Below are 72,089 nucleotides of genomic sequence, written 5' to 3'. Positions count from 1 at the left end.
ATCGACCTTCTTGATTCCACCACGTAGTTTATCTCACAGACACCAGGTGCAGACAAAAGAGAGAAAGAGGCATCATCCTAAAGATTCTGGATGGATTTGATTCAACCCTGATTGCATACAACAATCTCATTGCCAAGGAATTGTTTGACTCTCATAACTGTTGTATAGCGAGTAACCCAGTATTTCTGTGCTAAGATTTATGGCTTGGGATTTCTTAATACTTGTTTGTTCTAAACTGAGGAGAGTTCTCATTTTACCGAAATTCCCACTGGCCCAGTATTGGGAGTATGCATATGGCGGTAGAGCTGTGAGTGACTGGATTCCTATGTGGTATCCCCACCATGGCAAATGGAACTCTGGCTGACATTCCTCCACTATTGACTCTGTGTTTCTATACTGTGATTATTCCGCATTAAGAGTCAAAGATGCCACTAACATAAAATTAAGTCCACAGTCAGTTTATGTCTGGAGAAATAGAAAATGAACCTTACTGTTGACCAGGACTGTGGATCTGACAGCAATTCTCACTGGCTCTATTTTTTGTTGTTATGATCTAGGCTGGGTGTTCTGTTGCTCCACTACCACATAAGGAGTGGACTCCCTTATATTATGATCCTCTCAGGAGTCAATGTTAATTAAGTCCTTCACTATTCATAAAGAATAGAATGCAATATAGGCACACTTCCCATACATAAGCTTATACAGAGTGATGTATACCTATCTCTGTATTTCTATATACTCAGTATTCTGCTATTGGATATCAAAATGCAATACATAAGGATACTGATTAAAAAAATGTTGGGGAGCTCTCATACAAATTAGCATTACAGGCAGATAATGGATCTGAGGATGCTGTGGTTTATTTCAGCTGTCAACACGGTGCAGCCTAGAATCACTGGGGAAGAGCAGAGTGGTCTGTGAGCATATCTGTAGATAACTTTCCTGATTGCCTTAATTGATCTGGGAAGACCAAGTCAACTGTGGTTGGCACCAGTCCCTAGGCAGGGAATGTGGAATTTTATAAGATGGAGGAATGGATCTGAGCACAGCAAGTGAGCATGTATGTGTTTGTTTCCTTACGAATGGGGTCTGAGAGGCCACTTGAAGCTGTTGCCTTGACTTCCTCATAGTGATGAACTGTAGCTTGGGTTGGTAAGCTGTGGTTAGCCCATTCTTCACTAAGTTGATTTTTATAAGAGCAGTTTCTCACATAAACAGAAATGAAACTAGCACCCAGGGTGTGTTAGTTCTCTACTTTTCTTGTTGATAAAATACCTGACAAAAAGCAACTTAAAAGTGAAGGGATTTATTTGGCTCGCTGTTTGCCATTACTGATGGGAAGCCTAGAAGCAGGATCAGGGGACTGACTGGTCACATTGCATCTACAGCCAGGAAGCAGAGAGAGGATAGGAGCTGGGACTATGTGAAAAACTCCCAAGGCCATCTCCAGGGACTCACTGACTCCTAAAAGGTTTACCACCTTCCCAGGTAGAGTCATCAGCTGGGATCAAGAGTGTTCGGATATATGAGCCTGTGGAGGGCTCCCCGTTCTAACTGCCACAGACACATAGATTAATGAAGGCATTAGTGAGTGACACAGACCTGTGGCTCTCTCTAGTTCTCCTTAGTACTGTTTTAATCAGTTCTTCAACCCCAGTATTATAGAAAATTGAGGATGAAAATTCACTGGCATAAGAATTATCTTGGGTACTGTGATATATTTAGCACGTCTGGCTTCTACCCATCGATGCTAGTTGCATCTGCCAAATTATGACAACCAAAATTGTCTCAGTTGCCAAATGTTCCGGCAGGAGGCAGGCATCCCTGGTTGGGACTATTTTAGTGGATCCAGCAGTTTTGAGCTTGGCTGTTATGGCTTGTGGTAATTCTCTTAACAACAGCAGTTTCTCCGTGAAAGCATTGGAAACACGTGAGGATGAGATGGGGGAGGGTTTCACAGCGAAGGCAGAGGGTGGCCAGACAGATGTTACAGCAGTGTTTTGTGGAGAGGTGAGCAATAGTTGGTGTTTTATGGTTGACAAGGGCTGGGGTGATGGGCCAGTAGAGAAAATGCTTGCCAGACAAACTTGAGGACCGGAGTTCTTGTCCCCAGAATTCATGTAAAGCTGGATGTGATAGCATGCATGCCCAATTCCAGTCCTACAGTGAGATAGAAGATGGAGACGGGAGAATCCATGAAGCTTGTAGACCAGGTACCCTTAGGCACATGTGAGTGGTAAGGGATCCTGCTGCTAGTGCCTTCCGCTCTTTCAGCCAATGGCCACTGAAATACCAGCCCACTGTGCTGCGGGAGCGCCTTCTGCTCCTTCAGCCAATAGCCGCTGAAATACCAGCCCACTGGGTTGTGGTCTATTTCTCTTTAAAAAAGAGCGGCAGCCCTCTGCTTGCTCTCTTGGTTCCAGCTCTTGGTTCCAGTGACTAGACTCCTTTCCTGGCCGACGGTGTTTTGTAAGTTTTACCCCTGTGAATCCAATCTGGTGTGGGATTGTTTCGCACATTAGCATCCTTTCTCAAACAAGGTGGAAGACTTGATTGCTGAAGCTGTCCTCTTACCTTCACGCATGAGCTGTGACAGACACAAGTGTCCATGTTCTCACACTGAACACACACATGCACACCTACACACAAAAAGAGAGGGGGCAGGAGATGGAGGGGAGAGAGATTTAAAATATATATTTGAGAAAATGACAGAGGTGAATGATATACGATGACCATTGTGATCTGAAATAGGTGGATGGTGGTGTCATCCTCCCGTGGATGGGGCTCCATGGGGCCAACAAGGGAGCCTAGGAACTCTACATAAAGCTCCACTCTGAATCTTGAAACACATAATCGATATCAAATAGGCATAGCAAGGGAGGATAGTTATTTAAATAAAAGGAGGGGCTTCTAGAACACTCAGACTGGACTAGATACAGAGGAGGAATAAGACCTTGGAAAACCTGAGTCCTTGACCATCAGTTGATATAAAGATAAGCTACCCAGGGATCAGTCAAATGGCGCTTCCTAGTTTCTTAGTACAATGAGGCAGATGGTGAATCCCCCAAACCCGTCATTGTTGTGGCTTTCTAGAGTAAAATGAGACTCACAAGCAGTTTGCTGTAGAGCTCTCTGACACAAAGACATAGGCAAAGGCCCAGGTGAAAAAGAGAATGAGACACACAGTGAAAGGTCATAATAAATGCTGTGCCATATGACTCAAAACTCCTCATTTTCTTAAGAATTAAAAAATAATTTAAGAATATAATAAGGCAGTTTGTATGTATTGAAAAAAATCAGTTAACCCCAATTCCAGTTGAGTATCAGCCCTTCCCAATTTTTAGTGAAAAATATAGATATTAAAATTGCACATATAAGGTTTTAAGATCCCATTCTCAATTTCATAGTTGTTGAAGGTTGGTTCAGTAGCCTGTTTTGAGGTTTTTTTTTTTATCCTTTAGCAGATGTAGATATTTGTATAGCTACCTGTTGATGCAAAAAGAAGCAAGCAAGAAAATAAACCAAGAACCCACAACTCTCATTTCAAAGCTAACAAGAGCGTTTGTTCCGAAACTAACCTCGAGAGACTATGGCTTGGGAAACATGGCTTTAGGCTACCAGGTTCCCTGTTCCCAGGCCAAATGGAAGAAGTTTTATAGCAACAGGAACAGAGAACTTCATAAACCAAAGGCAATCTAAACAACGCATTGGCAGAACCATTAGGTCAGCAGCTACACCAGGCAGAGGTTATGTCAACTGTATGTCTCATATCTATGTCATATATCTATCTGGTAGAATTATTGGCCCTTCTATTGGTGGAGAAAGGGGTTGATGAAAGGTTTTCATGTGTTTATCAGGATATGAGGTTTGTTACAGAGGTGGGCAAGGGAAGGCTAATAGGGGTCTAGAGATAGCTCAAGACAAATTACCATTAGGGTCTGGACAGTGTGGCATTCGAACTCTTTGTAGTCATTGACATGTTGTCAGTGGACCAGCCTTTGCAGACAATTTCTTTCCAGGAATTCTCATCTGTACATGCCCCATGAGGATGGTTTTTATCCCAAAGGTTGGAACTCAGATCACAAAGAACCTTGACTGACAAGCTCACGGGTGTAGCACCCAGAGCCCACATCCTCGGGATTCTGGAAACATCACAGTCCGAGCTCCTACAGACAGAAGGAATATGCCTTGTTTTTGTGGCTCTTCTGAGTTCCCTGCTTTTGGGTCATCTTTGGGTCGCAGGGCAGGAGAGATTTTGTTGTTCTTGACTCTTATTTGGCTCCATTCACAAGATTTTGTGTTGAGCGTTTACGTAATGTGCTTGGTTCTCCTGAAGGGCTACCAAGCATCTCATCTGAGGATAAGAACGTGTACTATCAGAAGCAGAAGCAGTGACCTCCTCTTCAGGAGTTTGGTGTCAGTTCCACGCTGTCAGGGGCACGCTAAAATACCGTTTCTAGACTCTAACCGGTGACCTTCTGGAGAACTAAGCCTAATGATTAGATTTTCTTCAATGGTCAAGCGGTTCATCTTTCTAATTACTTTTACTGACATGGAAGTTGAAGTCTCTTACACATGTGCTCCTTGGCTCCTCTCTTACCAGACACTTTTATTCTCGTCTTCTGTTTTTCTTTACTCCTATCTTATTAATATTTGCTTGCTTATGCCCATTTCAGCTTTCCTCTCAACTACAGAATTCCAATTTCAGTTTTCTCTACCTCACATTCTGATTTTTATACCATCTTGTTCAAGTCTTGTTGTATGTAATTTTTTTTTTTTTTTTTTTTTTTTTTTTTTTTTTTTTTTTTTTTTTAGCACGGTCTTAACAAAGCAGCCTTCTTGAACTTTGTCCTGCAGCCATGAGAACCAAAACAATGCTCGCCAGGTCTTTGGTCATGGTGATGGAGTTATTGACAGTCCCTGTGGATGTTCAGGAAAACATGCCTGGAGTTCCCAAAGCTGTCACTTTCTACCTACAGTGGCAAGTGATCTTGAGAAATGCCTGATTGTGTGTAGACGTGATGCCACGATGCAGCTTCTAGAGGGTCATATGCGGGGGGGGGGGGGGTGGAACTTAGTGGTAATACAACTGTTTCGTGGTCACCCATACTGCTGTAAAGAACCCTTTATTCTTCCTTTGTAAGAAAGTGAAAGAACTGATTGGTTTCACCGAGTTGGGCTTTGATGAACTCATACTTCATCTGTGGGATGACCATCTGTGGTGATTGTCTCTCCCCAGGAAAAGCTAACACAGCATGTGTTTAATGTAGCCTGTTGATGGAGTGAGTGAAAACTGATAAATGGCTGAACTACTGGAGTTTTATTCGGATCTGAATAGCTGAAGACTGCGTTTGGTTTTTCTTTAGGACACTGGCAGTCTTTAAGAAGTGTTTTGTATATTACGCTTAACTAAGCATAACTTTTTTTTCTGTGATCTTTAACTTCTGGTTTCTTTCCCCCAACAGGAGCAGAAACCCCAGATATTTGATCAAACTGACAGTGCATTCATTTTTCAGATTTCTGGCTCCTGGAAGGGAGCCTTCAAAAGCCACAATGGTCTTTAATTGTACGGAGCACCTGCTTCAGAATACCTCAGTGTTAAACTATTTGTTTTTCCCCCTTTGAAGACCATAGTATTACTTCTGTTAACACTTTGACACCATGCCAAAATATACAGCATTCATTTAAGATTGAATACTAAAGGCCCTATTCACCATTTTTTAAGAGAAGGGAAAAAAGAAATAAGGGTCTTTCACACGTTCTCTCTGTAATTATAAATATAAAACTATTCTCGATTCATCTACCCAACAGATGGAAATACTGTAAGGGTTACTGTATAGCTCTCGTATTTGCCAGTAAAAGAAAATACTGATTTTATTCATTTACTTTGGATTTCTTTTGCCTCTTTTTTTCATGGTCTCCAAGGTGCAAAACTAAGAAAGAACTTGTTATATTAGTTAAATCAGTCATGCGTATAGGTAGGTGCCTCTATGCCCAGAATAAGTGCCACTGAGTGTTTAACTGCAGCTCTGGCCAACTGCACATAGCTGCCCTTGTTCTCAGACCCTCCCCCTGTGCCACTCAATGTCTCCACAGTCTCTGGGCCCTGACGCCTCTGAAGAAGGTGAGCTTGCTTTGTGTGGTGGCGAATTGGAAATTCGTGCACCATGTGGGTTCACGGTGCTGGCTACTGCTTCCCCTTCTGTATATGTCTTTATGTGTATATAAAGATAGTGGTATGTGCCTTTGTGGGGAGTGTTAAAAGACACTGCCATAGGGCTGGATTTGGTAGAATTAAGGTGTATAAGATTGTGTGTGTGTGTGTGTGTGTGTGTGTGTGTGTGTGTGTAAAGAAGATAGCTGGACAACACACACAAACACACAATATGCATGTGCACACACAATTACTGCCTGAGTTGCCCACACAGCTTGCTTTTGTTAACCTCATGCATTCTTTCTGTAAAATATGTCCTGGACACACTAGACCAGGGTTGACTCAAAGACAGTCTGGAAGCACTGATTAGTGACCTGAGCCATGGTGGCTCTGAGGTCCTGTGACTCTCTTAGGTACAGTCAGAGGCAGAGCCTGTGTCCATGACGATGAGGGTGTTATAGTTAGGAACAGAAAGGGTGTGCAGTCTTCGCGGTGGAGTCCTCCTACACCCTGATTTCAGTTGGGGCAAGCTAGATACCCACACGAGTTGTCCCTCTAGACCTGAAGCTTCCTAAATCCCTCAGACTTTTCCCCTCCATGTCCTCTTCCGACACTCCTTACCCATCTCCATCCCTGTTCCAAATCACAGTCCTATCATCACTAGCAACGCTGTGCTTCTGTTTTGCCTTTGTGCTGGGGATTCAGCCCAGGCCTTGAATAAGCAGAGCACATGGTCTTCCTTTACAGTGGACCCTGGGTAACTGTTTCCTGGAAATCTGGATCGTGACCTTGGGGATTGCAGCCCCAACCCTCAGTGTGCTCTGAGACGCAGGGAAGTCTCTACACCTCTTCATTGCTTGTTTGCAGCAGCCTCCTTCAGGCATCATGAAGCAGCAGCTGTCTTAGCTCTCTTGTTCATGCTCTCTCTTTGTTGCACACAAATAGAAAGCTCTTTGGAAGGATGCTGCCTGAGGCCCCCACACTGGTGTCTGAACCTGGCTGCACAAACACACAACAGGATGGAAGCTGCTTTTGCATTAGTTCAGAGTCATCCAAAGATAAACTCCATTGTGATAGCTCTTTAGTCCAGTTTTCTCACCAGAAATGGATTTCCTAAATATCCACTATGGCTCTAGGTCTTGTTTTTCTCATTCCCACTGCTCCTTAGCAGGTTGGAGCAACCCCACCCTTAAAGTCGGATAAATAGTCTGTCTGGATGCACCCAGTGCACACCAGCTCTTCTGTCACAGTCAGTGTTCCCAGGTTTTCCTCCGGGACCCTCCTTTCAGGCTCCAGAGTCGCATCTTGTCTTTGTCATATTGTGGGCCCTGTGTCTCTTGTAGTGTGGCTCCTTCCCACTGTAAATGGGGAAATGGGGCACGGTTTCCTAGTGTGAGGGCTGTGGCCCATAGATCCTAAAAGTTGAGACACATGGGCACACGCACATGTCACAAACTCACCAAATGGGATGGGTAAGCTACTCTTCATGAAGTTCACTGTTTGGTAATGCGTGTGCGTGTGTGTGCGTGTGCGTGTGTGTGTGTGCGTGTGCGTGTGTGTGTGTGTGCGTGTGTGTGCGTGTGTGTGTGTGTGCGTGTGCGTGTGTGTGTGTGTGTGTGCGTGTGTGTTGCATTCACGTGTGCTTGTAGATATGTACACTCATGTAGAGGCTAGAGCAGAATGGCTCTCCATTTTCCCCCTAACTAGGGTTACAGGCATGTACAGTCATTTACAGCTTTTGAGGTTTTTTTTTTGTAAGATTAATTTTTTTTTTATTAAAGCTTTGGTTAACAAGTAAATGAGTCTCACTGTGGCATCTTCATGCATATAAACCACAACAGTCTGTCACTTCAAGGTCCATAAAGTGCTTGTGCCTACTGTTTGAAATGTTTTTGAAATGGTTTTTTATTCTTCCATAGTTTTATAATATAAATAATTAATTTTAGTCCTCGCCATTCCGCTGTACTCTTCCTCATTCTCCCTCTTGCTCCTTCCTAGCGAGTCCTCTTTGCAGCATGGATAACAAAAACCCAGAAACAGATACTGAGGTTCAGAACGGAAAAGCAAAACAGTCAGACACTAGAGAAGTCTTCCCTCTACCAAGGCTGTGCGACTGCAGACTGAGCCCTGAGCCTCCATCTCCTCCCGTCTTCTAGTCTTCTCCTTTAGTGCTCAGATTAAAGGCAGGTGACTCCCTAGTACCGCGATTAAAGGTGTGAGCCACCGCCACCTGGATCTGTTTCTGAATTAGTCTCCTGTAGCCCAGGGTGATCTTGAACTGACAGAGCTCCATCTGCCTCTGTCTCCCAAATCCTGGAATTAAAGATATGTGCCATCACTGCCTGGCCTCTAGTGGTTTAGTTTAACCCTCTGATCTTCAGGCAAGCTTTATTTATTAAAACATAATTAAAATATCATTGTACTTCTTCCCACGTGTGTGTGTGTGTGTGTGTGTGTGTGTGTGTGTGTGTGTGTGTGAGTGCATGCCTGCCTATCTGCCTGTCTGCTTGCCTGCATGGTTAGGGGTGAGAGGTCGTTCACTGTGGCAGGGGAAATTTGTCGACTACATCACTGAAGAGTGACTTCCTGAAGCCAGCACCATTAGCTGACTGTGACCCCTCAGAGAGAGCTGCCTCCTCAAGAAGCCTTTCCTCAGCTGGGCAGTGGTGGCACACACTTTTAATCCCAGCACTCAGAAGGCAGAGGGAGGCGGATCTCTGAGTTCCAGGTCAGCCTGGTCTACATAGTAAATGATATGACAGTCAGGGCTACATAGAGAAGCCCTGTCTTGAAAACCAACCAACAAATAAATAAACCAAGCCTCCCCTCTTCATAATGAGATGCTGACTGGTCCAGTCTTGTGTATGTCTCCATGGGTAACCATAGCTACAGTGAGTTAAAGAGTGGGGTGGCCGTGTCAGGTCCAGATGATATCTCTTTAGGGCACACCTTCTCATCCTTCAAGTCTTTCCCTCTTTTCAGCCCCCAGAATGTTCCCTGAGCCTTGGAGAGGTAACGCATTAGACCCATTTAGGGTTAACTAAACCACTGGCCCTTACTCCATATTTTGACCCCTCATGAGCCTCTCCCTTAGCTAAGGCTGCCACTCTCTGCAATGGGAAACTCTCCGACACAGGCTCAGGGCCATGGTCCTCTGTGGTTCTCTACACGTGCAGAGAAGGCAGTTTAATGTGGATGTGGAATATTTGATCTCAGGTGCTCATGCTAACAGAACAAGGGCTCTTACCTGCTGAGTCATCTCCCCAGACTCCACATCTACAATTTCCATATCAAAGCAGGGGATTGCAAAGAAATAAATTTAGTAATAAAAACATGCAAAATATCAATAAAACAATATTATACATGACATTTTCCTATTTCCCCAAATTAAGAAATGTCCAGATCTTCTAGTTTTTCTCTAAGATTGATACACCATAGGAAAAAAAAAACCTCATAAACATTCCAATTCAAGAGTGCTTTTCTCCTTTCTCAGCCCAGTGCCCCCTGTCTTGCTCCTAGTGCACTCCATTGTTGCAGGATTTTATTCCGCTAATAGCTTTGAGGTATGGACCTTAAGGTGTGACTTCTTGTTTGTGAACGTGGTCTCTTTAAAGAAGAGAGAGAAGACATGCGTGTGCTCTTTCTAGGGTTGTGAAGATTAGAGTCAGATGGTGTGAAGCAGTATGTGGCCAGTTCCCAGCTCCCTCGATCCCCTGAGTCTGCTCTTCCCAACACACACACACACACACACACCACACACCTGTGGTTATCACTACACTGTGTGCGTTTTAACCTTGGTAGTGATATGTTCTGTGTGTCCCCTTGGTCTTCCCTCCAGTGTTACGTTGTGAAATCCATTCACATTGATAGATGTAGTTCCAGTACACACGACTTCCTCTCCCTTCATCTTCTTTTCATTAGTAGATGAAAGTGAGTAGCCTTCTGGTACAAAAGTGAAATGCCCCCATAGGTTCACGGGAGCTCTTTGTGGGGAGTCTGGCTGGATGTCCAGAGAACCTTGTCCTTCAGGGCTAGATCTTGTCCCAGGGTTCTTTCCCTTCCTTTGTCTGCTTCCTGACTCCTGCGATGAGCATCCCTCTCCACAGGCCCCTCCTGTGCTGCTACTGTGCCTGACACTGGCCCAGAGGTGTGCAGCCAAGTGACTGTGGGTCACACTGTCTGAAACCCTGAGCCCAAACAGATGCCCTCCCTGAAGTTGGCTGTGCTTGATAGTTGGTCACAGGATGAGGGAAATTACTCCCCCAAGTGCCGACTTAGCCTGTTGGCTTCTTGCGGGTTCCTTCTCTGAAGTCTCCTTTCCCTATTTCCAAATCGACTTGCTGGAGTTATTGTGGTTTGAGTGAGAAAGGTTCCAGAGGCTCAGATATTTGAATGTTTGATTCCCAGTTGGTGGCCTCTTTAGAAAAGGTTAGGAGGGGTGGCCTTGTTGGAGGAGATGTGCCTCTGAGGGCGGACTTTGAGGTTTCAAAATTCATGCCAGGCCCAGTCTCCCTGCCTCGCTTTCTCCCTCTCTCTCCCCTCTATGCCTGCAGCTTGTGGATCAGATGTGAACCCTCAGATACTGCTCCAGCACCCTGCTTCTTACCCTGGTGATAGTGGACTGACACTCAACACTGGAAGCAAGCCCTTGCTTGACTGCTTCCTTGTCTGAGCTGCTGTTTCTTCCCAGCATTTTAACAGCAGCTCAGACAGTCATTTGCACAAATGCCACCATTTCCTGATCCTTCACAGCCCTGTCCCCCAGTTTAAGTAGCTACTGTATACACCCACAAAAACTGCTTCTGCTTAATAGTCGGACAATGAGAAGCTGGGGTGCAGAGTAACCTGGTACACAGAGGATGGGCTTTACATTGCTGTTCCTTCCTAAATGCTGGATCCAACATTTGTTTCAACTGGAAGGCGGCAGTGGATCTAATAGCTACAGGGGGACTTTCCTGGGCTGCTACAGCCAACTGGCATCTTGTAAGAAAGGAGTATTTGTCATGTCTTCACAGGTGGGCATTAATTTAGCTCTCCATGGTTTTTGTTTTACAAATATATTTTATTGTGTAGAGGAAGTTTCATCCTATTTATACATAAAATTATTTGGTGAAAATGATATTTGATTTTGTCAAAAGTGTTTTTCATAATGGGATAATAATATGAGCTTTTTCTATTTATCATCTTATTGTGATGATATACCATGTGACTAGATTTTCACACATTGAGCCAACCTTGCATTACTGGGCTGAATCTACTCACCCACAGATTATAATCCTTTCTGTGTGTTCTTAGATTTGGTTTCCTCGTATTGGTTGATTAAGTATTAACTTTGTAAAGTATAGTTCTTTTCTAGTTGTGAATTACATTTTTCAGCAAAGCAGTTTGGTATTAGCCTTTCTTTGAGGAAAGTACTGATAATTTCTATTATTAACCTTTTAATTCGCTAGAGTTCTGTAGAGAATTCTTATTTCTCTATGACTTGATTTTGATAGTTTGTGTCTTTCTCAGAATTTATCTCCTTCATTTTTATTATCGCATTTGTTAGTACACGATTCCTTCTGATATTTATTTTAGTTTTCTTCCAGAAAGATTAGTTGTAACTTACAATTTAGTTTTTTAAAAATTAATCATAAACTTATTTTAATTTTAGTAAAAGATTGGGACCATTGTTCTCTGATTGATTTTAGACTTTAATGAGATTATTACATTTCTGTGCCTTTCTGTCCTGGTTTTATATAATTTCATATATTATTGATAACAAAAATTATGCTAAGAATATTTCCATTTATGATCTCCAATTTTGTATCTGAGTCCCTTACATTTTCTTTAGACTAGAAGTTTTAGCAAAGTTGTCTATGTATTTTATATGCTTATTAATTTCTTACTTTCTAATTTATCAATTAAAAATATATTAAAATTGAGGACTATGTATATAACTCAATTCTGAAATCACTTATTTCTGAGATATAGAAAACATTTTATAATCATTTGGATTTTCTGTCTCTTAGTGGTGCGGGAGAGTTGTCTGTATTCTGTCAATCAGGTTTTAAATAAACGCTGATTGTCCAGGCAGGAGGTGTAGGTGGGAAAAGCTCCCTTCATGTTACATCTTAGGGTCTTTGTCTCTTTATTAATTTTTTTCCTAGTTCACAGAATTAGTGCTTATTTTATTATTCTTCCTTCTCTATTGATTAATATGTTAAGTACCAATTCTACTTTCTATTTGTGTTGCAATTTCTGAATTTTAATCTCCACTCTTGACTTAGAAAACTTAAAATTAATCAATAGCTTTGTCTTCTTTCCAGCCAATACAGGAAGCTTTTAGTTTATTGTCCTTATTCCAATCCTGCCTAGGTATTTCATTTGCAGGTTTAGGTCAATGTTGCTATAATGGTTTCAAGTAACACTTTTTACAATTTAAATACTAAGTTCACATTGAAGTTTAATAAATGAATCTTATTTCTTCTTGATGTTTAGTAACTTTGGTTTGTCTATTCATGCTTTAATTTTATTCTTAGATAATGGGATTGACATTCATTTCCACAAACAATCGTGTTTTGTATGCCATGTTATACGCCATTGTTCTTCATGAAAATAGTTGTGCTTCGCACCTGTCTTAGTTTAGCAGAGTAGGAAATTCTAGGTGGAGGATTATATTCTCTGCACAGATATTCTTTTGGTGAGAAATGTTGAAATAAAATCTGCTTTAGTTTAGTTATTTCTAAAAATCTGATCTAAATCAGATTATGATAGTAAAGTTATTGTTTCGATGAAGTTCTCTTTGTCTTTAAGCTTTGCCATCTTGTTAGAAAGTATCCAGGAGTGATCTAGTCTGGTCTGCTAAAGCGTATTTGGAGGTAGAGAGTTGTATGGCAGTAGTTTGTTAGTCCGTCCTTCCTTCCTTCCTTCCTTCCTTCCTTCCTTCCTTCCTTCCTTCCTTTCTTCCTTCCTTTTCTTCCCTTTTCCCTTCCTCCTTCCCCTCCTCTCTCTCTCTTTCTCTTTTTCTTCCTTTTACAAAGAATCCCCAGGGACATAGGTCAAAAAAATAGAGTGCAGACTAACAGATCAAAAAATATGACTTCTAATAAAGCTTGAGAGTAGGTAGTTTATTAATTTTTAATTTAAGAGTTTTTATACAATAAATTTTGATAATGATTTCCCGCTTCCCCAACTCTTTCCAGATGTCCCATTCCAATCCAACTTCAAATTCTTTCTATATCTCAAAAAACCCTAGAAACAAAAAAAGACAAATAAAAACAAAACAAACATAAAAAGAAACCAAAACATAAAAAAAACCTAGTAAGACAAAAAAAAATGCCAAATGAAACAGAAAGCCCACAAGAAGACATGGAGTTTGCTTTGTGTTCACCAAATATTTCTGGATATGTAGCTTGTCCTGGAGTGTGACTGATATTCTCAGTGAGACTCTATTGGAGGGAACTGACTTTTATGTCCGCAGGTAGCAATGCAGACAACTTCTTGGTTAGGGATGGTAACTTGTTTCCACATTCTTCCAGAGTGGGTGAAGTAGTATCAACCACTCGAGATAATGTTTTCCTTGATTTGGATCACTGACTCTCGTTTACCAATCAGAAAGCAAGGCAGAGATGGAACTATCCATGCATATGCTACAGGATGGTAAAGACTAGGCTTAAGTGGACATAATATGGATGTCAAGGTACCTAGTTCTCCATGGACAAAGGCAGTTAAGGTCTCACCATGAAGGAGAGAACACATTTTACAATCAGAAGTGGAGCCGTACCTGGAGCCTGCTATGGGGGGTGAGGCTAGGAAGAGACGTAGGGAACAGGGGCAGACTATTGCTGGATCTCATACAGAGAGTTACTTTTATTGGCTCAATGACATATTCTGTGAGATCACTGTACCCATCATTTTTTAAAAAGTGTTTTTATTTGTCCCTGCTCTACTCTTTAGACTATCTGCCGAGATTCAACTTTCATGATTATAAATTATTTCTTGGTTTTATTTTCAGTCCCTGGAATCAAACCCAGGGTCCTACACATGTCAGACAAGGACACTGCTACCAAGCAACATCCCAAGTATGTCATTAATTCTATTTAATTTGCTTTTGTAATGGTGTCTTATTTTCCCTTCTGTTTTCTATTACTTTTATTAGAACTTTGAGCATCGTTATCTTGATATATTTTAATTTTTCTTGTAAACGCTAGTCTAGATATGTTCATTTAATCTTACTAATGTAAGCATGTTTCCATATTTGTTTTTATTTTTATTTTATGTGTTTGAGTCTTTTTCTTGCATGTATGTAAGAGTATATGCATATGCCTGGTAACCAGGAGGCCAGATCATGGCACTAGGTCCCCTCAGATTGGAATTACAGATGACAGATGGTTGTTGACTGCCACTTTGGTCCTGGGAACTGAACCCAGGTCCTCTGAAGAACAGCCAGTGCTTGTAACCACTGAGCTACTTCTCCAGAAATTCCTCTTGTTTCTTCTTAAAAATATTAAAGTGAGATTTTCAGCTACAAAGATTTGGGAGGGGGAGGGGTGAGGGAGAGATCTCAGAACAGGTTAGTTAGTACCTCATGCAGTGAGGACAGACTATTTGGAAAGGAAGTGAAGGTTACAATTTAGAGTTGTTTTGAATAAAAGAATGGTAGCACTGTGATGGAGGAGGGTCACCTGTCTATGTGTTACTTTCATTGGTTAATAAAGAAACTTCCTTGGCCCTTTGATAAGACAGAAAATTAGGTAGGCGGAGTAAACAGAACAGAATCCTGGGGGGCGGAAGGTAGTGAGGCAGACGCTATAGCTCTCCTCTCTAAGATGGACACAAGTTAAGATCCTTCCTGGTAAGCTACCACCTCGTGGTGCTACACACAGTAATAGAAATGGGTTAATCAAGATGTGAGAGTTAGCCAATAAGAGGCTGGAACTAATGGGCCGAGTAGTGTTTAAAAGAATACAATTTGTGTGTTGTTATTTCGGGTGTAAAGCTAGTCGTGCGCGAGCCGGGTGGGAATGAAGCCCGCCGTTCCTTTTTTTTTTTTCCTCAAAGTTTATTAAAATACAAAAGTCTCCATTTCCGCCCCTCCTCCCAACCCCCTTCCACTCCTCCCCCACTTCCTCCCCTCCTCCCTCTCCGTCCCCAAGAGCAGTCAGGGTCTCCTGCCCTGTTGGTAGTTCAAGCTCCTCCCCCCCTCCCTCCAGGTCCAGGAAGGTAAGCATCCAAACAGACTGGATCCCAGAAATCCAGTATATGCAGAGGAAACAAGTCCCAATGTCATTGTCAATGGCTTTTCAGAAAGACTCAGAATCAGCCACATTCAGAGAATCTGGTTGGATCACGTGCTTGCTCAGTCCCAGTCAATTGGCCTTGTTGAACTCTCATTAGATCAGTCCCCTTGTATCAGTGGGTGATTGCACCCCACACGGTCCTGATTTCCTTTTTCATGTTCTTCCTCCTTCTGCTCCTCATTTGGACCTTGGGGGACTCAGTCCGGTGCTCCAGTGTGGGTCTCCGTCTGTATCGCCATTCATCGTCGGATGAAGGTTCCCTCTGATCTTGCCTTCCTTGCTCACGTTCTCTTTCCTTCTGCTTCTTGTTTGGACCTAGGGGGTTAAGTCCAGTGTTTCAATGTGGGTCTCCGTCTCCATCTCCATCCATTGCCAGATGAAGGATCTATGGTGATAAGCAAAATATTCATCAGTATGGTTATGGGCCAAGGCCAGTTCAGGCACCCTCTCCTCTGTCCAGAAAACAATCTGGGGATCTCTCCTTGGACCTGGGATCCCATTTATAATCAAGTCTCTAGTAAACCCTAAACTGACTCCCTTAGTTGAGATATATTCTTCCCTGATCCCATATCTATTCTTCCTCCCTCCCCCCTCTCAGTCCCCCCAAGCATTCCCCATTCCTCCCCTGCTCCCTTCTCTCTAACCCTCTCCCCTTCCAACAACCCTCCTACCCCCCCATGCACCCGAGGTTACCTGGGACTCTTGTCTATTTCCAATCTCCAGGAGGAAAACTACCTGAATTTTCTTCAGGTTCACCCTCCTATCCAGCTTCTCTAGGATCACGAATAATAGGCTCAAAGACCTTTAATTATGGCTAGAATCCATTTATGAGTGAATACATACCATATTCCTCTTTTTGGGTCCGGCTTACCTGACTCAGTAAAGCGTTTTCTTTTCTTTTCTTTTTTTATTTTAATTTTTTTAATTTTTTTTAATTTTTTAATTTTTTTATTTAATTTTTACTGGGAACCCCTCCAGAATCAAGTCTCTTGCAAACCCTAAACTGACTCCCTTAGTTGAGATAAATTCTTCCCTGATCCCATATCTATTCTTCCTCCCTTCCCCCCTCCCATTCCCCCCCCCCCCCCGAGCATTCCCCATTCCTCCCCTGCTCCCTTCTCTCTAACCCTCTCCACTTCCAACAACCCTCCTACCCTCCCATGCACCCGAGGTTACCTGGGACTCTTGTCTATTTCCAATCTCCAGACAGATAGCTACATGATTTTCATCAGGTTCACCTTCTTATTTAGCTTCTCTAGGATCACGAATAATAGGCTCAAAGACCTTTAATTATGGCTAGAATCCATTTTTGAGTGATACATACCATATTCCTCTTTTTGGGTCTGGCTTACCTGACTCAGTAAAACGTTTTCTTTTCTTTTTTTATTATTTTTTTTAAATTTTTTTAAATTTTTTATTTTTTTTTTATTTTTTTATTTAATTTTTACGGGAACCCCTCCAGAATCAAGTCTCTTGCAAACCCTAAAATGGCTCCCTTTGCTGAGACATAAACCTCCCTGCTCCCCCAACCATCCTTCCTCCCTCCCCCCTCCCATTCCCCCAAGCCTTCCCCAATCCTCCCCCACTCCCCTCCCCCGACCATCTTCCCTTACTTCCATCCCCCCCGCCCCCCATGCACCCGAGTTTGCCTGGCAATCTTGCCTAGTTCCACTATCCAGGAGGATAACTATATGATTTTCTTCAGGTTCACCTTCTTATTTAGCTTCTCTAGGATCACAAATTATAGACTCAAAGACCTTTAACTATGGCTAGAATCCACTTATGAGTGAGTACATACCATATTCCTCTTTTTGGGTCTGGGTTACCTCACTCAGTAAAGCGTTTTCCATTTCCATCCATTTGCATGCAAAATTCAAGACGTCATTGTTTTTTATGGCTGAGTAAAACTCTAATGTATATATGTTCCACACCTTCTTTAACCATTCTTCTATTGAGGAGCACCTAGGTTGTTTCCAAGTTCTAGCTATTACAAATTGTGCAGCTATGAACATAATTGAACAAATACTTTTGTAGTTTGATAGGGCATCTCTTGGGTATATTCCCAAGAGTGGAATTGCTGGGTCCTGAGGGAGGTTGACTTCCAGTTTCCTGAGAAACTGCCACACTGATTTCCAGAGTGGCTGCACAAGTTTGCATTCCCACCAACAATGGATGAGTGTTCCCCTCACTCCACATCCTCTCCAGCATAGGCTATCATTGGTGTTTTTGACTTTAGCTATTCTGACAGGTGTAAGATGGTATTTCAAAGTAGTTTTGATTTGCATTTCCCTGATCGCTAAGGAGGTTGAGCATGACCTTAAGTGTCTTCTGGCCATTCGAAGTTCATCTGTTGTGAATTCTCTGTTCAGATCAGTACCCCATTTTTTAATTGGGTTAATTAGAGTTTTAGTGTCTAGTTTCTTGAGTTCTTTGTATATTTTGGAGATCAGACCTTTGTCTGATGAGGGGTTGGTGAAGATCTTCTCCCAGTCAGAAGGCAGCCTTTTTGTCTTACTGACAGTGTCCTTTGCTTTACAGAAGCTTCTCAGTTTCAGTAGGTCCCATTTATTCATTGTTTCTCTTATTGTCTGTGCTACTGGGGTCCTACTTAGGAAGTGGCCTCCTGTGCCTATATCTTGTAGACTACTTCCCACTTTCTCTTCTATCAGGTTCAAAGTGGACAGATTAATGTTGATGTCTTTAATCCATTTGGACTTGAGTTTTGTGCATGGTGATAGATATGGATCTACTTTCATTCTTCTACAGGTTGACATCCAGTTATGCCAGCACCATTTGTTGAAGATGCTTTCCTTCTTCCATTGTATACCTTTAGCTCCCTTGTCAAAAATTAGGTGTTCATAGGTTTGTGGGTTAATATCCAGGTCTTCTATTCGATTCCATATGTCGACTTCTCTGTTCTTATGCCAATACCAAGCTGTTTTCAATACTGTAGCTCTGTGATAGAGTTTGCAGTCAGGGATGGTAATGCCTCTAGAAGTTCCTTTATTGTATAAGATTGTTTTGGCTCTCCTGGGTTTTTTGTTTTGCCATATAAACTTGATTATTGTTCTCTCAAGGTCTGTGAAGAAGTGTGATGGGATTTTGATAAGGGATTGCATTGAATCTATAGATTGCTTTTGGTAGAATTGCCACTTTTACTATATTGATTCTCCCAATCCAAGAGCAGGGGAGGTCTTTCCATTTTCTGGTATCCTCCTCAAATTCTTTCTTCAAAGACTTAAAGTTCTTATCAAATAGGTCTGTCACTTCCTTGGTTAGAGTTACCCCAAGATATTTTATGCTATTTGTGGCTATCATGAAAGGTGATGTTTCTCTGATTTCTCTCTCTGCTTCTTTATCCTTTGTGTATAGGAGGGCCACTGATTTTTTGGAGTTGATCTTGTATCCTGCCACGTTACTAAAGGTGTTTATCAGCTGTAGGAGTTCTTTGGTAGAGTTTTTGGCGTCGCTTATGTACACTATCATATCATCTGCACATAATGAAAGTTTAATTTCATCCTTTCCAATTCGAATCCCCTTGATCTCCTTATGTTGTCTTATTGCTATTGCTAGAATTTCAAGCACTATATTGAAGAGGTATGGAGAGAGTGGACAACCTTGTCGTGTTCCTGATTTTAGTGGAATGGCTTTGAGTTTCTCTCCATTCAATTTTATGTTAGCTGTCAGCTTGCTGTAAATAGCTTTTATTATATTTAGGTATGATCCTTGTATCCCCAGTCTCTCCAACACCTTTATCATAAATGGGTGTTGAATTTTGCCAAATGCTTTTTTAGCATCCAATGAAATGATCATATGGTTTTTTTTCAGTTTATTTATATGATGGATTACATTGATAGATTTGCATATGTTGAACCAGCCCTGCATCTCTGGGATGAAGCCTACTTGATCATAATGGATAATTTTTCTAATGTGTTCTTGGATTCGGTTTGCCAGTACTTTATTGAGAATTTTCACGTTGATGTTCATGAGTGAGATTGGCCTGTAATTCTCTTTCTTGGTTGTGTCTTTGTGTAGTTTTGATATCAGGGTAACTGTGGCTTCATAAAAGGAGTTTGGCAATGATTCTTCTGTTTCTATATTGTGTAATACATTAAGGAGTATAGGTATTAGCTCTTCCTGGAAGTTCTGGTAGAATTCTGCATTGAAACCATCTAGTCCTGGGCTTTTTTTGGTAGGGAGAATTTTGATAACAGCTTCTAATTCTTCACGACTAACAGGTTTATTTAGATTGTTCACCTGTTCTTGGTTCAACTTTGGTATATGGTACTTATCTAAAAAAATATCCATTTCTTTTACATTTTCCAATTTTATGGCATATAAGCTTTCGTAGTAAGATCTGATGATTCTCTGAATTTCCTCTGTGTCTGTGGTTATGTCCCTCTTTTCATTTCTGATCTTATTAACTTACTTGTTCTCTCTCTGCCGTTTGATTAGTTTGGAGAGAGGTCTGTCAATCTTGTTGATTTTCTCCAAGAACCAGCTTTTTGTTTCATTGATTCTTTGGATTGTTTTCTGTGTTTCTATTTTGTTGATTTCAGCCCTCAGTTTGATTATTTCCAGGCTTCTACTCCTCCTGGGTGAATCAGCTTCTTTTTTTTCTAGAGCTTTCAAGTGTGCTGTTAAGTCTCCAATATGTGCTTTCTCCATTTTCTTTAATTGGGCACTTAGTGCTATGAACTTTCCTCTTAGCACTGCTTTCATAGTGTCCCATAGGTTTGGCTATGTTGTGTCTTTATTTTCATTAAATTCAAGGAAGACTTTAATTTCTTTCTTTATTTCTTCCTTGACCCAGGGCTGATTCAGTAGTTGACTGTTCAGCCTTCATGAGTTTGTTGGCTTCCTGGGGGTAGCATTGTTGTTGAAGTCTAACTTTAATCCATGGTGATCTGACAAGACAAATGTGGTTACTAATATTTTTTGTATCTGTGGAAGTTTGCTTTGTTACCAAGTATGTGGTCAATTTTTGAGAAGGTTCCATGGGCAGCAGAGAAGAAGGTATATTCTTTTCTATTTGGGTGGAATGTTCTATAGATATCTGTTAAGTTCATTTGATTCAATACCTCCAATAATTCTCTTATTTCTCTGTTGGGTTTCTGTCTGATTGATCTGTCCATTGGTAAGAGAGGTGTGTTGAAGTCTCCTACTATTAGTGTGTGTGGTTTGATGACTGCCTTGAGTTCTAGAAGTGTTTCTTTTACATAAGTGGGTGCCTTTATATTAGGGGCATAGATATTCAGGATTGAGACTTCCTCCTGATGAATTGTTCCTGTTATGAGTATGAAATTTCCATCTCCATCTCTTCTGATTGATTTTAGTTTGAAGTCAATTTTGTTAGATATTAGAATGACCACATCTGCTTGTTTCTTAGGACCGTTTGCTTGGAAAACCTTTTCCCAACCCTTTACTCTGAGTAGGTGTCTGTCTTTGTGGTTGAGGTGTGTTTTTTGTAAACAGCAGAATGTTGGATCCTGTTTTCGTATCCAATCTCTAAGTCTGTGCCTTTTTATAGGTGAATTGAGTCCATTGATATTAAGTGATAATAATGACCAGTGGTTGTTGACTCCGGTCATTTTCTTTTTTTGGCGGGGGGGGTAGTAGAGTGTGTTTGTTTCCCCTCTTTGAGTTTTGCTTGTGAAGGGTCGCTAGATGTCCGAGTTATTGTAGGCAGTATTGGCAATGTTGGATTCCTTGGGTTGTGATTTTCCTTCTAATACTTTCTGTAAGGCTGCTCTTTATTGTTTTTTACTGGTAATTTGAGAATCTTAAATCATGCACTCGTTCATTCTCACCTCCCAGTCTTCCCTTCTCTGCTCCCCTCCCCCATGACCTCCCCTACAAAAAACAAGTCTATTTTGTGTTGTCTGTATATTCACTGGAGCCTAGTCATATTACTAGTGGCCATCCCCTAAGGGAAGACAAGTCTTTCTCTACCTGCATCGGTGTCAGAAGCCATCCACTGAGGAGAGCCATGCTGTGAGATGGTTAGGGGTGAGGTCGGTTCTCCTGAGAGGGAAAGCCACATTTCTCCCATGCCCACACCATGACTGGGACCCATGCCATGGCAGGCACCTCTGCAAAGGAAAACTATGTGATGGAGAGGTGGGAAAGGTAGAAAAACGGAACAGGTATGTGGGATGGTGTGCACAAGCCTGGAGCTGAATCAGACACATACTCGACCCCCAAACCTGCTGCCTAGCTGGGGCTCTGAGCAATGATTGAGGCTTAAGATGAGGAAAGGTTCACTTTCTGGATTTGACCACCTTGAAGGACCATTATGGCCTGCGATGCCACTGGAGTCCAAGTTGGGGTCTGTGCTGCCGTCCCAGGTAACAATGAAGTCTGAGATCCACGTGGACATATTACAATCTGTGCAACTGCCTGATGCTTTGGTGGCTGCCTTGGGTTGCCATGGTGATTTGAGATGCATGTTGTGTAACCACCTGAGACCATGTCGAGGATCTTTATTTTTTTCAAATAACCCACTAAGTCCAATTCATGCATCTATATGTACATGGTCCATGTATGGGTATGTGTATGGGACCATGAACTAGAGCATGGGAAGCCTATCTGTGGCCACACACCAAAGAAGGAGAACCCTTCCCACAGCAATTATCAACTGTTTCTCAGCTAAGAGTAGAAATACTTTCAGCAGCTGACTGCCCACATTTAAGACCTGAATATTGATTGTAATTATTAATCACTTACGTCAGTGTTCCGACACTGGGAATGTATGATCTCACTTCAAGTTTATGTGTGTGAACATTTAGATATGCCTGCTCAGATTTGAAGAAGAGACTCTGAGAAGATGATAAATTTGATGAATGTCCAAGGGGACATAAAAATCAGTGTGCCTCTGAACCGCATTACCCTTCACTGTGTCCTGACAAGGACACAAGGGTGTCCAGAAAAGCAGGAAGCTATTATAACAATCAGGACAAATTTCCAGTTAAATTACTCCCTATAAATTTGATAGGGATTTATCTCAAGAGATGAGGAGTTGGTCAAGCCCTGGAAAGCCTGGAAGTGTAGGCTCTGAGTAGGAACTTGGAAAAGGTCCCTGGAACAATCACAGAAAACTGGCCCTACTCATAGGGAGCCACACCCAGAGTGAATGGAGCCATGACCCATTCGGAACTGTGGGTCCAGAGTGGCAATGTGGAGATGTGATTCAGGGTAGGGAGTGTATCCACATGTATGGCTTCCTAGACTTGGGCCTCTCAGAAAACTGGCTGCCAATTCTGATTCTTGATACCACAGGCACAACCCAGCACTACAGGAGCCAAACCAAAGGCTTGTCAGAGTATCCAGGAAAAATGGCAGAATTGTTAGCTTTGCCCAGATTCCACTTTTTTCAAATACTTTATAAGCATATCTGATACTGAAAAAAAATCTCAATTCTATCCAGAACCCTACCTGCAAAGAAATATAGTAAATGTGATTAAAAAAAAAACCAACCTTTATACCTTCTATAATCCAGAAAATGCAGTAGAAGAAGTGGAGTGAAGATGGAGAAGATAGTCCACGTGGTCTCTTCATGTGTTCATAGTGGGGTGAAGGTGGCATAGACAGTCCACGTGGTCTCTTCATGTGTTCATAGTGGGGTGAAGGTGGCGTAGACAGTCCACGTGGTCTCTTCATGGGGGTTATTTGTGTGGTAAAGACAGAGTGCACACTCCCCATGGTACTTCATAAGAGTTAGTAATAAAAAGATTAGCAAGCGGTTTTCCTCTGAGACATGAGATATTAGAAAAGTGGATCCATCTGAGACAATAAACAAACATCTCTGGAAATAGATTGGGGGGAAGATTTTTCCCAAAAATTTCATTGGAAACTTCCAAGCCTCTTCAACTTAAGACATGGCTCAATTGACCAGAACAATACTAGAAATAGATCATTCAAAGCATGTGATTCCCTGTGATCTATGAGACACTTTCTGATTTGTGCCAATGGAAGTGAAACTTTATTCAGAGTAGTTCATAATTCTAATAAAAATGAAATGCAGGAGACATCTAAAATCAAATTCCGTTGGTCCTAGTGTTCCATACATATAGGAAATATAGGAAATTCAAAATGTGTGGCAAACATTAGTAATCAGGACAGATTCATTTCTCTGAGAATTGTACCATCAACTTCTTATGCTTTCAGTCATGTTCTATGTCATTAGTGTCAGCATGTTCTTCAGGGAGTAACTGAATCCTTTCCAGGTATTTTCACGGACCAAGATGGTTTGTGTAGTCACATGCACTTAGCTGGTACTCATTAGAGTCATTCTTTATTCTTCTGCATCCCAGGCACATGGCCACAGCCTGTGTTCAGGTCCATGGCTTCTGCCATGGAATTATCATTTTGTGTTTATGGGATGTGGGGTAGAAACCGGATAGTAAGAGCAGGAAGGAACCATTTAAGGATAAACAATCTACAGAAACTTTGAACTGATGAGGGCTGAGTGCTCGAGAAAGAAGAGTTGGGGGAAATGGACCATAGATTTCTTTCCCTCCCGTTCCCTGTTGTATTGTGTGGCTTCTTGAGTGTTGCGTAACATAAATCATTGTCCCACGAGAAGACCAGATTTACTTCATTTCTTTCCTACTTGGAGATCTGCATCACTTCCAGCCAAGAGAGTATCTCATGTCACCTAATGCAACAAATCGATGCTGGAGCGTCCAGGGCAGAATCCACAATGTTGGCAGACGCATGCTTCCTGTCCCCTGCCAACCACCATCAGCATTATTTTAGGGTGGATCCGAATTTGAACAGTGCAGAGTTTCCATTACATCGTCCTAATTGTCAAAGGGGGGGGGTGTTGCTACAATTTTGGAAAACTAATCCCCAGTTGTACCCGTTGCCATAACATCCAACTGAAATACTACTTCCCTGCTCTGCCTTGGCCACGCTGTGGCGGCCAGCCCGCTAGCAAGAAGGCCCTGGGATGGAAGGCAAAGCTCTCCGCAGCCCACAGTGTGAATGGGGCAGCAATGTACGCATTGTTGTGTACAGATCTAGAGGTTAAACCCAAACTCAGGAGAAGTGATGCTGGAAGCACTTGGGAACAGCTGGGCCAGATGAATAACTCGATTGGATGCCATGAGGAACAAATTAAACAAGTGAGTCGCGCGCAGGCCGCTCCCGTGACAGACACTTTAATCAGGAAGTCAAAAGCTGATTGACAAGATGAAAAGCTGGGTGACATGAAAAATGGAAACAGAAGGAACAGCACAAGAAAAGGGCACCCCGGGTCAGCACGCTGACAAAAATAATCAAGGACGACAGGCCATAATCCAATCTCCGAGCACTTGGCATGGTGTTAGTTATGAGAGCCTGCAGCCAAGAGGAAAGAAAACTATTATTAAGCAAAGAAATTATCTGGCTTTCTAGAACTTACTATTACATGTTCACTGCAGGGTTTTTTTCCCCTAAACAGGCATAATAGCTTTTGTTGAGTTTCATAAGATTGATTAAAAAGTGCTGATATATCTAGATATGAGTCACTAGAAAAACAATGTGATACTGTTTTTAATTCACAGTTAAATAGGTAATGTGAACTCTGATTGCCTCAAATTGCAAAATACAGGACCTTTCTATGTTCTGCTATTCAACACAAAGGAAGAAGAGGTAGCAATTACCAACACAAGGGTTCTGCAGCCCACTTATTAATGCCTGCACTGGATTCTGCTGCTAGAATACCAGGCTGAGCCTCATGACCGAGAAGAAGTTGATCAGAGACTCGAATGATTTCCGTTACACCACACCCTCTCACTTGTAATGCAGCCAATGTATGTGTAGATGAAGTGTCTGAAGAGGAAAACATCAAATGATAAGATCTAAAAAAGTAAAAAAAATCATAAAATTTAGCCATTTATGGGAAAAATGTGTGCATTGATATTACATGGCTGAAATTGTACATTTACCCCTATAGTGGATCATTTACCAGATGAAGGCTCAGAAAAATAAGCACCTTGGCAGAGGGTTTAGACACTGACTTCATGCCTTTTCAACAAACTCATATGCCCTGTGGAAAAATAAAAAGCTTACAGGAAATATCTAAAGACCAGTTGACACTGTCTCCACGGGACTCCTGTATAGGAGTTAAACCCACGTCTCGAGAGAAAAGAAAAGAGGTTTTAATTCATTGTCTTAGTCTACTGATTTTCCAACTGTGTTTCAAATCTCTGGGGGGTTTGAAAGAAAAGTGTGGTCATGGAGGACATGTTTCATTTGTGTCTGCTCCATTACCTTCAAGTCCCAAAGGTATTAGAGTTCTGGGGCATTAAAAACATTGTCAAAAGGTTTCCTGGCCTCAAAAGTGTGTTTAAAAAAATCCCTACCACTTTAATGATAATACTCATAGGTTAGTACGCTACTGTTTGTCTGAACATATTCAGCTCAAGGGACTGGTGGTGGGGCAAGCTGACACATTTTACTTAATAAAGTACCTTGCAGAAAGCCAACCTGGATTTTTTTTAATCTATAGAATTCTAGGTCATTGCTAAAAGATTTTCATATGCCATGATTTTTTCAAGAGTTCCAGTGCAGATTTGAAAGCTTGAGTCTCACTTCTGCCATCTACTAAAATGGACTTGGGTCATCCCTCTCCTGAGGGACACCTCCCTCTTGTCACTGGCTTTGAGGACACATGTAGCTGCTCTGCCCCGTCAGGTTAGTCACTGTCAAGGCTCTGAGAACAGCGCTGACCCTGTAAAAACATCTCAAAGGAACTTCACCAAATCCTCACGGCCTAGAGCCACACGACATCAAACATGGAAGGAGAAAAGATGTGTCCATCGGATATCTATTCCGGGCACACCTCTCAGTTTGATGGTCTGACCCATCACACTTTACTCCTTGGCTGTGAAAGGGAGCTGCTTATATTACCTAGAATATTCTGGGCTGACCTTGCTGGGTGGTCCTGCTTGTCTTAGATCACAAACCAACCCACAGACTGTGATCCTGCGTTGCCCCCCACTTGTAACCCTCTAGGCCCTGCGTCTCTGTATTTATCCCCAGCTTTTTGACCTTAGTTCTGAGGGATCACTCTCCAACCCCCAGTCTTTCTTCATCCTGTGGCCATGGAACTAATTGTATATGCATCTCTTCTGGCTGCATCAAGGGCTAGGGACAGAGTGTGATGTATGCTGGTGGCGAGGTAGAGGAACGTGGCAGATGGAGGTAGTTACACTAGTGATGGCAATATTCTGTTATTACTAATTTGGCATTTTCTTCAAATATCAGTTGATGAGAGAGCTTTAATTTTTAAAATATTGCAGAAAACATGAAACACTTAGGGGAGAGAAAATATGTGTATATATATATATATATATATATATATATATATATATGTACACTGTGATATAGGGGAGAGGGAATATGTGTGTATATATATGTACACTGTGGTACAGGCCTTATATAGGTGCCTGATATCTACAATGTCAGGTCTGGCTCTTTAGTTTATTTGACCCAGGATACACGGTTTGGAGAGTGTGAGAAGGTGTTGGACAATGAGTGTGGTGAGAGCTTTGATCCTCCCTTGCTGCTAATCTTTACAGTCTGCCAGAAACAGAGGTTTGTCATTTTCCCTTTTGTAAACTGTGCTTTGACGTTCGTCTCCAGGTCTTCTGGAGACACAGTCCGAGCCCCAGATTTTCTGTGGTGTGCATGGAAGGCTTGGAGCAGAAGCCCAGAGTATTGAGGGGATGGTGGCGCCTTCTGGACCATGCATTGAAAAATAAGAACAGCACATCTTTTGAAAGAAATATGGGTGTAAAACCCAGACAAAGTTTTTTTCTTTCATGACTATTTCAATGTCCCTCTAAAACACTTATTAAATATAAAAATACTGAGGTTTTGTTCAGTTCCTGAATTTTCTAGTGACATAAACACACATTTATGAATTAATTGGTAAACTGTCACTGTGTGGTATTCCAGTAATATACATCACAACCCAGTGATTATATTTATGTATCTGCCTATGATCTGTTTATCATCTACATTTCTGTAGAACTGCCATCTATGTATCACTTATTATCTATCATTTATCATCTTTCTAGCATCTATGTATGGTGTAGATTCATTTACATATCTAACACCTATCTTCTATTTACCCAACCCATATGTTTATGTATCTATCACCTAATATCTGTCTATCAAATATGATGCATCTAGCATCTATCCATATAGTTATCATCTATCCTTTTTTCTATCAATCTATCTACCTATCTATTGATCATTGAAGTTTCTTCCTACCTATCTATAATGTAGAGATTACACATAGCTAGCAAATTATAAAGATTAATGGTAAGAGAGGATCTAAAAACAAGGTGGCTGGGCATAGTGGACCCAGCGGGCAAGGTGGGCATGGTAGGCATGGTGGGCATAGTAGGTCTGGTCAACGCAGTGGGCATGATGGGCATAATTGGCATAGTAGACACAGTGGGTACAGTGGACACAGTAGACACCGTGGGCATGGTGGGCAGAGTGGGCATGGTAGACATAGTGGGTATGGTGGGCACAGTGGACATGGTGGTCACAACAGGCTTGGTAGGCACAGTGGGCAGAGTGGGCATGGTCAACATAGTACTTACAGTGGGCGCAGTAGGCACAGTGGACACAGTGGACACAGTGGCCATGGTGGGCACAGTGGACATGGCTTTCATTCTAATGTTTAGAAGGTGAATCTCTGCGCGTTCCACACCTGCCAGGTGTATATAGTTAGATCTGTCTCAAAAACCAAGCAAATAAATAAAAACGAAGGGGTGACAATTAAAAAGGATGCCCAGCTTGACCCTTGACTTCCACATGCACACACAAAGACACACACACACACATACATACATAGACACTCACACACATGAAGATGTGTGCATAAACACCTGAACATACTCACACACCTGTCCACTCATGTTTCACACTCTTTAAACACACACACACACACACACACACACACACACACACACACACACACACATCTTCTCAGACAGTAAACCCAGTGAATACCAGTGGTGAGGTGTGAGTAGGGGCCAAATTTTCCAACCTGTTTGACCATCCAGCATGAGCTGGTACATAAAACAACATAGAAACATCACAGATATCCTACTAGAAATAAGCCATCACTGTTCAACTGATGAGGTTTAGGTATGTGTGGTTCAGCTCATACACAGTTAGTCAAACCAAGATTGATACATGAAGGTAACATATGTGAATGACTGTCCAAAACTCAGGTGGTACCAAGAAAAGTAGATATGAGAGGTGATAGAAAATCAACCAAAAGGTCACTGTCAGAGGTAGCAGAGGGACTGCTCTTAGAATATAATAGTGAAGTATTGCCTGTTCTAATGTTTGATAGAATTCCATCCTAAGGAATCTGAGAATCAGCCTAGGTTTCTAGGAAGAAAGCCATGAGCATCAGTGGACTCCTCAATTGTGTGTAATGGTGTTCAGAAGAGAGAGCCCAGCCGGAGGAACGACGTTGCGACTTGCAAGTAGAAGTCAGAGAACACATAGGATGTCTAAGATGTACTGGGTTGGAATAGATTATCAAAGAAGCTCAAAAAGTGGGAAAAATGAAGTGCGGTCTCAGGGAAAAGAGGAAAGAAAAGATGCATTCAGTACCCCGTCCTAAGATCTTAGGATCCTCAGAGGTTTGTTACCACCAACATTGACTGAAATGGCAGCAGACTCCTGATGACTGAAATAAACATGAACCTCACTCCATGGGGATTTAGAATGGCATTACACAGAAATAATATCCAGTCACAACAATGACAAATGCTAGGAAGCATAGAACAAGATACTCTGAGTGGTGTGGAAATCCCTTAGACTTTTAACCTTTCATCAGGGCCACTGATGACTGTCCAAGGTGCTGAGGTCAGGAAGGTCTCCAGATGCCCACTGATGACTGTCCACGGTGCTGAGATCAGGAAGGTCTCCAGATGCCCACCGATGACTGTCTATGGTGCTGAGGTCAGGTCAACTGACGCTCACTGACTCTGACTTCCCTTCTGCTTGCTGTAACAAAACCGCCTGGCAGAAAGAACTGAGAGTGAAAATGGCTTCTTTTAGCTCACAATTCCCGGTTCCAGTCCATCTTGTAAGGCCATCACAGCAGGGGAGCTTCAAGCAGCAAGAACTTGAAGCAACCAGGGACTCCGCAGTCAAGAACAGAGAGCAAGAACGCATGCGCACCTTTGCTCACTCACTTTCTCCACCATGTACAGTTCCAACTCCAACCACAGGAAATGACACCAATCAGTCTTAGACTAGATCTCTTCACATCAGTCACTCAATCAGAATAATCCCTCCCAGACACACCTTCAGGATATCTGTTCTTGAATATCCCTCACTGAGTCTCTCTTCCCAGGTGACTGTAGACTGTGTCCAGTTGACAATTATAGCGATTGCATTGCTCTTTCTAGTGAGAAGCCAGAGCCAATACCCAATTATTAAGACAAACCCAAACTAAGGCTTGCACTGGAGGGCTGACCTCATGGGAAGCACTTGCTACCTAAGTTTTATTACTTTTATTGTATTAATTTGAAAAATGACACAGAAATAATGCTCAGTTAAAAGCAAATTTTAGGGTCAGGGACTTAGCTCAATGAGTTAGAAGGCTTCTTTTCTAAGCATGAAGGCCTGAGCTAAAATCTCGAGCACTCATGTTAAGAAAGCAAGGTATGGTCAGGCAAGCTTGTAGCCCCAGCATTGAGGAGCAGAGGTAGACAGATGCTGAGAACTTATGCTCAGACATTCTAGTTGAAATGCTGAGCTCAGGGTTCAGTGAAAAACCCTGCCTCAAGACAGCAGTAGAAACAGACAATAGACCTCCTCTGTCATCCTTTGCACAGACACAAGTGTGCACAGCTGTTCACACATACAACATACATGTGTACAAACACACGGAAAAGCAAGTACCCAAATAAAAGCATGGTTTATTTTTGAACTAGACCCATAAAACAACCACTACACAATATTTCTAAACCCTAAATAAGACTTGATGTGTGAAATAAAAGTTTGAAAAGAGGTTGTGAGGCTGGATGGGCTTCAGAATTCAAACAGTGAAGGAATTTAGAGCCAATCATTAAATTTTACCAGCAAAATTCATGACTTTTAACAGAAAATAACATAAAAGTCAAAAGTAGCCTTACATTTATTCAATCATCGAAGTTTGTTTTTCAGAAAGATTAAAGATGATGGATTTCCAGATGGTTCCGGGTTTCAGAATTCTGCGTAGAGTTGTGGAGCTAGGCAGTCTGGGTGCACAGTGTTGGTCACTGGCATGCTAATGATCTCAGTGGCACTCTGCTGTCCCGTGCAGCTGCAGAACTATGTCTCAGTTTTACAAGTTGACAGAAGTAAACCACATGCTCTGTTTTCCATCCTATGGTCCATTTCCCTGGCTTGGTGTTGGTACAGCTGGGGTCGAAGGCTCAGCTCACTGTGAATGCATGCATAACCCTTGTTGTGCTGAACTGTGCCAGCAGGGTCAGAATCGTCGTGAGCGTGAAGGATGATACCCATAACCTGACTTCTGTTCCAGGATTCTCAGCTTCTCCTTTTCCACCCTCAAATCCTCTCTAGACTCAAGAATGGCATTGGTTTAAGGCGGCCCCTGACAGCATATTGGACAGGTTAGATGTGCCAAGGATGGAGCAACGGACTCATGGGCATCCTCATTCCTGACTGTCACCTGAGTGGCTGCTGTTGCCACTCTAAAACCTGCCTTCAGAAGTGGCCTCTGCTGTTGGTGCTGAGCAGACTTGGAGATGGAAGCGGTTCTAGTGATCATTTTTTAAAAGTGTTTAAAATACTTCCTTTTCCTTCTGTTCTGTCTCACTCTGTGTCTCTATGTCTTTCTGTCTGCTTATCTATCTCTGTCCCTGTCTTTTTCTCCTTCTCTGTCCCTACAAATACTTGTCTCTGTGCATGTCTCTGTGCCTCCCTCTCTTTCAGCACAGTTTATCTCTGCCTCTACCTGTCTCTATCTCTGCACGTATGTTTCTTTCTTCATACATCTCTATGTAAAGAGGAACAGATGTATATCTGTGAAGTGAAATGATTGGAGTTTTTCCAGACTGCATAACTTGCTGTCTCTCAAATGTATCTTCTTTTCTATTGAAACACACACAAAAAATTCTCCATGAAGTAAGTCAGGATATTCACTCATTACCATTCAGGATACTGATACCTCTCCCTCTCCCTCATGCTGTGTACCTCTATCTACTGCCCTGTGTCTCACACAGAGGTCTAGGCATGAAGGACCAGTGAGCCGGCAGAATTCCATGTGCCATTCACATTCTAGTCTTGGTCAGAACTACCCTTTTGGATGACAGTCAGTTAGACCATAGACATATTATATCATTCGAGGCTTCCTAATCCCTTGGAAGCTTTTGGAATATGCTTTAGCCCTAAGATGAAAGGAGGGATTGATTTCACCTTTTTTGCTGAAAGTAGACAGTTTTTGAACCATAGCTTGATGGCTGGACCTACTGCCTGTGTTAGTTGGCTTTCTGTTGCTATAACAGCATGTTGAAGACTAAATAATTATCAAGAACTGAGATTTTGGAGATTGGGGAGCATGAGAACCCTACCAGTCCTGGAAATGGGTTCCTTGTGTGTCAACATGCTGAGCATCGCATGACAAGGAAACATACATACACAGAGAAATGGGGCTAAACTTATGTTATTAGAAATGTATTTGCATGACAGCTTCCTCACTCTGCTCATAGTTAGCATTAACTTACCCACAAGATCAGTCCACTGTGGTGGGACCTCACAACCTTTCAAGGCCTTGCCCTTCCTTGCTTTTGCAATAGTAATTACATTTCAGGATGAGTTTGGAGAAATTCCTCCTGCACTGTGGTTGCGTGAGTGTTTGGTAAAGAATGGAATCTTACCACTTGGTATTTCATTATGAAATGATAGTACCTTTTCTTCTTTCTTGAGACATACCATGCCTGAAATCATAAACTAGCAAACTGTCACAGCCTTGCATTTGTGTCCATGGCTGCCTTGCCAGTGCATTTTGATTTTTATGGGTATTTATTATATTTATAAGTTTAAACCAAGGAATATTGGTTAAGAGAGCTTTTGTACATAGCTGGTTAAGTTTCTTTCCAGTAGACCTTTGCTTATGCTAATACTCTAAGTATGATAGAACTAAGAATAAAATCATAGGGAAGTGTTCATTAAGCAAGGAAGTTTCCAAGTTTGGGTTGGGTAAAGAAACATGTAAAGAAAGCAATACCATTTATGTCATACCATGGGGACGTCCTTTAATACAAAAGTTTTCAGAAATATGAACTATATATTGTGGTAGTTTGAGTGTAATTGGCTCCCATAATCTCATAGGAAGTTGCAGTATTAGGGATGGCTTTGTTGGAGGAGGTCTGGCCTGTTGGAACCCTTGTCTGTGGATGTGGGTTTTGAGGTTTGTTGTAGGATATCTGATCACATTCTGAGTCCTTAACCAGTGTTAATAAAATCAACTTTGGATCAGGGGGTGGAGTCAACAGCTAGCTGACAGGAATTAGTCATAGAGTGTACAGAGGAGTCAGGAAGAGGTATATAGAGACTCACAGGAAGGAGTAGGGAGTGACTTTGAGTTTTTGCAATCTTTGATTGGAGAGGCTCTCTATTGCTGGGTCTCCAGCCAAAAACGGAGGTAAGCTGGTTGCTTCTCAGTCTCTCTAAGCTAGTAGGTTTTCACCCCAACATCTGACTCCCAAGTCTTTATTGGTAAAAAAAAAAGAATGATACTTAAAATCTCATTTGGTGGCAGTGACAAGGTCAGTGCAGAAAGGGCTGGAGATCCTGTCAGATCACAGCCTGAGCAGAAGAGGCACTGACAGTGGGGTCACAGGGTCCAATATGCTAGCAAAAATATCAGTAGATTCAGGTATAGTTGCTAAGTTTACAGAAAAACAACAGAGGTTTCTTATGCTCAGGATACTACCCAGTGTGTCAGTCCATTTCCTGTTGCCTGAAAGATGTAGCACTCTCAACTCCAGCAACACGTGTGTCTGCATACTGCCATGCTCCTCATCATGATGAAAATGGATTAAACCTCTGAAACAGTAAGTGAGTCACCCCAGTTGAATGCTTTCTTTTTAAAAGTTGCTATGATCATGGTGTCTCTTCACAGCAATAGAAACAAAAGATAAGAAACTATGAGAGAGTCTGGTTCACTACAAATTTTGTGTGTTATACGACCCTTACAATCATCTCCAGACATAGAAAGCTATCATGATAACTATGCATTGAATTTTTACTATATTACCCTTGAAGTGGCTGGTCAAGAAGTTTAAGTCAGCTTTATTGGAGTTTGCAGCACAGATATGGCTGTACATTGGCATACTAACATCCAAACACGCTGGAGTGAACAAGCCTCCACATTCACACTCTTAATCAGAGTGACTCTTTGTCTAAATCATTTAATTATACATGAAGCTATCGGTAATGAGGGTCAAAGTGTTTGATCTCTCTTCTCTGATATTTCAGGAGTGACAAGAAGTCATTGAAAAGGTTGGATTTCTTTTTGATTGTTATGTATGGCATTCAAATAATTTTAGAGGGCAGACTAATAAGAAAACATAAAAAGTCTGCATAATTTTTAATCTATAAGGGGTTGTTTTCATTAAGCTTGTGGGTAGTTTTTTTTTAACTGATAAATATGCTTCCTAAAAGCCAATTGCATTTAATGTACATTCTATGTGGAATATTTCTGCTTTTTATCTTTCTACATATCTAATCATTTTTTCATCCTTCTGTCCATCTGTGTGCACACACATGCACACACATCTGCACACATACACGCTGTTAAGACATGTAGTGGAATACTCACCATCATTTCATTTAGACTATCTATGGCTATTCTCTGATAAGGACTGAAATATTTTTATTAATTCTCTGAAAGGTTCCACAATATATTTTCATCATATTCACCCCAACATCTCCCCTTAATTCCTCCCAGACCTGGCCCCATCTCCCTACTCTGACACTTCATATCCTTTCCCCCACCCCCATTATTTTAATATCCATTGGACTCCCATTTGTGCTGTCCATATACTAAAGGGTCTAAGGCTATCCATGAAGAACATTGTCAGCCTAGAATCCTTGAATATAACTGAGTGTCCTTCCCCCAGAATCAACAAGTGTCTGTAGCTCCTCAGTTAGGTGGCTTAGGAGTGGGAGCTTGTGAACTCCTTCCCCAATCCCTGCAAGAATGTTGAATGACTTGATCTTGTACAGGCCACACACAGGCAATTGCAGCTGCTGTGAGTTTATGTGTAGAGGTCCATTAACACCCAGAAGACACTCTTTTACTCAGTTTTCCACCAATCCCTGAATCTTACAGTCTTTCCTCCCCTCCTTCTACAATGGTCCTTGAGACTTGAGGAGATCCGTAGTACTGACATCCTATGTGTGGCCGAGCACCTCTCTCTGGTATGTGCCCTTTTTAAAAAAGAGAGTTTAAGGAAGGTCAGAAACCTCTCTTCCCTTGAGTTGTAGCATATGGAATCACTACAACATAAAACCATCTAGCATCTAGAAGTCAAACTCCCTAGGCAGGAAAACAGCTTTTTAAAGTACTGTCATTACAAGTCGACACCCAACTTTCTTTGTCAGTGTATACTGAACATTTCATGACTGTATGTGTTTCTCCCTGGTCAGGCCAGCACACTCCACTTAGCATAACATATATCTAGATAGTAAGGGAATTAATTAGTTTTGAAAGCAAATATGAATTCTAACTTTGGATATATGGATGAAGTGGATTCTGAGTAGAAACTATGATGGTTTATGTCCTAACTTGTGCTTTTAACTTGCTGCCTGGGAGCCCGAGTTCAAATGCAGCAGCCCTTTGGAGCGACATAGATTGAACACTCTGTTTATTCTGCAAAGGTCTTTCAGAAGCCTTAAACACAGCAGAGACACCCCGCAATTTCCTCTCAGGCACGCCTTCATTAGCATTTCAATACTGCAGACTTCTCCTTGATCCTTTGAGATTCTTTAATCTTCAGCATGGAAACACCTAAGATGTACCATGGGACTGCGGGTCTTGGTGCAGTGGTGTTTTTTTCACATGGAACAGATCTGAGATAAGACTGGGGACCTTTTCCTAACAATGGTGATTACTAATTTGCTGTAAAATGTATCAATTAAAGACCAGATACATATAAGAAGTGACTTCGTATCCCCTCCCTGCAGGGAATTGGAAATAGTTAATACATGTCTTTAGTTAAAAAAAAAAACAAAAAAAAAACTGAACTTGAATATTTTCGAAGTAGCACATGCTCATTACAAAGCAATAAAATTTTAAATCAATTTCATAACTTGGAGATTCAGTACCAACATTTTATATATGCCCTTTCTATTATTACCAAATATACCTACATAAAAAACATTACAAAGACATTACACTTAAGAAAGAATATGCAGATATCATATCTGTATCCAACATGGATATCATCAGCTTTGGTGTCCTAGCAAGATCATTCGAGAGTTTGTACAAACACATGTACCCAATCAATGGTTCCATCTGCCATGTAGAGGACCAAACTCTGTCTTCCTAAGGTTCTGTGCTGAGACCAGAGAGAGAAGAGGGAAATCCCAAGCACTCCCCATGACTCTGGAATCTCTGTGCCAGACATTGGTTCCTTTGTCCACTGCTGCTTCTTGTTTGTGTGTTGCTGTCCCTTGCAGCAGCCTGGATCACACCCTCTGGTAGCAACCCGTCTTCCCTCTTCCCATAGAAACATCCCTGTCACATCTCACAGTTTTGTTATTGACAACTTCTAGTGATGTCCTTGTGGGTCCTCAGACTTTCTACTCAATTTCCAGTGGGAAATAATATGGAGACATGATAGTTCATTTCCACTGTCAACACGATTGCATTTGGAATTACCTAGGAGACAAACCTCTGGTTGTATCTGTCCTTGCATCTCCTGAGAGGTTTAACTAGGACAGAAGGCCTACCCTGAGTATCAGTGACATCACCAATGGCGATCCTGGATTGAATAGAAAGGAAAACAGGAAAGTATGCCGGGCCCTGGAATTTAACTCTTTTCTTCCTGGCCCACTAAGATGTAAGGAATTCTAGTCACATGCCCCTGTCACTACTAACTAAACCATGCATTCACCACCATGCAGGACTGTACTCCCAAATGAAAGTCAAATTTGATTATGCATGTTTGTGTGTATGCAAACTTGAGTACACATATACACAGACTTGTGTGTGTGTGTATGGTGCACATACATGTGGAGGTCAGAGGTCATTTTCACAGGGCATTCCTAAAGTATCATCCATATTCCTTCCTTTGAATGGCCTCTCACTGGCCTAGAATCAAAGCAAGTATGTATTGGCAGGCCATTGAATGCCTGGGATCCACCTGTCTCTTCCTTCTTAGCAGTGGGGTTACAAGAGTGAGTCCCCATGCCTAAATATTTTGGCATACATACTGGGAATTGAACTCATGTCCTTGTGCTTGCCATTGAACACTTCCTTGATGCCATGTATTGGAGGACATTCCATGCACACATCCAGACTGATCATTTTCGGTTACATCATTCACTTCATTTTCTACCAAGGCTCAAATGTGTTAGTCTGGAATTCGAAGCCTGCCATAGTTTGATTCTTCATGAATTTACTCCTGCAGCTGAAGTCTGGGCAGTGAGGAGGAAAGATGGAGGAGAAACAGCCTCCATATAAGTGGTCAATTTTCTAATTGGGCTTTCAGTGGTTTGGTGTAAAAAAGAAAACCATAATTCATTTCAGTAACTGATCCTACTGGACTCAATACACATATTAAATGTTCCATGCATTCAAAGCTTCAATAGTACTTAGCTACAGGAATTATGCAGAAATACATTCCATCTTGGCGAGTCCATGAAGTAGTAAATCCTCTGGGCAGTTGAGACGATTGGAAAATTTAAACATCGTACTGTATCCAGAATAATATAGTGATCCCTCATCGTGCTGGGTAGGATCATCAGCAAGCAATGATTCAGAAAATAAGAGTGATTTATGTTTTTATTTTTGAGCAGTGAATTCTCTTTTAAATTTATGGGGGGATTTAGATTTATATAGTGGGCTCCGGTTTCCATCACACGCTCATCATCTTAATGGCCACTCTCAGATTCCATTCATCTTTACACTAGCCACAAAAGCATTTGGAGACTAAAATAAAGATTAAGATAGCAATTTGGATTCAGTCCTTAAAATTTTGAGTTGCAGCCTGAAAAATCAAACCCAGATGGTAGGCATTTAGGGGTAGCTACATTCTACTGTTCGCCACACAAGAGTAACATTGCAGGCTGAAGATGTGTCCTGACGGGACATTAATTCTCTGTCAGCGTGGTTTTTAAAGATAAACATATAGGTGTATTCTATAAATATATAAACATTAGCAGTGTTTTAAGGTTCTGCCTTATCCAAACATGTTGTTGCTGTTTCATCTTGGTAGACTTTCCTCTGAGAGTGAAGGGCAGTGGAGATCTCCTGTTCTGTCCTCACGGCTTTTAGTGGGGTGGGATGTCCTTCTGCATATGTGTTGCTTTCATTGGTTAATTAGTTAATGAATAAAGCTGCTTTGGCCTGTAACAGGACAGAATAGAGCCAGGCTAGAAGGGATAGAGAGTAGGCAGAGTCCAGAAGGTGCCATGGAGCTGCCAAAGGAGACAGGTGTACGGAACTTTAGGTAAGCCACAGCCTTGTGGCAATGAATAGATTCATATACATGTAACTAATTATTTAGTTTAATTAATTAATTTAAGTTGTAAGAGTTAGTTAACAAGAAGCCTGAACCATGGGTTAAACAGTGTTGTAATTAATACAGTTTCTGTGTGATTATTCAGGTCTGGGTAGCTGGGAAATGAGTGAACAGCCTCAATTTATACCCTATCTCTGGCTTCCTATTTTTATTAGGATAGTAATTTGTCTTAAATGTATAGCAGAAAACATCATATTCTCCTATTACTCTTTCTTTTCCTCCCTCTGGTCTCACATCTCCTCTTTTTCTCCTCCTTCCTCTTCTTTTCCCCTCCCAAGTGGTCTTTCTTCAACTTTCGTGTCTTCCATATGTATATATGTATGTATATGTATATACACATACATATATACATATGTCTTCCATATGTATATAAATCTAAATTCTGTGTATGAGAGAGAGCCCATGATAGACATCTACCTGAGCCTGGTGTATTCTATATCACATAATGACTCTCAGTTCCATACACTTTTCTACAAATGAGACACAATTGTTCTTCCTAAGTCTGATGTGTGTGTACTTTATGTTTCTCTTTATCCATTCAGTTGTTCATGGGCATCTGGACTGACCGTTTAACTTGGATATTGTGAACAGTGCTGTGGTTACCTGTGTGTATGTGTGTATGCACGCACATGCGTGAATGTGCACGCACACAAACATGCACAGTACCTCTGTGACTTACTGAGTTAGAAGGCCATCTTATTCCCAAGCAAACTTTTAGTCTTTGCGTCATGTTGGCGAGTATGTGAATTTCCTAACTTGTGACCTCTGGACATCCCAGTGTCCTCATCTTTGGAGATAACAATAGAGATGTTGTGACAGATTGACACATACAAACTGCCACACAGAAGATCACCAAAGGTCACCCATTTTTACCAAACATTATTTTCTTTGGGAAGCTGTAGTGAGGATGGCAAGGACAGGATCTAATTCAAAAACTTCAGATGGCTGCCAGGTGAACTGGTGGTAGATCTTAGGTGTAAGACCAAGGGGGCCACTGTGTGTGAGACATGCCCAGGACTGTGGAGAGCGCACCAATTTCGACCCCTAACTAACAGCTGTTGAATAGGATTGGGTGAGGAGACCATGACCTTCCTCCACTGACTGGAAGCCTGGGCTGCCCCTCACCTGTTTCAGTCTCCGTTTCCCTGAGGGGAACAAAATGTAAAGTTGGAAGCTCCCTGGGTGTCAAAGTCAAGCACACTATTTAGAGAAAAGAAGACTGCATTTTAAGGTCCTTTCCTGGGTTTTATAAAAGTGTGTGATTGGGAAAGGGCTGGCTACAATGCAGGAGATAGCCTCACAGTGAAGGAACATGCATTGCAGGCATCTTAGAAGCCAATTAGGTTATCTGGGATTCCCCTTGGTATGCTGTGATTACCATTGATAAATAAAGGAACTGCTTTGGGCCTATAGCAGAGCTATAGGGGAACAGAGCTGGGTGGGGAAAACTAAGCTGAATGCTGGAAGAAAGGAGGTAGAGTCAGAGAGAAGCATGCACCCATTGGAGATCCATGCTAGGAACTTTACCCGGTAAGCCACAGCCACATGGCGGTATACAGATCAATAGAAATGAGTTAAATTAAGATATAAGAGTTAGCCAATAAGAAGCTAAAGCCAATGGGCCAGGCAGTGATTTAATTAATAAAGTTTCTGTGTGATTATTTTGGGGCTGAGCAGTCGGAGAAAAACAAGCGAACTTTTCTTACAAAACCCATTCTCATTCGAATTCTAGAGTTCAAAAGAAGTCCAGGATGAATAGAGGGAAGGAGGAGAGCAGCCCAGATCCTGGTGGCCAGGTAAAGTCTGTGGGACTTGCTAGATATGGGGACGATGGGGACCAATGCTCCTTCTCACCAGGTAGTAGGTGACCGTTGCCTTTTCACTGCTGCTGTGAACTATGAAATCAGGACAGAAGTGAGGCTTTGAAATCTCTGAGGCTGTCATGAAAAGGAAACAGCTCGGATGGAGAGGAAGCCCACTGGGCAAACATTAGGACCTTGATTAGATCCCCAACAACGATATGAAAGCCGAGCATGCAGTCTGCACCTGCCAGCAGCAGATAGTGGAGAGAGGAGGATTCTGGGAGCTTGCCAGTCAGCCGGTTAACGGAGGTCTAGGTTCAGTGGGGGACCCTGTCTCAGAAAATAAGGTGTGGAGCGACAGAAGGAAACAACTGATATTAACCTCTGGCCTCCACATGTGAAGTGTATCTTTGCACACCTGGATCCACACACACAAGGAAAAGGAAGTTGCCTCCACCTGGCTGTCCACTTGGGGGTACTTGGTTTTGGAGCCTGATCCATCCCTATTCTTGGAAGGTCATGTGAGACGATGGTGTAGATGGTGTAGAGACCCTGACTTTGCTCTCCCTGCTAAGAGATTTGCCTTTGATCCTTGAGTGAGGAGCCTTGGAAGTTCCCCTCCCCTGCTACTGGGCTCCATATGAGCATGGTGACCCTTCACGGAAATCCAAGGGGACGCTGTTGTCTGTGTGAAAGGCCACTGGTGTCTGCACCATAGGACTGTTTGGGAACCCTCTGCATATAGGTCTTTACATTGCTCTTCTTTGTTTGTGTATGAAGTGTATCTGTGTATTATATGGGTATGTGCACATTTGCAAGGAGGTATACATACATACATGTCTACATATATACATAGATTATACATGTCTGCACATACATGTGGAGGCCTGCGCATACATGTGGAGGCCAGAGTCTGACACCAGGTGGCTTTCTGCATCACCTTGGTGTTTAAAAAAGAGACTCTCATTGAACCTAGAGTTGACTCATTTAGCTGGATGGCTGGCTGAGCTCCAGGGAACCATTTGTCCCTTGCTAGAACTGGGATGCCCACCTCACTGGCTTCTTACATGAGCACCAATGGCTGAATGCAGGTCCTTATCTTTACCTGGTAAGGACTTACTGGCTGAGCCATCTTTCCAATCCTTCCATCACTCTTGAAGCCTCCCAGATCTTTCTTCTTTCTTGGCCTGCTGGAACATGTCCGGACAGATTCTTGTTCTCTTAGCCATTATTTACCCTTGGTGAATTCAGATCTTTTAAACAACAAAGCCTTTTAAGTGGCTCCCTGCTCAGGACTCATGGGGCATGGGAGGGGACATTAAAACAGTAGCACCAACTTTCTATATTACTGACTTAGAATGTTACTAAATTATCTCAGAAAATTCTGCAGTCAGAATGATGTCCTCTTTGTCAATAAATGCGCACAGCACTCACCTGGAGACAAATGCACCTGGCTGTCACTACCCCAACCCCACACACTTAAACAGCCCCCCATGGGGCAGTGTGAGGAGGGGCAGAGACTAATGAAGTTCTTTGAGCCCAGCCCACATATGCCGACATTAATCTGCATGGGAAAAACTCGGAGCATTTATTGAAGCAAGCGTACACATTTGAGAGAAGCGGCTTCACTTTTTCTTGCACCTGATAACCTGGAAAATAGAGTCATGTGTCCTCTGTTCCCTGGCGATAGTGCAAATCAATAAAGAGGTACCATTGATGGTGCCTTTGCCCACTGCAGCTGCCATTGAACTCTCTGCTTCCCATCACTCACTCACCCCGTTGTGTACAAAGAAGCAGATATGCAATGTAGCAGGAGCCCCAAGAAAAGGTCTGGCTGTTCTGTCAAAACTATTTAGTTCAATATTGTTCTCAACATGGCACCATAGCCCTGGACATGACACTCAGCACGTCCAAACAGACATGATTATATATGAGACAGGAAGGCACTTACATCACTGCGGGTTGTTGTGCTTGAAAGGACTTTGTCCCCCCTCTTCAAATTAAAAGTTTTCAAAAATGAAATAAAAATAAACCTTTGAAGAAACCAGATTGAGACTGATTTCGGAGGGCCCTCCTGCCTGCTGTATACTAAAGAAACATTTTCAGAGTTTTGCCCTGATGATTCTCCTTGTAGTTGAGAAACACAATCCACTGGGAGCTTTTGTGGCAGAACAAGAATTTTATGAACACGAACTTTACAAAGACTTCCCTAGGAGATTTAAGGTCTGGAAATCAATAGATCAATCAGTGGCTTTTATCAATCTATAATGGTTCTCTCTCTTTGGATGTTTGGAAGAAAATGGGATCAACGTAAATTGAGCACGGAATCACTTATTCTCACAAGTTGAAATTGTCAAACTGTTAAGGCACATAAGTGACATGAAATATAATCATTTTTGAATTTGGGACCCTTCAGGGTGCATGTTGATTGAAGAAAAAAGGGCCAGATGTTTCTAGCAAGACTCTTAGTGGCAATCTAAATATTCCTCAACCCGTGACATGTCTGACCATTTCCCAAAGAAACCAATTCATTAGCTAATTATTGGGCCCCTTATTGTGTAATATATAATTGGCCCAGGGCAAATAGCCTTCACAAATGGCTGGCTGAGTTAGTAGAATCTGTTTTTGCCAAATTCTTTCAAGGGAAAGAAGGGGAAATTAATGAGCCCTACCTCATCTGGCTTCTACTTTATTTTTAATGGTAAAGACCTCGGTGTCTGGACCAGTTCTTCTTCATAAAGTCAGCTTGGTAGGTAGCATATGGGCAGATGAGGCACGAGAAAATACAGAAATAATTTTAGGAAAGGGGAATGGGGAGTCCAAAGGAAACACAAGATAAATGGGGGGAAGGAGGTGAGCAACTCAGATCCTGATGGCCAGGCAAAGCCTGCAGGACTTTACCCAGGGTCTCCTGGAAAAAAAGACATGCACAGTAGAATCAAGTTGTATTTCTATTTTTATCTTTTAGATGCATAGAAGTATCTTGGGGGTGGCGAGCCTCACTTTCAATTCTAAAGCTTCTAAAAAATGTTAGGAAATGAATCAATGTTGAGAGTTCGGCCCATGTAACAACAGTAGTGACTATGTCTTGAACATTCTCTTTGTAGGCAAACACGCGGTTTCATTACATCTGTGGAGTGAATCACAGCCATGGGCACTATGATGGCCATGTAAAAGACACCTTCATTTTATTTTCACGGGTGTTAATGGTTTATCTGCATGTATGAATGTATACCATATTTGTGTCTGCTTCATGTGGAGGCCGAAAGAGAGGGCCAGATCCTCTGGGGCTGGGGTTGCAGATGGTTGTGAGCTAGCATGATGCAAGCATGCTAGGAATCGCATTGGGGCACCTTAAAACATCAAGGACTCTTAACTGCCAAGGGATCCCTCTAGTATATACGATGATTTTCTTCACCCTTAGTTTGTAAGAGGAAAAACAGGAACCAGTGTGCACTGTCCCACACAGGGCTTCCAGACAAGTTACAAGGCACCAAGTTACATTTAAGTATCAGAGCAGCAACAGACAAATTTTTAGTACAAGTTCATCTCAAGGAATATATGTACATAGATGTATATTTAAAGTTTTATGGAATCTTGTTTGGGTTTTTGTGTGTGGGGGGGTATGTATGAATGTGTAGATGTCAGAGGACAATTTCCACCAGATAGTACCTGGGTCAAGCTCATATTGGCTACAAGCTCCTCTACCTACTGAGCCATCCTGTTGACTCCTAAATACACCGACTAATCTAAATTTACACATCTGAAATTCTGATTTAACCAAGCACCCAACAGCCTAATTATGGCTACATGTGGCTGGTTGTTGGCAAAGTCAAATAGGACCTCTGTAGAGTGACCCTCTGCTGTCTCTTGCCACAGAATTAGGTTGGGAACTCCAGCTTTAGCAAAGGTAGTTGCTTCCACAGACAGGGGATTAGCAGTGAAGAAGAAGGTGCAGTCCGCTGTCCCAGAAACACGTGGCAGCAAGGGCTGACAGAAGGCCCTGAGGAGCCAGTGGGCAGGGAAGAGAGAAGCTGGCCTCCGCTCTGAGGTCAGTGCTTCTGGGGTCGTCTGTGTTAGCGACAAGACCGTGTGTCTGTGTGCGCCTGCCCAGAAGAGCTGTTGACAGGTGCTGCCTTGACGAGCAGGGAAGTTCCCTTATGCAATTCCCATTTCTACCTGCTACCCACAACAGTGCCAGGCACTGCCCTGGATCTGGCTCCAAAAACATGACCTGGAGAATTAAAACCCTTAAGAGTGGCAGGCCCTGGGGCTGACTGCTGCTTACTCTGCCCACTCTGTGCCCCATTTTCTTTCCTAGAGGTTGGAGCTGACAAAACTCTGTAGCATTTGAGTGATTTTAATGAGCTCGTTCATGTGTTAACAATAGCAACCATGTCCAATAAATATTTTCCCGTGCCCTTCCCCAATCTGAGTTATAATGAATTAACTAATATGTGTACCACATTGCCAGGTGGGTTAAATATTATTTTCCCTCTTTTATGGGTGAGAAAACTGAAGTATACGTGAGTTTATTTGTCTAAGTTCTTGCATTCAACAAACGACAGGGCTAATATTTGTGTAGATCCTGAATGCATGTTCTCACTTCTCCTCACATACACAAGGAACACACCAAGACCAGAGCTTGGCACTAGGCCCGGCCTCATTGTTTGTTAGCTGTTACTGTGAAGGGGCAGAGACCAGTCTGGGCACTGTTCTAATGCCCTGCTTTGGTCACAATAGATATCATCCCTATGGCACATGGCACCACACCCATCTGGCCAGGGACTACATCAAGTCTTTGGGACCCAAGTGCAGTCCCGAGCCTCTCTTAGGATTATGTTCTAAGCCCAGATACCACTTACATACCTCAGCTAGCAAGAGCAGTTAGCCAGAAGCAGAACTGCAGAAGCCAAAAATCGATTTTAGCACCTTGAGAGACTTTCCTGGCAGAACTATGAACTTCAATGGATTAGGTCTTGGTTCTCATTTGGGCAGGTGGCGCTGTATATATGCTGGGTCCCCCCACCTGAATGGCACTTCCTTCATAGCGTCAACTGTGGGGAGATTTGGGGACCTGTCACACCGCAGAGCTTCAGCATGCTACCTCTCTGCTTCTGTGGCCTTGACTTCTTTTCTAGCCGGAATCACTTACTTGAATCATGTCTGAAAAACTCTCTAGGTGACTTCTTCCCCAACCCTCCTCTATGCTGGCAAAGGAGATATGATTCTGTAACAGAAACCTGGCCACAGTGCCCCTGAATCTGAGTCCTCCTATGAGTCTCCTGTGGCCTGAACAGAACGACTTAGGCAGGAAACCCCTTGCAAGCATGAGGACCTGAGTTAGAATCTCGGGAACCCACTTAGGAAAAGTGATGGATGGTGGCCTACAATTGTAGTCCAGTGTGAGGACGTAGAGACAGGAGGCTTGTCATGGCTTGCTGTCCAGTTTACCCCACACAGAAAGTCCTAAGTCGGTGACTTTAGACACTGCCTCACAGAGAAACAAAACAAAACCCAACCAATGTGAATGTCCCTGGCCTTCACACACATGAACAGAACATGTATACATACAGACAGACATAAACCCATCCAATGGTCCCTTCGTGTCCTGCTCTCTCTTCTCAGTCCCTTTCCCCATACAGCTCTCATCATTCACATCCAAACGCCTCTTAGTTTCCTTAACACATGGCGTCTTCTTTTCTCCAATCCTTTATACTGCTGTTGTTGCTTTTTGGAACACCCTTCTCTTTCAGTGTTGCTTTGCAAATCCCTGTTCATGCGCAGGACCCATGGCCAAGTTCCACATAGTCTGAGAAAATTAGCCTGTCATCCCTGATTTCACTCATAGCATCTAAGTTCCTCGCTTGCTGTGGCCTGCGAATTATTTATCTTATCCCCAGCTCTGAGCAGACAAGTTTGGTAAATAGAGTGAATGTTTTACCTTTGTTGACACAGCCTTAATAACACTCTGCCCACACAATAGAGCTAAATATAACCACCCTCCCTCATGGACACAGCATGGAACGAAGATCATAAGATTAAACTCACAACATGCAGGGAAATCCAGGAGCAATGTGGGCAAGTGATTAGAGTCTGCCCATCTCTACGCCTCTAGCAGGACTGACCATTCATGACTACACGTCTCATGTCTCCATAAAGCTTTGGGATTACAAACCCAGGGCTTAAGATACGTCAAAGCATATGAATATCTACAAGGGGGGTTCTGTGGAAGAAACAGAAGCCGCTGGGTACGTCTAAGCATTTAAAGGCACCACTGTGAGCGTGTTTCACAAAACAACCACACAGGGGAAAGGCTTCAGCTGGCTCCGAGATAGGTAAGGTTGCTAAGTAGCCCAGCGACTTTATTTTGAAAACCTTTTAGGGTATGGTTAAGGAAAAAGGAGCTTGGCTGAGAGCAGAAAACATGCAAGGGTTTCTTACAGAGTTTTCTTTTGCTTCTCAGAGGTGTGTTATAATTAAGTTAGAATTGCTCACTTTCCTTGTCTTGCCAAGACTCATCATTCTGATGCTGCAGATCAGTTCTGACTCCATCTATTTCCTTACGAAAGACATCTGGGACTGGAATTCACTTGTCAGGTATTCATCGTGGAAGTGGATATTATTTTTAACATTTCTTTAACAGTGTTGAAAATTAAACCTCAGCGTTTGAGGAAGCATTTCCAGTCTTGAGATCTTAGACTGAGCATCTGATGCAAGTCCATGAAGAGGAACATATCAGGAACAAATGAGCAGTTTAGAGATGAGTTTCCTTCTCTCCTCTGGCCACTTACACTGTTCCCTTCACAGCACAGTTCTGACTCCTCTGTGCCCTGCAAGTGGACCCTGCACACTAGGCACTCTGGGAAGCAGCCGTATTCTTCCTCGAGACCCATTGTCAGTTTCTTTAGAACCATCCTGCTGGGATTCAGCCAACATGATCTTATTTAGTCAGAAGACACTTGAACTTTAAGGGACTGGGGCTCTTAGGGCTGCTACAAACTTGACTTTCCCTAAAATGGGAGTAGAGGAAGAGTAGGGAGAGTGACGTCATGCAGCAAGCTACGAGGCACAGCAATGATTTTGGAGAAGTCAAATAGGTTCAGACAAAAAAATAGATAACATCCCTCCACGGTTTTGCTGGTCAATGGGCTGGAGGCTGATCTGGTCGATTTTTTCACTAGCCTGTAATATATACATGGTCTATAACTTCTCTGAGATGGTTTTCTTCTCTTTTTTGTACATTGACTTTTCTTTTCAAAGCAATGTGATTTTCCTGTGCACACCCCCAATGTATCTTTTCTCGTTTCGTACCACTCCAAAAATAGAACCCCTTTTATTGTCTACTCCCTTTCATGCCGCACACTCAAGAAAGCTGTGGGCTGCTGAATATCTAACACACAGTGTAGGGAGAGGTCTCTAGTAAAAAGTCAGTCAGTTCTTTTGTTTGTTTGTTTGTTTTGTTTTGTTTTTCAAGACAGGGTTTCTCCTTGTATCTCTGATTGTCCTAGAACTCACTCTGTAGACAAGGTTGGCCTTGAACTCACAGAGATCCACCTGCCTCTGCCTCCCTGAGTGCTAGAATTGAAGGCCTGTGCTACCACCACCCAGCTGTCAATAAGCTCTTAACGATTTAATTTGTAAATTATGGCAGGAGAGATGGATCCATGGTTCTGAGTGTGTAATGCTCTTTTAGAGGACCAGAGTTTGGTAAGAATCACATGTATTTGGTGGCTCACAGCCATCTGTAACTCCAGCTCTGGGTATCTGACACCTCTACTGATCTCTGTAGGCACATGTGGCATGCACTCAATTAGGCAATATACATACATATAAACAAAATTAATGTACTTTGAAAAGAGATATATAAGTCAGTCATTTCACTCAGATGGTTCAGAAGTTATTGTGATCAGACAAAGCCACACTTCTAGGATGGGGATGATGGTGTTGTAGATGTCCATCCAGTGGGAACTACAATCTACAGTAACACTATGAAAGCCCCTTCACAGACGCAAGCTCTTATGAGTGATCTAAAAAGTGAGTAAGATGAATATCAAACAAATAATCTCCGGGCATGAATTAGGCCGATTGTTTCCTGGGCTGCTTTGGACTCACTGTGTGCCCTGTGTCTAAACTCAGCATGGATCAGCTGTTGTGGTCCTCATTATTTTTGCCAGAGTCCCCTCCTGTTTTTCAGTAGGAATCTCTGGGAAGGTCCAAGTGCCAAAGCCTGACTGCACAGTGTCTTACAAAGTAAAGAAATAAATTATTGGTACTCTTCTATACAGCCAGGGCTGGGAGGTAGCTATCAGATAATCCCCCAAAGCCATTATCATTTTGTTAACTCCTGAGAGTTGGCACACAGTCCTCGGGAGTGTCTTAAAGCCGTGTTTGAGGGCCTGGCAGTGGGTGAGTTCGCTCTGTGTGAACAAAATTCTGCGATTAAAAAAGAAGCAGTCTTTGCTAAATTACTGTGGTTTTCTTCAAGTTATGGGCACTCTTACTCCTTCCTACATTCGTTCCTACAGTAAATGTTCACCATGTTTGTCAGGGAACTGAACCTATGTCCTGACTGCTTTGCAGAAACACCCACTTCCCATCTCCAGAGTGAACTCTCAAAGAGACATTTGGAGACTGTGCTGTGTAAAGATGTCAGAATTCCCACATGAAAACAAGCCTGTGAATTCGAATGTCATCCTCTCTATTATCAATTAGCAACCATAAGGGCCAGTACTCATTGCTGAGACAGCAAACCCTCACAGACTTTCTCACCCCACACCAAGAAGTACCTGCGTAGACTCGTCAATGTAATAAAGCCACCTAGATATCTTGGGGGTGCAGAAGGACGCCTGCCCTCGGAGGCTGCCTGCTATTTCCTGCCTCTCGTCAGGCTGGGATGGTGAAGAGCGTCTTTCTCTTGATATTTCAGTGTGCTGGCTTCTGGTCCCAGACGGAACAAGAAAAGCAGAGGAGGGTGAGATATTTTCAGTGTTGTTACCCCAACCTTTTAAAGCCTCAAGAGACTTCCTTTGGATTGTGCCCAGTCTCAATGCTGCTGGGAGGGCAAAATATACCTTAAAGGAATGGAAGTCAGGACTCTTCTAGGTTTAAATTAGAAATTTGGATTTTTAAAGAAAAGTAGTATTCTGTAAGCTAGGATCCTTCTCCCTGTCCAAGGAAGTTTCTAAAATCTTCAAGTTGGTCTTCGTGCTGCCGTGGATGCCTCTGCCAAGTGGAAGCCCCAGGCTGAGCTCATGATCCTCTGACAATGTGTAGCAGGCTCATTGCACAACAGAGAGAGTCACGGAGGCAATAGGTCTAGGAGAACTATAAAGAAACCAAAATGACATGCCAGGCTTTCTCTGCACATTAGCACTATCAGCGATCCAGAATTCTCAGAAAACAGCCAAATGATTTTTTTAAAAGGAAGAAAAAATATCATCTCAATATCCTTCAGTATTTTTCTACGTACACAAGCTTTGATTGATTATACTAATGTTTTCAGCTTTTTATTTGCTTAGTTGAATTGGTTGATGATTCCTTTGTCTAATTATTAGATTCTTTCCCCCTAAGCCTTACCAGGTTCTGCCTTAACTCCAAGTCCTGTGCTGGTCTTTCGGATGTGTTCCCTCAAGTAAGTTCTGGTTCACAAGGCCTGTTGCTAGCGCTGTGGTAGGTTTAACAACACCCCTCACCGATGTCTCCGACCTCGTCCCCAGAAACTACCATGAGGACAACTGACAGAAACAATGGGACCTAGCAAACAGGACTGAGGTGGTTGAGCCAGAGGGGCAGCCCTGGTGGCTGTTGTCTAATCGCGGTGTCCCTGTGAGAGAGGGTGGGAGGGTCACAGAGTGGATGGGAATTCAGAAGCAGAGATGAGGAAACCATGCAGGCGAATTTAGAAGTAAATCCCATGATGAGCAAATGCAGGCTGCCTCTCGTCAGGAGAAAGTGTGAGGCCTTAGCTCTGTACCGAGGATGTACCTGCTGATATTAGAGCTTTAGTGCAGTCACATTGATTTTTTTTCTTGCATGGAGGGGTTGTTGGGCACCAAACTCTGGACTGTGCACATGCTTAGCAAGCTCCCAACGAGTGCCAGTCCTAGCCTGCTCTTGTTAGACCTTTGACCTCCGGTAGTGTAAGAGAATCAGTCTGCTTTGTTTGGGGCCACTACATCTGTGGTAACTTGTTAGAGGAAAGTGAGCAGCTGACGCAAACCTTCCTTACAGTCTTGCTGTGGGGCTTCCTCTGTGAGAATCACATCACACATGACACTATTCAGTGTTAGCAGCCATCCAAAGGTTTCAAAGGATGAGGAAGCTGAGGGGTAAAGAGATTAAGACTCTCACGTGATGAGTCACAGACCTACTCATGGGGCCGAGATGGCTGGTAATGAAGAACGCCTTGAATCTGGTGACGTAGCAAAGTCTGTCCGTAGAGGCGTTATTCTTTAAAGGAATCATTCCTATCAGATCCCCACATACGGATGGAAAGTCACAGACACCCAAGATCACAGACCTCTGAAGCCAGAGCTTAGATTTTAATAATAGATTGTGTGCATTGCATTCTATGCCTTCACTCTGGGGTGCCTTGGGTCCACAGCAGACTCTGGATCCTGTTGAGGAGCTGTCTAATGGGTTGTTTTGTTTACCAGCTTCTGGTTTTCACAGAGAAGATGGAAATAATAATTCTGGTTTTGGAGGATCTTTGTGTGACTGATACAGTAAGCTTTAGACTTTTATTCTGACACATGGAAAATTCACAATAAATCGTACTTTATTGAAAATTATATGACACAAGGAAAGTTTCTCCTCTGCTCCCTTAGCCACCAAAATTCTGTGTCTCATCTTCCACAGAGTTTTGTTGCTGGGAGGAGGTGAGTGTCCCTGTAGGAAGTGTCCTGTTCATTTCCTGTTGTCTGGGTGGGACCTTGTTCTCATGGTGTCAGGGCAACACGCGCGTAGGTTATGTATCAAGACAGCGGATAATTGTGGAAGCATTCTACCTTATCTAGTACCCCAAACAAAAGACAGGACAGTAAGATGCTCAAGGAGAGTGGAACCGTGGATGGCAGTGGGTGGGTGGCTGGATCATCATGTTGTTTGGAGGACACCTGCCAATCAATCAGAAGTAGACACACAGATAAATACATGAGCAAGAACTAAATTAGTGCTTTGTAAGCCTTTGAGACTTTTGATTTTGCAACGGTGTTGGTGTCAGGCTAAGTATTAAACACATACAACATAGAGCCTCTTTTTTCCCCTATGGCTCCTTCCCTGTCCTGTGACCTGGTCTACCTTGCAGTTGCCCCTTTGTTATTTCAGGCAGATGCAATTCTCTAACAGAGACCATGGTTCCCATTATAAGTTCATCACTAGTGCTACCTTTGTGCGCTTCCTGTTTCCCCTGCATCAGGAACCAATCATGCAGCATATATTGCATGAATCTATAATCTCCATCTAGCAGCATTGCCGCTGATGGTCCAGCGGGCTCTGGAGCTGGATTCTCCAATGGCTCTTCATCTTCTTCAGTGTTTCCTCTTGGTTAGGTGCTTCTCTTGACAAACAGCATAGCAGCTTAGGGAGATCACAAATGGATAAAGTACAGAGAACCTCCACCCCAGCTCCCCAGCTCCTGACTCGGATAGAGCTTAGAGTTCACCATGGGGCTTTCTTCTCTGGGAATTCTTGGCTGCATGTGATCCAAATCACTTTGTGTTCACATGTGGGACAGATTCCACATAACTCAGAATGGGCAATATCTCTGACCAGGGGGTTTTTGACTGGAATACAAGGCCCTAGGCAGTTAAGCTGCAGACAGACTGATCAATATCTAGAGACATGCATCTTATCTTGTCTGCTACACAATGCTTCTTCACTGAGTCTGTTTCCTCAATTTTTTTGGCAATACATGACTGAGTATTTTAAATTTTCTTCATTTCAAACTTCTAGAGTAGACAAGTGATGCAAGTAGATCCTGATCCTGTGGTCCTCCCATAGTGCTCAGTGTGTGGGGATAGATAGACCCTGATCCTGTAGCCTCCCATAGTGCTCAGTGTGTGGGGATAGATAGACCCTGATCCTGTATCCTCCCATAATTCTCAGTATGTGGGGATCTACATCTTTTATGAGGATTCAGCCAAAATAAAAACAATACATGGACAGTATGCGATTATTTTTGCCTTTAAAGATTTTAAAGGGCAATGTGGGGAAGGGACAAGAAGTAGATTTTTTTTCTTCAAAGGACAAAAGAATCACTGTGGAGAATCATTAGTGTCCTAACTAAGGGTCATAATTATTTTCAGAATTACAGAATCTCAATGAAGAAAAATATCATATAATATAATATAATATAATATAATATAATATAATATAAAGAACCCCAGAAATAAGCATGGGAATATTAGAATATAGTTCCAAGGAATGATGGAGAACTGAGACTTATATAATACAAAAGTCTTGAGACATTTAATGAATCGGTAATCCAGAGACATTCTGCTTTGATCTGGGTGTCGTAGGAGAGTGCTTGTTCATTTCCTGGCCACTCAGACCTGAATAAATACACAGAAACTATATTAGTTTCAGTACTGTTTGGCCTATTAGCTCAGGCTTCTATTAACTAACTCTTACATCTTAAATTAATCCATTTCTATTAATCTGTGTATTGCTACAAGGCTATGGCTTACCAGTAATGTTTTAGCAGTGGCGTCATTCTCCTTTGGCAGCTACATGGCATCTCCCTGACTCTGCCTATTCTCTCTAGTTCTTTCAATCTGGTTATATTCTGCCCTGCCATAGGCCACAGGAGCTTTATTCATTAACCAATAAAAGCTACACATATACAGAAGGACATCTCACATCATCTGGGCATTCAGAATACGCTAATTGTATTTGTGACTGGCCAGTGCTAGTCAGCTGTTCTTAATACCATGGCACACAGAGAGGGGGAGGGCATAGGGGGTAAAAAGGAATACATGTTATATGTAGATGTGATATCCATTCATATCCCCAAAAGAGTTCCCAATCATCACATAAATGCTTGGTTACAGAGAGAAACAGTGAACCAAATCAGTAATAAAGACTGAATGAAACTACCTGTGTCCGTCTGGTAAAGCGGGACGGTTAAAGAGTTAAGTCTAAAGGAAACATATGGGTACCTTGGCTTGCCTTCCAGTACCTTCTGGAGCACAAACAAAGGTCTACTTGTTTAAGGTCTTAAACAAAATAATTCTAAATATGGCATTTAAAAACAAACACCATCAAATTCAATCCTTAACCAGAGATCCATAAAAGACAAACGATTAGAGCAATCCCTTTCACTGCTGTTATTCATTAATTGCCTTTCGCTGGTGGCGAGTCTTGCTTAGCTACAGTGGTTTTTTTCATAAGAGAATAACAACACTGGCTTTTGGGGGAGTGTTAATGAAAACGAATATATGAAAATTTAAGAGTGAGGAATTAATTATTTGGAGAAACAATTACAGGCTATGAGTTATTTGCAAGCAAGATAGCTTAGGAAACACTAGCGGCAGGCCCATAAATATTATTTTAATAGTCATTTGGCTTGTGTTGCTAGAAGTTTGTATTGAACTAAGCTGGGAAATGGAAAAGTCACTCAATAAGCACAACATCGTGGGGCTTCCACGGTCTCCCTCAGCGGCCTCCAGATCAAATTTCCTCCGCGTCTAAGTGAAGAGATGATGTTTCTAGCAGCCAGCCCCGCTGCCTCAACCTGAGATCTGGAGAGCCAGCTGTGCTCACTCGGTCTCGTATGCCGTCCCCATAATGAACACACTACATGGCTGACAACCGTGTTGATGGGCCGTGAGCCTGAATATCATCTGGCTGGTCTCCGCTGTGAAGGATTTTCAGTCTGCCTGTCCGAGAAGAATAAGGAAAAGGGAATGAGTTGCCCCCACCCCTTTGCTCTTTTAAGAATGCTTGTGTATTTGGGGGAAGGATTAGGAAAATACTGGAAAACACACGGAGCATGAAATTATTCAGCAGAGAAATTCTGCGACGAGGGAGACACTCGAGTCCTTCACGCAATCCACTCGCTATCAAGTGATAGTAATTGAGGCGCTGCGCAGCTCACCGAGGAGCAGCCCGCATTATCTCTGCTGTGGTACAGCTTCCACGAGCAGGGAGACAGTTAATAGTTTAGTTTTCAGCCGATGTCACGGAATATAAGTAATTTGAAACTATCCATGTGCTAAGGGAACAGCAAGAGGCCATCTGTCACTTGAGCATCTGACTTGTCCCTGTTGAGATCGTTTTGGCCTTACAGCTGTCTGTCTAGACTCACACCCACTGTCTGTCCAGAGCCATTGCTTGATCTGGTTACTTCCTTCCCATTTCCTTTTGCTGTCCATGAAATCCTAGCTCTTGCTTCTTTCCCACCTCCCCTGCCACGCCGAGACAGTCGAGGGATGTAGAGATGTGAAGAGCTTCCATACAGATGACGCAGGAGCAGGATACCCAGAGCACAAGAAGATGAGTTACTGATGAGGGCGGGTGCTCCGAGGCTGCCAGGGAGCAATCAGGATGACAGGACAGGGAGGGGGAGGGGAGGAGCGTCAGGGAAGTTCAGGCATGTGTGAACATTATAGTGTGATAGAACATCAATGATACAATGTAAAACAACGACATGATGGGATTCCAGCAAGGTGAACTCATGGTGCAGGGGCAAGAGTCTCTTGGCTGGGCTTAAGAAGTATTCAGTTGCCAACTCTGCTAATGACAAGGAACTCTACCCTCCCCATGACTCAGTTTAGTTGCGGGCTCTGTCTCCCTCTGCCACCATTGTTTTTGTCCTTCTGATGACTTAACAGAGTCTATAATAAATTCGTGTCTCTCTTTCGATAAGATTGGAAGCTGTTTGAGGCATGGGATTGCAAATTCAGATTATAATAAAGATGTTAAAGGAAGGAATAATTCAGTGTACAGAGAATAGCAAGGGTTGCAGTGGCCAAGGGTTTGGAGATGAAGAGACAGAACAGATTGTATAACTAGAGGCTTAGATTTGCAGGACCAAGTGTCTGTAGACAGAGGGGCTGCCGGTCCAGTGTTCACACCCTCTATAGTTCATAAAGCATGGAGCACGGGCACCCATTTCTGAGATGCTAGGAACGTTGAAAGGGGGAGCCATCAATTCTCAGTGTTCAGGAGGAGACAGGGACCATCATCATGTTTGGAACTCGAAAGTTCTCCAAGCGTGGAACATAGAGTTTTACTATTGGTTCTAGAATCTGGTATTGGTACTTTCAGTTCTGCGTCATGGAATGCTCTGGAAGGTGGAGAGTGTAGCTCTCTGGAGCTCTTCCAGATGGGATCACACAGGCATCCCTAGTTCTATTTCAAATTGTCCTAAATCTCAAGAAACCTGGAACATCATTTAAAGAATGAAAACCTACTTTCTGATCAACAAAAATCTTAGATACTTTGTGATTTCATACAACTACTATGCTTGTAAAACAAACACAACAGATTCAATATAGAGTTTAGTGGAAAACTCAAACCGGAATCAAGTCCTTAACCACTGTTGTGTGGGGAAACTTAAGCGATTGCTATGTTTGTTTGCCTTGGGCCGTAGTTTCCTATCTACACTCAAGAATAATCGGCACTGGGTTGTTTTAAGATTTTAGCATTGTAAGTGTATGTTCCTAACTCTTAGCTATAAGGACGTGTTAATAAGCACTGCCCTCATTAACACGGGAGTTGATGAGTCTGTGTACCGCTTGACTAGGTAGATCAGCGTTGACCATGGTAGTTTCTATAGTTAGGCCACCAGGCTTAGAAAACTCAACTTCTTATTGCCTCAAAATTGTCATCTCTAGAATGGGTTTAAGGATAAGGTCTACTTCGTATGATTATCTTGAATATTAGATATAATATAGATAATCCATGCAAAGCTTTCCACTCTGTGCCTAGCGCACTGCAGAAAGGAATGTCAAGGCCCATTAGGTCTTAGTTTCACTCTGCAGGATGGCCCTGGAGATGGTGAGTCCAAGTGCATTTACACATTATGACCACTAGATGGCAGATGTAGCATTTTTTTTTTTTTGCTTACTTGGGTATCCAGCTGCATTTTGTAGTTGACTCCTGGCATTTGATGACCTTAGGGAACTTCAGAAGCAGCATTATTTTCAGTGACACTATGGCATCTCTCTTTTTAGATAAGTAATTAACCAATGAGATATTTAATGAGTTTTCTGATGTAAGTTATTTGAGAGAGTTGGGAACATGTTCTGAAGAAAGTATCAGTGAAGACAGTAGAGTGTGAAAAGATAGGCCGCCATCTCTGATTTCCTCTGGCTCTCCATGCACGAGGAAGGCATGAAGTTACAAAAAGGAACTGGAGAGACAGAAAGAGACACCCCTGCGGAGCCATGCGAAGCCTTGAACGCTGTTTAGGAACCAACAGAGAACACCAAGAGGGTACCAGACACAGATGGATTTCCGCAAACCAGCGCTGACAAGCTTCAGACTTTGCGGAGGCCTGTGACGGAGATGAATGCCAGTCCGGTCATGATGGCCCCTGCCTCCTCCCTCTCTCCCCATCCTCAGTTTAAGAAACACGTGTTGGTAGATGCCAAACAGGCTTTTGCCAAACACTCAAGATTAATTCTCCAGTAACTAATGGGGACAGGAGCAAAGTTTTGTCCTGTCAGTCCAGGACCTTGCGCAAACCACACAGGTCAAGACCTTCTATGTCTGATGGCCTAGGGCTCCAGCAGTCGTCGTATCCAGCTTTGTTCTGTTGGCGTTTCTTCTTCTTCTTCTTCTTCTTCTTCTTCTTCTTCTTCTTCTTCTTCTTCTTCTTCTTCTTCTTCTTCTTCTTCTTCTTCTTCCTCCTCCTCCTCCTCCTCCTCCTTGTTTTTCCTCTTCCTCCTCTTCTCATCCTCCTTCTTCTTCCCCATTCCTTCCCTTCTCTTGTTCTTCTTAACTTTATAAGGAGAGCACTAGAACTTTGTTAAATCTCTTCTCATCTCTCTTGATGACAAGCAAGGGACAAGAACTTGGGCTGAGCTGAGGCGAGTGGATAGGAGAGCAGTTCGAGTGGATGTTGTCATCAGCATGAGACAAGCTAACGAGCCTACTTCCGGACATGGACAGACAGATCAGCAGTGGGCTTTGGGGTGAGATCCCAGATGTGGTGCTGGGCAGATGAGGCTTCTCCCCAAGTCTCAGCCTCAGTTGCTGAGCTGACAATACTTAATTTCAACTGATGTGTTCATGATGAATTCCGAACATCATGGGCTATATGATAATTGTACACACACACACACACACACACACACACACACACACACACACACTCCCCTTCTCCTCACAATGATTGCCAATCACTAGCAAAATGCCAAAACAATCTGGTAAGTACCTTCTTCAGTCTCCCTGGTCAGTCTGAGTGGCTATGGCAAGGTACTTCTCTGTGTGATTTTTTGTCTCATTTTGAAAAATGGTACAAATTATCACTGCCAAGAGACACCTAGACCACCAGGGTGCTTCATAATAGAATATTGCTATGTGGGACCTCTTTCAAAATAGTTCAGGGACTAGAGACACAGTTCAGCCGTCAAGAGCACTCGCTGCTCTTGTGGTGGTCATGAGGCAAGTTCCCAGCACCCAAGCCAGCCAGCTTAGCTTTGCCTCCAGCGCCAGGGCAATCTCCCCTCTTCTGGCCTCCACAGAAGCCTGTGCTCACATGTGCATAACCACACACAGATGCACACACGAGTGCATCATTAAGATTAAGGTAAATCCTTAGAAATGTTTGGGTTACCAGAAACCCTGGAGTGTTTCCCTCATCAGTGCCCACCTTTGCCTCTGTCCACTAAATGACTGAAACAAGGGACTTAGATAACCGACCCTCTCAGGGGCACCTGCAGCACAGGGCCCTGCAAGCCTTCGTGGGATGGCCCCAGATGATGGCTCCTAAGCAAACTTTACAAAGTAGAAGAGCCATGTTCTTATCGAGCTAGAACATGAAGGTCCATGCATGCCCAGCTTCTTGGCAAGTCCCCCTTTCTTTTGTGAGACAGAGACTGGTAGCCCACACTGGCCTCAAGCTCCCTATGTAGCCAAGGCTGGGCTTAAACACCTCATCTTCCTGCACCACCTTCTGAGCCACTGGGCCTCACTTCCCGGGGTTAGTTTCATAAGCTCTTCAAAACAATTGTTAGAACAAATGAAAATTCATCTTTTCACTTGTGAATGAGCTTCATGGAAGTACCTGGCTTTGTACATTGTTATAACATGACGGACATGCCAAGTCTGAATCAACACCACACACGAGGAGGCCAGGCCTTAGGAGAATAATTCTTTACTGGGCCGCACTTTCTCTGGAAATACAGTTTTCATTATCCTTAAAATATATTTATTTATGTCTTAAATAATGAGGATTTGAAGTGTTATTATGAAAGGAGAGACACAGATTTTCTATAAATGTGTTTTTCTTGCGATAATATGTGAAATTACATTCCATGTTAAATTGCTCGAGGCAAGCAAGGTTTAATATGTATCTAAATAATTAAGCTAATTGTGTAAAAATATATTTGCAGAATTCAGCAAATGTGTTAATACATTTACATCATGTTTGCCCATTTCACATAACTAAAGTTTGCTTTGTGAAACAGTCTCCCAAATTCCTGGCGGGCGGTCCTCCATCCCACAGTAGTTAGTGCCTGGTACTTTCTGGGCAGAAAAGTGGGCACTAAGGAAGCCTGGCGTTAAAACATGGCACACAGTCTGCCCCTCACCGTCACTGTTTCTTCCTTCCTTCCCTTCTTTTGTGACCTAGCATCTCTCTCTCTCTTTTTCTCCTTCCTTCCTTTCCTCCCCTCTTCCTCCAGCCCTTCCTCCCTCCTCCTGTCACATTCCCCCTTCCTTTCTGGCCTTAATCTCACAGCAATCCTCCTGCCTCAAACTCCTAAGCACTAGGATTTTGAGCATGACCTTCCCCACCCAGCCCTTCCGTGAATTTCGTATTCACATTCTTAAGTGAGGACTTTGGGATTCTTGCGCTGTAACCCTAGGTGACATTGCAGCAACAAAGACTGGTTTTTACAGTCCTGTGTCCACATCTTCACTAGTGGCACAGGATGGGCAGTCTACAATTGGCTAACAGAATCCCCTTCCAAGTGTGAGTCAGACTCATGTCACAATGCCTTTCCGGGCCTTCCCACAAGTGAAGTCTGCAGACCAGTGGGTGTGGAGACATAGCCCTGGGACAAAAAATAGAAAGAAAGAAACCCAAGGGCTCCTCTAGTTTCAGAGTGAAGGTGTGCTATGTTCTGAGGTGCAGAAGCCCACCATGGGGTCTGCCATGCTTTGGCATGTTTTGGTGTTAATTCTGGATTACTCAGTTTCCTGCCAGCTCGGAGCTCACACTGTTCTGTTGAGAAGTGTGGCTGTCCTGCAGGCACATTTGTCAAGGTCTACCCCTCTGGAAGCCTCCCATTAGCTTCCTGAGAATTCCTTAACTCTTGTCTTGTCTGGATCCCAAGACAGCTCACCCTTCCAACATTATCTGATTCTCTGTTGCTTCCCTTTCTTTCTTTCTTTCTTTCTTTCTTTCTTTCTTTCTTTCTTTCTTTCTTTCTTCTTTCTTTCTTCTTTCTTTCTTCCTTCCTTTCTTTCTTTCTTTCCCTCCTTCCATCTTTCTTTTTTCTTTTTTTATTTCTTTTTTCTTTCTTCCTCTCTCTCTCTCTCTCTCTCTCTCTCTGTCTGTCTGTCTCCCTCTCTCTGTCTCTCTCTGTCTCTGTCTCTGTCTCTCTCTCTGTCTCTGTCTCTCTCTCTCTCTCTCTCTCTCTCTCTCTTCTCTTGGTAGCTCTCATTCATGCATCAGTCCCTGGGATTCTCACATTTGTGTCCAAGGATCCAATCAAGCACAAATCAAAACTGCTTGAACATAAAGGTTGTTTCTGTTCTGAAGTGTTGCTGCTTTCTTTTGGGTGATTATTTGTTGACAACACAGCATCAGAACTGTTTCTATAATGCTCCATTGTCTGGTGAGCAACTGAGAGATGAATTAAGCATTTTGGAACCTGTTTATGGGTCAAATGCTAACACCATAGAGTTTCACTTTTTTTTTTACACTTTTTCTGTTTACTTATTTTTTATGTGTGTTCATGTGTGTGGGTGCCCACAGTACAGCGTGTGTGTGCAGGTCAGAGGACAAAGTACAGGGGTCAGTACTCTCCTTCCACCCACCATGTGCATCCTGGGAATGGAACTTGGGTAATCGGGCTTGATGACAGCCATTGTTATGTGCTGAGCAATCTGTCCTGGTGAGCATGTGGAAGGAGACCAGAGGATAGCTTGAGAGACAACTATCCTCATTTTCATTCTGTTGCTGTGAGAAACACCATGACTTAGAGCAATTTGGGAAAGAAGAGGTTTCTTTCAGCTCACACCTCTCAGCTAGCAGTCCGTCACTCAGAGAAGCCAGGGCAGGTACTCCAGGTAGGAAGCTGGGCGGGCACTGCCACAGAGGTGTGGAGGAACACTGCCTGCTTACTGGTTGCGTCCCATTGCTTGCTCTTCCTGGTTTCTCAAATGTCCTGTGACCATTTGCCCAGAGGTGGCACTGTGCACAGCGGGCACAACCCTCCCACATCATTGATTAATTAAGAAAATGCCCTACAGGCTTGTCCACAGGCTGACCTGATGGGGACATTTCCTCAATTGTAGTCTCCTGTTCCTAGATGACCCCAGCTTGTGTGAAGTTGACACAATAGCAGACCATGAAGCAACTTGTGGCAGTGGCTTCTCTCTTTCCACCATGTGGGTCCTTGGGAATTGAACTCAGGTTGCTAGCGTTGGCAGCAAGCACCTTTTGCTGCTGAACTGTCTTGCTAACGAAGCAGAACTAAGAAAGCACACGTGAAACGGTTGAGCTTCCCGTAGTATTGAGAATAGAAGAGATGAAGGAACAAAGAGCGATATCAAATATGAACTATCTGGCCCCTCCTCTATTTCCTTCCCCAGCACCTTCCTCCTTCATACAGAACAATGCACACTTGAACATGATGCTATAGCTTATTTTCAGTGCCCTCCCTAAGAAGGTGCAGCACGAAGCGGTAGCCACGGTGGAAACGGCACAAGGAACTTCAGCTGTGATCGCTTCCAGCTAGTGCTACAAGGAGAGACTTCAACGATCCTGGATGTCATACAGCATGCGAAACAGCTCATTTGTAATGTTAGAATTAATCACATATTGGGATAGTAATTCCTTCAGCTGAGTGGATCACTTAAGACCCCTAAAAGTCTTAAAGGAAGTTATGTGCCAAGCTCACATTTGCCAACCACAGCACACCCAGGTCTCTTGGTGCTCTGAGAGCTTAGAGCTTCTCCAGATTTTCTTTCCAGAAGCTCACAGTAGACGGTGAACAAGAGGTAACCCTGTTTTCTGCTTATGGGTTCTCTGGGCATTGGTGGTCCAGGGCGGTTAAGCCCAGCCTTCTCTGCCAGGAGATGTGACAGGGAAACATCACGAAGGACTGCTAAGGTTTGTGACATTTACACAGGGTCTAAGTCAGACCTCGGGATGGCACCCCTCTCTCTGGGAGTGAGAGGAAGAGATTTTTCTAACATCATTTAGTATCTTCTGCTGAAAGGAACCATATGCCACACAATGAAATATATTCCAGGCAAGATGCATATACTTTTCACAATAAACATGTATGCAAATCTTGCAAAGATCCATTTTAGGGACAAAGATGTGCTGATATTATTCATATCGATCCTCTTGAATGTGTTCTGATGCCTCTGCACTGCCATCAGATCCATATTTTATTCTGTCCTTCTCCACCCTAACCCTTAACAATGACAGATTTCAAAAGCATTCTGAGATTTTTGTTCGATTTTGTTTTTGGTTAAGAACTTGTTCCTGGTCATCGAAATTTAAGTCCCAATAAATCATAAGCTTGTTAAGGACTGGCACACGGCCAGGGGACCTGGCAGATCTGCGAGTGTCTCTTGGGGAACATTTTGGGTGGGAATACCACCAAGCAGCGCTCCCAGGACCCAGAGCTGGGCCCTGACCTGCTGCCCTGGAGTTAGAGCATTTCCCTTTAAGGCTTTGGAGCACAGAGCTCACTCCTAATTGGAGCCAGGGCTGAAATTAGGATGCTCTTGGAAATGCATCTTTGCAAGGTCCTTGCTGCCTAAATGAGTCTCCATTGCAGGTGATGGGGGAGCAGAGGCTTGTGGGGTCCCAATAACCTTGTGCCGCCTGTAAATCAACATGAAAATTCAGAAATCAGTGCAGCCCAGGAAATTCCATTCAGGGAGTGGAAGGTCTGGCTGCATGGCGCTGTCCCTTTAATTGTCCCCTGCTCTGTCTGTTGCTTCCCATCACACATTCTCCCGAAAAGCCATATTGCTACAAATACACATTTAGGATTTGATTGCAAAGTCTCCTCCATTTACATGTACAAGATAGAGCCTACTGTGACAGATTAGTGCTCCTAAAGTTTGGAAAGGGGGGTTAAGCAAAGTGTCACTCTCATGATGTTGAAAGTCGTCAGGAAGAGCTGGGATGTCACAAAGAGCCCTGGGATGCTGCACCTGGGCTGTATGCACACTGCACACTGACAAGGGGCCACATTGTGTCGGCCATCTGCCAATTGTCCTACCTCTCCATCCAGGTCACCCCAGCAGGGGTGCATGATATTGTGCTCACCAGGGGTTTCGGCTTCTGGTCATTCAGCCCTGCCAGGGTAAGCCACCTCAACAGTACTGTCCCAGACCATTGAGGCTGGGACAGTGACCAGTTGGGTCAATTGCTGTAAAAAGTGAGGTCTGACGTCGAACCCCAGCCGGCACCCATGGGAAGCAACACCGGGCCTGGTGGGGGTTCTTGTCACCATAGCACTGGGCAACAGAGATGCAGATGATGGGACTTGCAGGACAACCTTGGTGCCTCAGTTCCTGGGGAGAAATCTTGCCTCCAAAAATAAAACAAAACAAAAAAACAAGGAGGAGGAGGATGGAGGAAGGACAGCCATAGTGGTCCTCTGGCCTCCATAGGTGCACTTATACATGTACATGCACACCCGCGTCTGAGTTCTGCATCACTAGTGCCTGGTGGTGAGCTGTGTGTCTCTAGGGCTTGGTGCTGAGTAGCACTCGGTGTTGAGATGTGTATTGTTACTCATGCTAGGTGCCGGGCATCACTAACCCTTGGTGCTGAAACAATGGGCAAAAGGCTAGGGGAAGAGAGAATTCTTATCCGCACATGGGAGCCATGTCTTCCTACTGTAAAGTGAATTTGTTACTTGCACTGCACAGAGGGAAGCCTGGACCTTGAACATTCCAGCAGAGCCCTGAGCAGGCCAAGTGGGAGAGGTGTTAAAATAACAGCCCCTCCCCCAGATGGCTGTCACAGCAAGTAGATTTACTTTCAGTGAACACTGAGCAGGCTTTTCAACTGGCTCTCAGCCCCCATGGAGCCCCCTACAAAGTCAGGGAAAGTGACAGAATGCAGATGAAGTCACCAGGGGGAACCCAGTCCTCTGGTCACCCGTGGGCTGTGCATGATTCAATCCCCCTCCACCCTGAGTTCAGGATCTTGCTGGGATCACAGGAGACTGGGGACCAGATTGAATTCTTATTTCCATTCGCTCGCTCTGATTAAATCACTCATAAAGATGTTTTAAAATGCCAACGAATTCAAACCACACCACGCAGCCTTTCGGCAGTCTTAGGTCATGCTCCTATGGAGAGCAGAAGTGCTGAGGACCATAGGACCCCTCCTTCCTATTAAGTCTGTATGACTGGGGAGTTTCAGGGTATACGGTGATCACAATGATGATTTTTTGTAAACTGTAAATTGTGGAACAAAAATGAGAAACTAGATATGGAGACCCTCCCAGAATGGGATTCTCTGCTGTTTTAGAATGTGTGCAAGTCACTCAGAGTTTGCATTTAGTTATGTAGTCCAGTTGTCTTTCTTGTTCAAACTACAACCACAAACATTTACGGGGAGGAAGACTGCACACACACACACACACACACACACACACACACACACACACACACACGGTTATGTGTATATGTGCATGTATATGTATCTTGGAAGGTTGGATACATTCTGTTAACTTTGAATATGTCTGGGTTTCAAGAGGGGAGGGTTTTAATTATAATTAACTTCTATAGAGTTTGAGTATATTTCGAATAAGTCACTTTGATTGTTAACTATCTCAGATATGGCAGTCTGGGGAGATGTCTCAGCAGGGACAAGAATGTGGTCCTGACTTTCCAAAGCTTGGCACTGTGACATTCAATGGTGAACCCAGACTGGGCTGGTTTGGGAAAAGAACAGGCAGATCCCAGGGCCTTGCTGGCCAGCCAGTTTCTCCCCAACAGTGAGCCACAAGCTCAGGGACACCCTGGGTTCGTCACTTTTCATTGCTGTGATGAGGTACCACTGACCAAACCAAGTTAGAGACAAAAGTGTTTACTTTGCTTCCCGTTCGAAAGGGAAAGGCAGTAATGGGTGAGGAAGAGGCATGGCAACAGACCTATGGAACAGGAAGCTGAGCAATGGCGTCTTCATCCACTCCAGGAAGCCTAGGAGGAAACAGGAAGTGGGGGTGACAGTAAGCTCTCAAAGCCTACCTGTAAAAGGACGGCGGGCCGCTTCCCGCCGCCCGCCCGACTAGCTTTACCTGAAATAATTACACGGAAACTATATTCATTTAAAACACGGCTTGGCCCATTAGTTTCAGTCTCTTATTGGCTAACTCTCACATCTTGATTAACCCATTTCTAATAATCTGTGTAGCACCATGAGGTGGTGGCTTACCGGGAAGGATCTTAACCTGTGTCCATCTTGGAGAGGAGAGCTATAGTGTCTGCCTCATTGCCTTCTTCCCAGCATCCTGTTCTGTCTACTCCATCCACCTATGTTCTGACCTATCAGGCCAAGCAGTTTCTTTATTAATTAGCCAATGAAAGCAACAGAAATACAGAAGACTCTCCTACATCACCTACCCCAATAATGCACTTCCTTTAGCAAGGCTCCACCTACTGGGGGTTTTAGAACATCCCTAAACGGAGATGGGTGCCAGAAATGGGGGTGCATGCGATTGTCTCTCTCTGGTGACTGGGCTCTGCACCCTTTTTCAGTAAGGAGTAGCGCCATCCTCCCTGTGGATAGTAACAGTGTAAGGAAGATCGGAGACAACTTCCGGACCTTCCCGTTCCAGTTCCCTGAATTGAGTCCGTTTCTACTCAAAGCACCTGGGACAGTTACTACTTCCTGGCCTGGACTTTAGCTGATCCGGAGAGAGACGGAAATATCCTGGGAGAATTTCACAATGGGGTTGGTTCCTGCAGGAGGACGGCTGAGCTGAGCCCTTGACTCATGGACGTCTGCAGCTGACTGGAAGATAGGCGGTTACAACCAATAACATTTCAGGAGGCAGTGAAAATTAAAATGGGAAAAAAAGATTTAGATGAAATTTTCTCAGAGAGTCAACGACAGAGCTAAAAGTTTAGGATTCTTCTTTATATACTTAGAGAAAAGAATATTCTTTGTCAAGTTTGGTGACTATTGCAAATCAGAGATACTGAATATCTGTGCTAGTGTTGCGCCATGGACGCTTTCTTATGGGAGTTTTAGCTCTATTTAGTAGCCCATATTGAAAGAATAAGGCACAAAAAAAGGAGCCAATTGATTTGTTTCTATTTCTGATGATGAAGCCTAGAAGGACGTCTATCAGCAATCTCCAGACATCTCCACAGAGGTAAGGATCAAGACAGTCAAACGCTAATGCTCCAGTCTAATGCTCCCAAAACCGTCTGTGAAGTCTATCACTCCAGTCCCTAGCACATCTCTGAAATGTTGCGACTGACGTCTCTGTGCTTACAGATGAAGACCAGGGTGATGACATCATAGTCCTGGGGAGACCGCATCCAGACCCATTTCCCCAGGCCTTGGGTTTGTAATTTATCCACTTAGCTTCACATTCATTTTTAGCATCACGGGAAACAATACGAACAACATCAAAGATCTGGGAAATTAATTGAAATTATATGTGTAAAGCTCTTTACCTTGAAAAGCATATACAATTATAAAGGAGACAAATGTGTTTTCAAGTGGACAGACTTTGGCTATGTGCAGGGATTCTTCCAGAATTTTCTATTCACAGAGTGTCAGAAGTGCTTCAGTCAGCAGCATAAATATGCTAATTGGAAGTAGATGACCATAATTTGTGACATTTTTGTAGAGGTTCTTTGTAACCTCAACTGCATGTAGTTAAGAGAGAAATCTGATTAAAACAATTAATCAGTGGTTCGATTAGGGGATCACAAGATACATCAAGTCTTTAACGCCCAGTTAAGACAATGTCTCCATTCTAAAGTTGATCTGCAGTGTTTTCACAGGTCGTGATAGAGTTTTGGGACACCTTGTGCCCCCACTAGAGTCACCTAGGATGGGGAGAAGCGAGGGAAGACAGAAGCAGAAAGATGGTGTTGCCCATTTGCCAAAACGATTCTGGAGGCAGAGAGGACTTTGTTCTCATTCTGTTTTTCCCCTGCAAGATTGCCCAAGGCTCATGTTTCTTTGAGAATAGTTTTGACTACACAGAGCATCTCTGGGTTCTGGTACCACAGTCTCCTCTTGTATCATAAGAATCAGGAATATAAAAAGCCCAGCGGTTTGCATTTTTCTTCTTCTCTACCACCACTGCACCGTCTTTTTATAAGTTCTTCTTGTGCCCCTCTCCGCTGAGCTCCTGACTCTTTTCTGATGAGATACCAACTAGGTCAAAGTTCCCTCATTAGACCTGACGGTAGCGAACAACAGGCATTACAGAGTCTCATGGCTGGTGGCAGAAACCGACAGAGGAGTTTGTGTTAGCTGCTTCTCTATTGTGAGAAAATACCATGACCAAAAGCAACTTATGATGGGGAATCTCAGCCAATCACATTCTGCTTAAGGCGTGTCCCCCTGGGGCCACACAAAAAACAAATAAAAGATCGAAATGCCTTGCTACTTCCTCTCTTTTGTTCCCTGCTCACCTGGTCTTCGTGGGATCTCTGGTCGTGTAAGTTTTTCCCCTTTTATTAAAAGCTAAATCTTTTCATATTGAGTTGGCCTGGTTAATTATCGATCGACCACGCCCCTTCAAACTTCAGGGGGAGTTTTATTGTGACTTTCAGCTCCAGAGGGCTAGCACCCATCCTGACTGGAATACGATGGCATGGCTGCAGGACCAGGAAGCTGCTGCATCAGATACATCTGCAAACATGAAACCAGACAGCAGGAACTGAGATGCTTCTTCCAGCAAGGCCCCACCTCCCAAAGATTTCATAACCGCTCAAACAGCATCACTAATTGGGGACCAAGTGTCAGAATACATGAGCCTATGGGGGACATTCCCCATTCAAACCACCACAGAGTTCTTCCCAGGGAATAGGGCCGAGGGATAATGAAAGGAACAACAGCAGCTTTGGGATGGAATCATGTTGCAAGATGCGGCTCATACACACATATACAATTCATTGTCTCTAATTTATGATCATCAACAACATGAAAACATGCGGTACTCTTTTCGTCCTAAAAACTGGACATCAACCGTCCACCTGCCCTCCCATCGTGGGACCCCTTTCTTCCTTTGGCTACTCACTGACATTTCTCTCATGTTTTTTCCATATTCTGGCAGGGAGGTAAAGTTTGCTTGTTGTACAGTCTGCCGAATCTCTTCTACTACTCAATCTGATGAGTGACATTAAAACAGTTTATCTGTTTAGAGGCAGAATAATTAGTGTAGACTATTGAGCATCCCATGTTATAGGATAAGGGCTCCCAATCTACAAAATTCAGGCTGATTTCCAAAGGAAAAGCCATACTCGTGGCATTATGAACTAAATTGACGTTTGTCTTTTACATAGAAGGTCACTCATAGAGCCAATTCTCTCCTTTCACTGTGTTCAGGGATCGAATTCAGATCATCAACTTTGGCAGCCATCGCCTTTACCCACTGAGCCATCTTGCTTGCCCTCCGTTAGCTCTTAAATGACATGTCCCATCAGAATTATCAAGCTATTAGAAATAGGCTAGATTTTCATTTTGGCCCAAAGAATTCTGAATAGCAGTTTTGCAAACCACACACACACACACACACACACACACACACACACACACACACACACACACACAAAACTGGCAGAACAGATTGCAGGAATTATAACTAAGCTAGAGGACATTTTCTATTTCTAGAATAAAACATTGCTTGTATCCAAGGAGCATTGTTGTTTTGGGTTTGGGCTCTCTCTCCACAGAAGCCTGGGCTTTTATTTTCCATCTCAGCCTGTGAGGAGAGCAGTCAGGTGCTAGGATAACCCTGAGTCAGACCATTTGGATGGAGTCTCAAGGGGTGCGAGAGCCTTCTGGGACTTAGGCTGAGTTCCACTCTCCGGTCACACTGACCTCCTTCAGGGAGGAGGCCCTGAAATTCTCATAAAATCTGTTTCCCTGGGGGACTCAAGAGGTCGTTGGGATAAGGAAGGTCCAGAGCTCACATAGATGACCCCCTTCATTTTACAACTGGGGAATCAAGAAAGGGACGTCCTTCATCTGTGGTCCCCTGGCTTCGGGTAGTCAGACTTCAGTGCTGGTCTCTGGAGGAGAGCAGCAAACCTTCCCAGTTTTGAGGTGTGCCTTTGGCTGGCTCTCAGCTGAGACCCAGCATTCCAGCACCAGATGACTGGGAAAACAGACCTCATTCAACAGGAATTTGTCCATTTACCCGAGGGCCTGGTTTTCATCAGGGACATTTGTGCTTCCTGTTCTTGCTACAGTTGCATTTTCTCTCCATCTCTGTGTCTGTTTTAGCTTGCTTTCTGTAGCTGCGATGAAATGCCTTGACCTAAAGCAACTCAGGATGAAAGATCTTTGTTAGCGTCTACTTCCAGGTCACAGTCCTCATTGAGAGGAAGTCAAGGCAAGGACTTGAAGAGGCTGGTCACATGACATTCACAATCAAGAAGGAAAAGAGAACACACATATTCTTGCTTGTTGAGTGGGTCTCTCTTATCAACCTGTCTTTGTCTCATATAGTTCAGTATTTCCTGCCCAGGGAGTGGTGCCATGGTCAGCTGTGTCCTTCTGTGTTGATTTACATCATACACAGTCCCCTGCAGAAAAACACACAGTTTAGCCTGTTCTATGTATTTCCCCAACTCAGGACAAATTACAGAAGTCTATTCTCTTCTTCCTCCACATGGGTTCCAGGAATCAAACCCAGGTCATCAGGCTTGGCAGCAAACACCTTTACCTGCTGAACCATCTAGCTAACCACAGACCCCACTCTCAGATGTCTGAACACCTCAGCACCATTATTCTTCCAGCGCGTGGGCCTCTGGAGAAGCGCTCAAACCAGTCATAGCCTATCGGAAAACAGAGTTTATCAGCAGCTGTTAATGTATGTACCGTCAACAGAGGTGACCACCACTGCTCAATCAAGATGAGCTCATCGTTATAACATATGCATAATTAGAAATTTTATTAATCTTTTAAAAATGGTCATTAACTTTTCTTAAAGTTTTACTCACCTTAAAAATGGAACCACTGAGTGTAGTTGTACAAAGCTATCATCCAAGCTACTCTGGAGGCCGAGGAAGGAGGAGCATAAATTCAAGGCTGGCTTAGGCAATTTAGAGATACTCTGTCTCAAAACTAGAAAAATACAAAAAAGTGGGGTGGGGTAGTATAGTTTGGTGGAGAGTCTGTGCCCAGTCATGCTAGGCCCTGCATCCAGTCTGGAGTCCTGGAAACCAGAATGCAAATGAAACAAAGAGGGACTAGGTGACCGAAGATATCTAAAGTGGACAGTAGGCGCAGAGAAATGTGTTCAGTAGCATGAGCCTGCAGAGAAATGCAAACTAAATAAGATACCACTGCACTTCCTTCAGCAAGAGGACAAAAATGTCACAATTCAAACAGACAGATCAAATGTTGGTGTGGTCTGAAACCGCTAAGAAGTTATTTATTGCTGGTGGGGTAGCAGGGTACACCTAACGTTATAGTTACTTTAAGGAAATGCTTAAAGGAATCTCCCACACAGAGATACACACTAGCCTATGTGTCATGGAAATTCCACTTCTGGTTATGTATTCCAGAAAAACAAGTGGTTATGTTTACCAAAAGATAAACAGAAGAATGTTTATGTTAACATTATTAACAACAGCAAATATCTGGAAATAATCCAAATGTAATAAAATATAAATATATAAAATATAATAAACAAGTCATTATATTTAATCCAACTAAAACTGTATAAGAATTAAAATTAATGAATGCATGAAACAGCAATGGGGGTCTATGTGCCTTATGTTGAGTGAAAAAAGTTAAGATACTGGGAAATATTTGATATATATCCTGAAGCAGTTTAAACAGATTTATGGTGCTAGACACAACTGTAATAAAGCAAACAGAAGTTAGTGATAGGGGTACCTAGGATTCTGGATAGGTTCTGTATCCTGATGGTGACTTATGGGTAGATTACATAAGCATATATTAAGATGTAGAGGAATACACACACACACACACTTTACAGTATGCAAGCTGAATCTCAATTTGAAAAATTGAAAATATGCTCTTAAATCTTGGTACAGTGCTTGTTGTCCAATCATAAGGATGTGAGTTCAGGTCCCAAGTACTCACATAAAATCCAGGGCCTGGGGCATGCACCTGTAATCTCAGATCTGGAAAGCAGAGAAGGGAAGATCCCTGAAGGTTGCTATTTGGCCAATTGTTCTAATTGGTAAGTAACAGCCTCGCTGAGAAACACTGACTCAAAAAATAAAATGGGGAACTATTGAAAATGATACTCATCACCAATGTCTGGTCTTTATATTCATGTCCATGCATGCGTTTGTACACACACACACATGGACATGGATACACACAGAGAGACACACACACACAGACACACACAGACATACACACAAGCACACACGGACACAGACACAGAGACACACAGACACACACATGACACATAGACACACACACAAACACACACAATCACACATGGACATGGATACAGACACACATGGACACACACAAAATCACACATGGACATGGATACAGACATACACACGGACATAGAGACACACACACATAGACACAGAGAGACACACACATACATACACACACATGGGCATACAGACACACACACATAGACACATAGAGAGACAAAAACACACACACAGAACACACAGACACACATGCAGACACACAGACACACACATGCACACACAGACACACATACACAGACATACAGACACACACACGGACATACAGACACATACACGTAGACACAGAGAGAGACACACACAGACACACACACGGACATACACAGACACACATACACAGACATACAGACACACACATAGACACACAGAGAGGCACACACAGATACACACACACAGAGATACAGACACACACATACACACGCACACACACAGATGCAGACACACAGACACACACACAATCTGAAAGCTCTTGACTGCAGTGTCAGCAGCACCGCATTCTAGGAGCGTGGGTCACCATGTGCTGCAGCGCGGCCTTTAGTCTGCCAATAGACAGACCGACAGCCATCCTCCCATATCGGAGCCAATGCCTTATTCCCCCACCTCCTCTGTTAAGTCTCCTATCTTCTCTTCATAGATATAAACAAAAGCCCTTTAATCATATTTCCTGCAGTACCAGATTTGTGGGGCTGGGGAGGCTTTGCAATTTTCCGCTAAAAGCAGCATATAGGCTGGGGTGTTTATCAAATAGATAGCCCCAGTGAGCCGCGTGTCAGCGTGAGACAAGGAGAAGGGGCCCTGCCACCAGCATGGACAGCATCAGAAGAGAGGCTTCCTCGGCATGCGCTCTGCCTCTGATTTCCCACCGCACCAAGACAAGTGCTAGGCTTCGCTCAGGATGCACGGGGTGTTATCATTGTAACAACAGATCATAATTTAGTTTGCGTGTGATTCTTAACCAGTCTCATAAAAGTGCTGTGTTCCATGTCTGGCCTTCAGCTAATTATACTCGGATCAGTCATCA

The sequence above is a fragment of the Myodes glareolus genome, chromosome 3 (genome assembly GCF_982192425.1).
Source record: "Myodes glareolus chromosome 3, mMyoGla1.1, whole genome shotgun sequence".
NCBI lineage: Eukaryota > Metazoa > Chordata > Mammalia > Rodentia > Cricetidae > Myodes > Myodes glareolus.
Note: the sequence above shows the minus strand (reverse complement) of the source record.